General features: G+C 50.6%; 1 long non-coding RNA gene across 1 annotated transcript; it reads right to left on the reverse strand.

Moving 5' to 3' along the window:
- Nucleotides 1–23,579: 23,579 nt before the first annotated feature.
- LOC308057423 lies at nt 23,580–42,202 on the reverse strand. Its single transcript, XR_013925268.1, has 3 exons — nt 42,139–42,202; nt 23,867–23,905; nt 23,580–23,661 (listed from the first exon to the last, which is right to left on the reverse strand). It is a non-coding gene; the product is annotated as an uncharacterized lncRNA (long non-coding RNA).
- Between the last annotated feature and the right edge of the window lie 28,739 nt (nt 42,203–70,941).

Consider the following 70,941-nt stretch of genomic DNA (forward strand, 5'->3'; position numbering starts at 1 on the left):
GAAAAAAACACCACCATCCACCAGCCCAGCAGAAAAACAACCAGAAGAAACATCATACACAAACCAAAGGCCCCCATCCAAACCCCACAAAGGCAAAATAGCTGAAAAAAGGCACTCTCCACAAAAAAAACAACCACACAGATCGCAAGACAAGATAAAAATGCCATAACCCTAGGAACACAGGGCCAAAAAACACAGGTTCTGTCCATAACAGTAACACACTTTGACACTAACTCGCCTGACCTCTGGCATACCATAACCTTGTTGCCCCCAAACCACAGCACATTGTAGCCCTAAGGCAACACAAAATGGAACGCAAAGTCCCTGAAGATCTCTGCCAGGGCAAAAGCAAAGCACAGAGCCACACGGGAGGGTAGGGTTGGAAGGGACCCATGGAGGTCCTCTGGGCCAAGCCCTCTGCTCCAGCATGCTCACCTAGAGCAGGTCGCAGAGAACTGTGTGCCCTTGGCCTTTGAAGATCTCCAAGGACAGAGGCTGCACAACCTCCTTGGACAACCTTTGCCAGCGTTTGACCGCTCTGAGGGGGAAAATTTGCCATTTCTATCTCTCATTTCACTGTACCACATTCCAGAACAGCCATGACATTACAAGCTCAGGCTTGAAAGCCAGTGCTGTGGCTGGCCTGAAATTCTGTCCCCCTTTTTTTCATCCACTAGTAGCTAAAGGAGGACAAAGAAGGATTTCTTTCAAAGGAGAACTTCTCTTTTCCTCTGTCCTACTTCTCTACCAGTGATCTGGATTCTGAGTGCTGCGCCACTGTCCTAATGGCTGGGAGAGGGATACTTCTCGTAGGGCAGGGAGGAGGTGACAGTGGAGATCATCAGGCTGGGGAAGCTGAAGGAAAACGCAAGCAACTGGAGTTGCCTGGAGCAAGAGTGGCCAGCTTCAGAGCTAGGTCACCTCGTGTCCTCAGCTCCCATGCAGGAGCTGAACCACACACATGGACTGCAAAGCAGTGTGGCCCATAGAAAAAAACCTGCTTTTGGCTCGGGATCGCCCAGGGGCATTTAACTGCAATTCCACCCTTGTCAGCAGGAAGGAAACATGCCCTGCAAGCACACACTGAGGCATGACACCTTCACCGGGGCTAAAGGGTACCTCAGGAGACCTGCATGGGACCCCCCAGCACCTGGATTGCTGGCTGGAGGATGGGTCGGTCAAAGGACCCTGACAGGAGCCCTGCAGGCTCCATACATTGGACCAACGGGCACCTTCCCTTGTCACACAGAGCATCCTCTCGGATGCTCTGCACAGTTTCTGGTAGATGTCTGGAGAAGAGCTTCTCTGCAGCCCTCTCCCATGGGCTTGCTCACCCCCGGAGCCCTTCCCAAGCACAGCCCCATCAGGTGGATGCAGCCGGCGATGCAGGGAAGAACAAGCAGCAGGCACCACAGTCAGCACTGCGGGAAAGCTGGGACCCCAGACACCCACTCAGGCTCCCCAATCCCAGCCTGGCCCACAAGAGTGCCTTTATATCCCTTTCCCACAAGTGCTGAATTCCCCTTCCAGCATTAGCCACTGGACCCACGCTGCTTCTTGCTGCGGTGTACAACAGCCAACAGAGAACTTGCTACACGTCTCTGATTTCCTGCATTTTTCCTGAAAAGGGCGGGTGTGTAACTCTCTGAATGGCTTCTATTTGAAGCAAGGCATTGCTTAGGGTCAACAGTGAAATGAGACACGGGCCATCAAAAGCCGACTACGGGTCCCTTCTTTGCCATGGTCATGGCCTACCCCACAGACTCGCCCCTGGCCGTGTTGGCCACCGGCTGGGTGAAGGTCATGGCTAACAGGGCAGGGGCTCCTGGGTGGTGCTCATCCAGCCCTGATTGCCAAGGGTGAAGCCTTAACACCCAGGTGGGATAAAGCCTTCCCAAGCAAGGGTGGTGCTCCAGGGGCACCACAATTCCTGCTGAAGCTCACCACACATTTCATTTCCCTGTGGCGCCTGGCAGGACACGAGCGGCTCTTGACTGCTGCTAGTCCCCCCGTCTTTTGGTAAAAATGGAAGTTTTTCCTCCCGGTGGGCCTGCTCCAATTCCAGCGCCTTGGGGCCTGAGGCCTAGCACGGCCTGGTTGCCAGAGGCCTTCCAACCGCTAGGCCGGCCTCCACCAAGAGGAGTCTGCCTCTAGCCACAATGGCCATCTCTAGGAAAAACAGCTTCTTTTATTGAGCAGGACCCTGTCAAAAAGCCAGGTGAAAGCGTTGGCCGCAGGCGCAGGGAGGTGGTCCCTGCCCCCTGCCCTGTCCTGCTCGGGGCTCCCCCGGGCAAGGCAGGGCCGGCCATACTGGAGAGGGCCCCAGCCCCGCCCCCCCAGGCTCCGCCCACTTTCCGTTGGGCTCAGACCGTTGGTCACGGGGAGCCCACGGCCACCACAGGCAGCACGGCAGAGCTGTGCTGGCACGCAGCGGCGCTGGCAGGAGGCAGCCTCTGGCCCAGGAGCGCTGCCACAGCACCAGCACCCCGCTTCCCAGCCTCCCCGTTGCCGGCTGGGCCCCCTCCTCGGTGCACAGCCAGGGCCCTCCTCTCCCGGGCAGGATGGGCCAGGCCTGCTGCTGCTGCAGCTCCAGGTGGGCTCCCCCCGGGCTCGGGGACACACGGGCACAGCTGGGCCACGCAGCACTGACGTTGCTCATGCCCGCCACGCTCTGCTCTGCAGGGAGGCTCTCAGCGATGCCGAGCCGGCGCTGAGCGCAGACGTGCGGCTGACCCGGGGCCGCAAGAGGAGCGAGAGGCGCCTGCTCCTCCTCCACAAGGAACTGGTGGTCGCCAAGTTGCGGTAAGACCCTCAGAGCCCAGATCCTTGCCCCCAGCCCCGGCCCAGGGACACCCTGGCACCAGCCCCAGGCCCCGGCCCCTCGGTGCTGGAGGCACCAATGTCGGTCCCAAGGCCAGGTGGGGGACAGGGCTCTGCGCGTGGGGACCCAGCCCAAGGAGCCCCCCTCCAGCTCAGTGCCCGCCTCTGCTCTCTGCAGACATGGCACCAGCCTGCGCCCACAGCTCTGCCTGGCCCTGGACCAGCTGTGGGTGCTCAGCAGCGGGAAGGAGGCTGCGGGGCAGGATGGACAGGAGGAGGAGGAGCAAGGCACCGATGAGGACAGCACCTCTGTCATCCTCGCCTGGCCTACCGGCTCCTGCATCGCCACTTTTGGGTGAGTCGTGGTCGGGCAGGAGAGCTTCCCAGCCGTGCCCACGCCATCCCGTGAATACTGGCCTCTGCCTTGCGTGCAGAGCCTGGGCAGGGAGCAGGCAGCTCGGTGGCAGGGAGGGAGGGATGGGGGATGTTTCCCCATCCTGCATCCCCTGGTCACCTTTTGGTCCCCAGAAGGGAAGGGCAAATACAGCTGCTCGGGCAGGACAGAGCGACCCAGGGCTTGGACAGCGCCTCTGTCCTGCCCCACGGGGCAGGGCTGTGCAGGCACCCACCTTTGCCCAGGGCTGGGGGCAGCAGGGCCTGACGCTGTCTCCCCTCTCTTTCTGCAGCTCCCAGGCACTGAAGGAGCTGTGGGTGGCCACGCTGCTGGGGTAAGCCGGGGACGTGCTCCAGGAGAAGCTGGGCCCACGGGGGAACACAGCCCCCAGCTGGGGAAGGTGCCCCTGGGACTGCAGGCAGCTCTCGGGCACAGCTGCCTGACAAGAGACAAGAGACGGCTTGGGGCTCACCCAGCTCTCTCCCTCTCCCTTCCCGGTGCACAGGACACCAGAAAGACGCACGGGAGCCCGCGTCACCCGTCTCACATCCATCAAGCTCCTGGAGAAGGAGCTGAGTCGCCGCCACGCCGTGAGTGTCTCTCTGCTCTGGGCCCTGTCCCCAAGCACTGCTCCTGCAGCCGAGCAGCAGACCCATGGCTGCTCACCTTCTTCCCCTCCTTCTCTCCCGCCCAGTGGAGGACAGTGCGCGCCAGGAGCCTGGAGAGGCTGATGGAGGCACAGGCAGAGGTGAGAATGGCTGCCTTTCACCCATCTCTGGCTGTGCTGGGATGTGCAGCGAGTGGGGTGACCATGTGCAGGAGGGCGGGGGTTCCCACAGTACCGCTCCGCAGCAGAGGGGGTTGGGGAGACACCAGGAACGCTGGTACGTACTGGCTGGCTGGCGGAGCTGGGACGAAACCTGCCGCACGGGGCAGAGAGCCTGGGAGGGCAGAGGGTCCCAGCTCTGCCATGCTCAGGCTGCTGGCTCCGGGGGGCAGCTCGCCGCTGGCCCTTTCTGCTGCGGGGCTGCTGTCCAAGCGCAGCCTGATTCTTGGTTCTTGCAGGCTCATCCCAAGCAAGGGCCTGCGACGGCCCCATCTGCAAACGCAGGAGGACTTTGCCACGAGCCAGGTGAGTTTGGGAAAGAAAGGCAACCTCCTGCAATGGATTGAACTGTGCTCACTTGTCCCCTGAGTGTCGCCATGCAGGTTGGGCACCGCACGGGAGGACAACACCTGGACTGGCAAGGACACCAGCTGGAGAGCGGCCGCTGCATGAGCTTCTGCAGGACACAGAGCCTCTGCGGCTGCCCACAGCTTGCAGGAGGGCAGGGCAAGGGCTGGGACAGGCTGTCCTGGTGGCACACCAGCTCTCGGCAGCCTCCAAGCCACAGCTCCTGAGCCAAAGCCACGGTTCCAGCTGCTGGCTCCCTGCCTGTCCTGCCGCACTACACAGCATCGTGCTGCGGGCAGGACAGAGCAGGGCAGGGCAGGCTCTGGGACCGCTGGCCTGGGGTTCTCCATTGATGGCGTCTTACTCTGTTTTCCTTTGCAGCAGGAGGGAGCAGCAGCAGCAGCAGGAGGAGGATGGGGCTGCCCTGGCCCTTTGCTCTACGGCGCACCCCGGCCGCTGCCCAGGCACCAGGGCAGGCGGGCTCCGGCTGCAGCAAGGCGCTCTTTGGGCAGCCCCTGGCAGCCCTCTGTGGGGAGGACAACACGCTGCCCCGGCCCATCCAGGTAAGCCAGCCTGCACACGGGGTCCCCAGCCCCCCACTCAGTCCACAGGCAGCGTCCCCTGGCTCCAGGTACTGGGGAATTGGGCTCTCTGCCCGTGGCTCACGCTTCTCTGCTCCCAGCCCCTTTGCAGGGGGACAGAGCCCAGTCTGGGGAAGAGCTCTGGCCACGGCCACCGCTGCTGCAGGGCAGCTCCTCAGCCAAGCCACTGTCCTGCATCTCTTGCAGGAGCTGCTGGCTGTCCTGCACCAGGAAGGACCGACGACGGAGGGGATATTCCGCAGAGCTGCCGGCGGCACGGAACTTCGGCAGCTACGCGAGGCCCTGGACCGCGGCACGGAAGTCGATGTGGGAAGCCAGCCTGCACTGCTGCTGGCCGTCATCTTGAAGGTGAGCGCTTCTGAGCTGCAGCTGGAGGAGCTCCTGGCTGGCCTGCAGCGTTCAAAGGCTCACCTGCAGCCCTTGGCATTGCAGGAATTCCTGCGAAGCATCCCCACCAAGCTCCTCGTCATCGACCTCTACGAGGACTGGATGGCAGCCATGGAGAGGGCCAGCAAGCAGGCCAAGGTGGAGGAGCTGAAAGCGTAAGTGTGGGCAGCAGCCTGCCTGTTGAGCAGGGACCGGGAGAGTTCTGGGACCTGCCTGCAAAGCATGGGTTCCTCAGAAAGCTGTCTTTTCGGGCAGCTGCCAAGCTGTGCAACACGGCTGCTGGCTCCCACCCGCCTGGGGCCAGCTGCAGGCACGGCTTGTGGGCACCCTCTGCTTCATCAGCCTTGTCTTCCTCTTCCCTCAGGGTGGCTGACAAGTTGCCTGTGGCCAATCTCCTCCTCCTGAAGCGGCTGATGGCCCTGCTGCAGCACATCGGCAACAACGCAGCCACCAGCAGAATGAGCTGCAGCAACCTGGCCATCTGCGTCGGGCCCAACCTGCTGAGCCCACCCAACGAGGACCTGCTCCCGCTGCAGGCCATGCTGGCAGTGACCGAGAAGGTACGCCCTACCCAGCAGCCGGCTGCTGCCTTCCCGGCCCATCGGAGCTTGGCTGTTGAGAGGTCCCTGGCTGCCTCCTCCCTTGAGCCAGGGCTGGTGGGCTGGGTGCCTGGAAGAGCAACCCCCAGCCGCAGCCACCTGCGCAGACAAAGGGTCAGCAGCGGGAAAGGCTGCTTGACACGTCTGCAGGCACCTGGCTTGAGACCAAGGCTTTCATGTCTGCAGGTGAACGTGCTGGTGGAGTTCCTGATTGAAAACTGTGGGGACATCTTTGGGGGGGAGGTGGCCGGCCTCTCCCCTCCATCAGCCGAGGAGGTGCCAGCACCCATGGACAGGCGCACAGGTAGGAGGAGGGGCTGAGGCTTGTCACAGACACTGGGGCTTGGGATGCCAGAAACCTCAACGTTGAGGAGACAAGCGGTGTAGGGCTTGGCTGGGCTTTGCTTGAGATGTTCTTGACTTCCAAGAAGTCACGCTGCTGCACGTGCTTTTGCTTTCCAGAGCTGCAGCACGAAGAGCAAAGTGGCCCTGCAGGCACAGCAGACACCCAGCGTCCAGCAAAAGCCTTTCTGGATGCAGACGCCTCTCTGCTGGACATCAAAAGAGGAGCTGGGGGAGACACAGGGTCAGGGCCCAAAGCGGCAGAGGTACGGCAGCTCCACAGACACTGGGACAACATGTCTCAAGTGGGACAGTAATTTCCCAGGAGGCCAAGTAGCTGCTGGGCCTCCTCCTGGCAGCTGCTCTCTTGTGCCTTTGGGGCTCCTCCTCTCCCCCCAGAGTGGTACGTGTTAAGGAAAACTGGAAAGGCTGTTTCTGGAATGCATTTCATTAAGTATGATCTGCTTCATCAAACAAAACATACCTACAAAATACCCACAAAAGGACAGAAGGGAGTAGCTGTCACCTTGAGAGGGCTTTTGCTCAAATCCTACTCCGTCGCAGCTTCATCAAGTCTAGGCTGCATTGGCTGGACTGTGCAAAATGGGCATGATGCAAACCAGCATCTCCTCTGTAGAGCTAAGATGGCAATCTGGCAGTCAGGCCCTCACTACCCCAGGCCGTTACTTGCCACCCGTTACCTCCCAAATTTCTGGTTTAGGCACCTCCAGATTTGCCTCCAGCCACCCCCGAGGGCACGGAAGAGTCCCTGGCATGCCTGCAAAAACTGACCAGCCTGCCCCAGGAAACCAGGTAGGAAGAGCTCCCCTTGCCTGACCTGAGAGCTCACTGCAGGGGCCTGGGGCTTTCCCCATCTCATCACGCTGTGGGATGGAAAGTTTTTCAGGATCCCACCAGGAGAAGGAAAACTCGAGGAAAAGAAAGAGAAAAGAAATCTGGGCAGAGGAGAGGGACAGCACAGCAAAAATAAAACGGAGAAGAGAGGAACTCATTTTGCTGACCCAAACCTGAGAAAATGCAGGAAGGTGCAGCACGTCAGGAAGGCCAGGTGCGTACCAGGCGCTGCTGCCCATCTTTCCCGAGTCTGAACACGGCCCTAAGTCAGCCCAGCTGGCTGGCAAGGGCCGGCGAGGGCTGGTGCTGAGCAGGGTTTGGGATGAGCCCCACGGCAGCTCCCCAGGGGCTCCCCGTCGAGCCCTGCTGTGTGGCACAGGGGCACTGTCAGCATCCCTGCGCACGCACAGCTCCCTAGGGACATCACCCCTGGGGAGAAGGCCCCTAGTGGAGGCCAGCAAGAGCTCTCCCTTCTGGGTCATGAGGAATTCCTCAGAAACAGTGTCCTCCAAAGAAGGGGGAACCAAATCCTGCCTCTTCCTGCCTCTGGGGGCTTATCAGAGCTTTCTGACTCTGTCGTTGCAGGTGCTGACTGATTTTCACCGGCTGAACCGCTGTGACTCCTGGGCCCTCGCAGCTGGTGTTGACAATAAAAGAATCTTTTCCCTCTCCTGACTGTGTCTGCCATCGTGTCTTCCGGAGTGGGGAGCTCTTGTGCTGGGAAGGACCCTGGGAAGGGGAGGAGTTTGGGATCGTCCCTTGCCCCAGCACCCTTTCCAGCGGGCATCGGGGCTGAGTTGAGGGCCTTTAGGAGGAAAAGCAAAGCACAGAGCCACACGGGAGGGTGGGGTTGGAAGGGACCCATGGAGGTCCTCTGGGCCAAGCCCTCTGCTCCAGCACGCTCACCTACAGCAGGTTGCAGAGGACTGTGTGCCCTTGGCCTTTGAAGATCTGCAAGGACAGAGAGCCCACAACCTCCTTGGACAACCTTTGCCAGCATGGGACCACCCTGAGAGGGAACATTTGCCATTTCAATCTCTTCTTTCACTGTACACATTCCAGAACAGCCATGACATGACCAGCTCAGGCTTGAAACCAAGTGCTGTGGCCGGCCTTCAGGGCCAGCAGGGACTGGGGGCCAGAGGGGAAGTGTTTTAGGGACGGACCGTGGGGGCCGGAGGGAGGGTTTGAGGGACGGACGCCAAGGAAGGCCTCATCCCTGCAGAGATGGCTCAGGCCCGGGGCCTGTCTTAAGGTTCAGTCTTAGTGTTAGGTCTTAAGGTTATATCTTAGGGTTAAGTCTTAGGCTTCATTCTTAGGGTTAGGTTTTAAGGTTAAGTCTTCAGGTTAAGTCTTAAAATTTATCTTAGGGATAAGTCTTTGGGTTAAGTCTTAATATTTAAGTGTTAAGGCTAAGCCTTAGGGTTAAGTCTTTAGGTCAAGTCTTAAGGTTAAGTCTTAAAGTTAACTCTGAAGTTTAAGACTTATGGATTGAGTCTTAGGGTTTAGTATAAAGTTTAATTCTTAAGTTTAAGTCTCAGGGTTAACTCTTAGAGTTAAGTCTTGGGCATAAGTCTTGGGTTAAGTCGTAAGGTTGTGTCTTAAGGTTCAGTCTTAATGTTAAGTCTTAAGGTTAAATCTTAGGGTTCCGTCTTAGGGTTAATTTTTATGGTGAAGTCTTAAGGTAAAATATTAGGGTTAAGTCTCAGGGTTGAGTCTTAAGGTTGAGTTTTCGGGTTAAGTCTTAGGATTATTTCTTACGTTTAAGTCTTAGGGTTATGACATAGGGTTAACTCTTATGGTTATGTCAGGGTTAATTCTCAGGGTTAAGTCTTAAGGTTTAACCTTAAGTTTAAGTCATAGGCTTAAGTCTTAAGGTTAAGTCTTTAGTGTAAATGTTAAGGTTAAGTTTTAAGGTTAAGTCTTAAGGTTAAGTCTTGGGGTTAAGTCTTAATGGTACATCTTAAAGTTAATCTTACCATTAAGTCTTAGGGTTAAATCTCAGGGTTATGTCTCAAGGTTAAGTCTCAGGGTTAATTCCTAAGGTTGTGTCTTTAAGGTTCAGTCTTATGGTTAAGTCTTAAAGGTTAAGTCAATGCTTAATGTTAAGTCTTAAGGATTAGTCTTAGGGTTAAGTCTATAGTTTAATGCTTAAGTTTAAGTCTTAGGGTTAACCCTTAGAGTTAAGTCTTGGGGATAAGTCTTAGGGATAACTCTTTGGGTTAAGTCTTAAAATTTAAGTCTTAGGGTTATGACTTAGGGTTAAGTTTTAAGGTTATGTCTTAGGGTTAATTCTCAGGGTTAAGTCTTTAACTTAAGTCTTAAAGTTGAGCCTTAAGTTTAAGTCATAAGGTTAAGTCTTAGGGTGAAGTCTTAGGGTTAAATCATGAGTGTAAATCTTAAGGTTAAGTTTTAAGGTTAAATCTTAGGGTTCAGTCTTAGGGTTAAGTTTTAAGGGTAAGTCTTCAGGTTAAGTCTTAAAATTTATCTTAAGGATAATTCATTGGGTTAAGTCTTAATATTTAAGTGTTAAGGTTAACTCTTAGGGTTAAGTCTTAAGGACAAGTCTTAAGCTTAAATCTTAGGGTTAAGTCTTAATGTTAAGTCTTAACGTTAACTCTTAAGTTTAAGTCTTATGGATTGAGTCTTAGGGTTAAGTATAAAGCTTAATTCCTGAGTATAAGTCTTAGGGTTAATGCTTAGAGTTAAGTCTTGGGCATAAGTCTTAGGGTTAAGTCTTAAGGTTAAGTCTTAGGTTTAAGTCTCAGTGTTAAGACTAAGGGTTACATCTTTGGGTTAAGCCTTAAAATTTAACTCTTACGGTTAATTCTAAGGTTAAGCCTTAAAGTTAAGTCTTAAGGTTGAGCCTTAAGTATAAGTCATAGGGTTAAGTCTTAGGGTTAAGTCTTACAGGTTAAGTCTTAGGGTTAAGTTTTTAGTGTAAATCTTAAGTATACGTTTTAAGGTTAAGTCTTAAGGTTAAGTCTTGAGGTTAAGTCTTAATGGTACATTTTAAAGTTAAGTCTGAGCATTAAGACTTAGGGTTAAATCCCAGGGTTAAATCTCACGGTAAAGTCTCAAGGTTAAGTCTCAGGGTTAAGTCGTCTGGTTGTGTCTTAGGGTTCGGTCTTAGGGTTAAGTGTTAAAGTTAAACTTTAGGTTAAGTCTTAGGATTAAGTCTCAGGGTTAAGTCTCAGGATTATGTCTTAGGGTAAAGTCTAGAGTTAAGTCTTAATGTTAAGTCTTAAATTTAAGTCTTCAGGTTAAGTCTTAAGTTTACATCTTATAGACTGAGTCTTAGGGTTAAATCTTAACTTTAAGTCTTAGAGTTAAGTCTGAAGTGTTAAGTCTTGAGGATAAGTCTTAGGGTTAAGTCTCAGGGTTAAGTCTCAAGGTTAAGTCTCAAGGATAAGTCTCAGGGTTATGTCTTAGGTTTAAATCTTAAGGTTTTGTTTTAAAGTTGAGTCTTATGGTTAAATCTCAGGGTTAAGTCTTAATGTTAACTCTTAAGGTTAAGTCTTAGGGTTAAGCCTTAGAAGTATGTATTTAGGTTTAAGCCTTAGAAGTATGTCTTGGGAATAAGTCATATGGCTAAGTCTCAGGATTAAGTCTCAAGGTTAAGTCTCAAGGATAAGTCTCAGGGTTATGTCTTAAGTTTAAATCTTAAGGTTTTGTTTTAAAGTTGAGTCTTATGGTTAAATCTCAGGGTTAAGTCTTCATGTTAACTCTTAAGGTTGAGCCTTAAGGTTAAGTCTTAGGGTTAAGCCTCAGAAGTATGTCTTGGGGATAAGTCATAGGGCTAAGTCTCAGGATTAAGTCTCAAGGTTAAGTCTCAAGGATAAGTCTCAGGGCTACGTTTTAGGGTTACGTCTTAAGGTTAAATCTTAGGTTTAAGTCTCCGTTTTAAGTTTTAGGGATAAGTCTTATGGATAAGTCTCACGGTTAAGTCTAAGGGTTGAGACTTAAGGTTAAAACTTAACCTTAAGTCTAATGGTTCAATCTTAATGTTAAATCTGAAGTTTAAGTCTTATGGTGAAGTATTAAGGTTAAGTCTGAGATTTAAGTCTCAGGGTTCAGTCTCAGGGTTAATCTTAGGATTTAAGTCTTAAGTTTAAGTCTTAGGGTGTAAGTCTTAATATTAACTTTTAAATGTAAGTCTTAAGGTTAAGGCCCAACATTAAATCTTAAGCTTAAGTCTTAGGGTTAACTCTCAGGGTTAAATCTTAAGGTTGAGTCATAAGTCTTAGAGATAGGTCTTAGGCTTAAGGCATAGGCATACGTCATAGGGTGAAGTCTTAAGGTTATCTCTTAAAATTCAGACTTAGGGTTAGGTCATACCTACCATAGGGTTAGGTAATGACTAGTAATTCAAAAACAGCCATGCAATTGTCCATGTTCCAGAAACACGTCTGTTCTGGCTGTTGCAAAGGCCCCAGCAATGTCCATAACTTACAGCCAATTAAATTCTTCTGTAAAATTTGTGTTAGTTTCCAATGAAGAATTAACGGGACGTATGAAAAATGGTAAACAGCTTCTGAAGTGCTGCTTCTTTGTGTCTTGCAGATGAGTAATACTGCAGCATTACAATGAGGCCAATAAGGTGCTCCCCTTCCATCTTCCCAAGCTGGGAACTATTCTCTACAGGATAGTATCAAAGTATACGCACATTTTAAAGTTAGGAGAAACACTCTGAGTTATTAACAACTAATGTTTTTTCTCATATTACAGCAGTTATCCAGCTAGAGAGCACAGTGTAAGGTTTAAAACCACTATTTCACAAGAAAGTACATCTAAACATACCTTAATAAGCTGTGCCAGAGAAAGAGGTGCGGAAGAGTCGCCAATCTATTCAGAAAAATTAAACACATATTTAAGTTCTACATACACCCCTACTGCTGTATGAAAGCCCGCACTATATCCTCTGAGTGCCACTTAAAAGAGCCACCTCCAAGCCAGTGGAATTTGGATTTGTTCAGAACAAAGTACAAACCTTAAAGGGCTGAAGTATGCCTGCGTTGTTAATGAGAAGAAACTAAAGTAACCAACCCCTCTTGAGATCAATCTATCGCTCAGGATACTTCAGAGGGGGACCCTTGTCAAATGCTCACAACTGCTTAAAAGACGGAGGGTCAAGGAAGCTGTCCATTTTCAGCTCAAAAGGATCTAAAAAAAATATTTCCGTTTATTTGAGAAGGAAGTGTCACTACAGGAAACATTGTCAGTGCAGTTTATAAATTAATCAGTTAATAGCTCAACATTTTCTAAATGCACACAGGTATGGTTCATGAACGCAGTATAGTTTTTGCGCTGTCTTTCATTTACTTTCATTAGACCCCAAGTTCATGAATTTCTAGATTAAGTTATCCTAAGAGCTTACAAAGTGATCAGATCCCGTGACCTAGAGCTCGTGTAATGCATCACACCATTCGAGTGAAGAAAAAGCAGTTATACTTACAGATGAAAAGCAAACACCACCGCAAAGTAATGTTTGTACTATGAGGGCTATTTTGAAATGCATCGTTGCACGTAGCATTCCACCCAAGGGCCAAATGGAGATCTAGGCCATTACCAGTCAAGTATCTCCTCGAGTTACTTATTCATGTCTTAGCAGCAGAACGACAGTGTTTTCTGAACTGAAGAAAAATGCTGCCCCTTTTCCAAATGTAAATTCAAAGTGGTGGTGTACTGAAGAGTGGCACCAAGTTCAGTGGTGCAAACCTTGAACCTGCAAGCTCTAAAAATGAGCCTACATTATCTGTACAACACACAGTCATACAAGAAATATTCTAGCCTAGTCAGTACGAAATGCAATGCCTTACTGGGCACAAATACCATTATTCACATTAGAACCGCGCAAATGTTGGCATTGCTCAGTTTTCACTATGCTGAATCAAATACACTGGATTTACGGCATACACTGTGTTTCACTGGAAAATATGTTTCTATATATATCTTACAAATATTCTATATAAAACATTTATATTTTATATATATAAAAGAATTAGTACAAGGCTACATTTCTTAGACTTAGGTGCAGCATGTAGAAAAAAGTTTCAGCTTGTGTCTTTACATACCTCTTTTGATGTTCTACTCGCTGGCTCAGTTTGAGTTCTAGAAGAAGAAAAAAAGATGATCAGAACTTAAAATAAAGCACTCGTAACCAACATAAAGCCGTGAAAACAGTTTATAAAACCTGAACACCAAAACACTGTGTTCTGATAGTCTTATGAATACGGAAATTTATTTCTATACATAAAGTGTGCTCTCCTGGTACATTCAGTGCAACTGAAATAAAACCCCAAATCCCATTCCTTCTTTGTCCCCAATTACTCTAAGATACAGAATACAGCAGTGCAAGAAGAAGTCCTCACATATTTTCTTTCTGCTCTCTAAGTCTCAAAACTGTGAAGACTGTGCTACAGTTTTCGGTTCTTAAATAGTCAGCCATCCAAATATGAAGGCACCTTCAGGCAATCTGCATAGCCCCACTATCACAAACAGGTACCAGATAGAGCACTTTGGTTTCTACACTCCCCTGACAAAACAAGAACAGTTGTCTGTAGAAAAGTGTTTCTTTGTGGAAGCCCAAGCACTGTGTTCAGGTACCTACTATCCTCTAGCCTAAAGTGACTACCAATAGCAGTAGAAACATCACCTGAAAGCAGTTCCAAGGATTTTCTGTGGTCGAGGAGGCCTGTGTTAAAAAAATAAGAAAAAAAGCCTGGATTACCAGAATTTGCTTTAGGATCATCTTGAACATGCTACAATATTTTAGGAAACACTTATGACACACAAGCCCTTGCCGAGATTCCACATACTCATTGGTCTGTACCTGCATGCTACTCATGAATCAAACATGCAACCGTCCATCAGTTAACAAACAATTCATACATCATCCAAAGCGTCCCACGAGCAGAGGCAACCCAAAGGCTGCTGTGCCGGTCCTGCACAAATAGAAAGGCTCATTCTTCCTGCCACTGCTACACCACCACCAGGCTCGCAAGTACAGCCACGTACCTCCTGAACATGAGGAAGTGCTTTAGATTACCACACCAGGGTTTCTCCATCCATTTGCCTTGAGGAAGATACTACAAGGTGACTAACGCATTTCTGAAGGCCTCTCCACCGTGACACCATGCGTTCAGCATTCCCAAACACTAACGACTCTACCAGTTGTTTCCACAAGGTTTCCAGCTGAAGGAATAGAAAGCTAACCTGCCCGATCCATTTGCAACTTTAGGAGAGCAGCGGCATTCATCCCTTACCCCCACGTGCAGGTATTTCTTGGATCTTTGATGCTAGTGGCACCTAGCCTCTCATTTTAGGGCAGCATTCCAACACCAGGAGAGGGTGCCATCCAACCAGAAATGGAGGCTATATTGACAAGACAGCACTAAGCATCCCCACCTAAATTAACCCCCCAAACCAGGCCATGTTTAGAAGCACAGTGCTGTGGCATCCAGAAAGTCTTGGTAGCGCCTGAAAGCACTGCAACACCTCCTGCAGTAATATGCCCAAAGCTTACAGGGGAGCCACATAAATTCAGGGGGTTTTGCTTGCAGATGCTTCATGGGTACTAGGATGCTGCTGTACTGTTTGTTTGAGACACGCTGTAACGCGCCAGTACACTCTATTTATTGAGAACTAACATTAGAAAGACATGGCAAAACCACAAGTCAATAATATCTACTAACGGTGGAGGAGAGGTCTGTCTTGAAGAAGCCTTGAAAACATGAGCATTCAAACCATGCTGATGCAGCTGATACAGAACTGAACTGTACGAATACATCGATGACAGCGATAATGCTGTAGTCAGGCTTACATTTGAGTATCTGCAATTGTAATCAGATTCTCTGTCCTCCATAAATCTGAGGAATACAGCAGTAATACCTGGAGCACAGAGAGCAGCTTAGGGTGAAATCAAACTTAGAAAGGTAACTACTAACATTTGGGAAAGTGCTCAACTGCTTTCTGAGCTTCAGGTTTGGAAAAGATCAACTGTTCCTTCACCGTCCTGGCACAAAAGGCAATACGCTTTAGGATGTTGTTCTTTTTCTCTTGCCCGACATAGACATTGTCTTTAGGAATCTAATAGGAAGCACTTAAGAATGAAACTTCTTGTTTGCACGGTTTGCCAGCTGGCCACTCTCAGTCTTTCCTCTGGAGACAGTATGCAGCCCACACACACACCCCGCTTTGGGGTGTAAGAATACCCTGCCCCCCTCCCCCAAACAAAGGAAGCAGGCAAACACGGAGACTCGGACTGCTGGCAGATGGGAACAAATCACCAGTTCACACTGCAATGTGTCTCTCCGTTTACTCTAAAAGCAATACAAGCAAAAGCATACAATAAGGGATCTCTCTGCATAGAGGAAACAGGATGGAGAACTTGACTCTCAGAAAAACCAAGCCCAAGAACAAACCCAATTCAAACATCTGAACAGTCACCACTGTTGGAGCTTGAATGCCACGTCCCAGCGGGCTGAAAAATCTAAGTCTGCTTTGGGACAGATACATTCAAATCTGCCCTGCCACAACAAAAGTTAACAGCAGCTTTAACAAGAAAGATACACCCTGAATGCCTCCGTAAACCAACAGCCACAAAGAAGGTGAACACACTGAAACCCCTCCCAAAGAACACAACGCGTTATGGCTACTTACCCAAGGTCTGTTTTGCCGGTAGCTTTAACTCCTCTAACAGGGACTCCCCTAACAGTTACCGATGAGTTCCCCGGAATCAGGGCATTATCATCTGTGTATTCTGGAAACAACATCAATACAGAGAAAGCATCAGTCAGTTTGTAAGAGTGATATTAACATGTCGTCACGTAGCACTTCAGGGAATCCCTTTACAGATAGAAAAGCAACATTTTACACACAGCGTCATGCTTTCATCATCTCACGGTACCTTTCCAGAAATCTTCAGGTCTGATAGTCAAACACAAGCAGCAAAATCTTTCCCATTTTTTTGGAATCGTTTCAACGCCAACAGCAAAATGGTCTCTAAAGTCACTAAGCAGTGTCTGCTAAAGCATGAGGTTCTTTCCTGATCTAACTTTCATTGCTTTTGCTCCTGTTAGCTTACAAAACCCTAGAACATGTCTCCATAATAGCGAGCACGGAAGAGGACACCCCCACCCTGCCTCCCACCTTTTCAAACACATCCCAACCATCCATTTTGCCTTCCCACCATCTTCAAAAAGAGTCCACCATCTCTTTTTTTTCCCCCCAGTGATGTTTAAAATCCTGTTTACTTTCAGCTTCTATTAGCATTGCTTCTATTACGAGATTTCTGTGATCACGCGGCCCGGAAAAATCTGAACAATTGGCCATCTTCACTCAAGGTTCACTGAAGGGTCTTTCCAAGATCATGTCACCATTTAGTCAGGACTCCTGCACCAAGTTATAAAACCCACGACCGTATCTCCACAGGGAAGATCTCCAAGAACCCCCTTTAGGCAGAACATCCTGGCCGAGTTCTTTCCTTCATCTTCTGAAGGTGACTTTAGGCACGCAGATGCTGTTCAACAAAAACGGAAATTCACGGTTATGTATAAAACCCCAAAATCTGGCAGACACGTGTATGACACTGAAATGTATTCCTTAGCTTTGCTCTGACAACCACTGGGGGATTTTTGCATTTCCACAGGGAAGACACCCTTACAGAAGTTCCAGTAAGTATCTGTGTCACAACCTGTACATCTGCCTCTACCTGCATGTCTATCTCTACCGCCGTGTGACACGCGACCCCGTAACACCCCCAAGACCCCTAACACCGTGCTGTTAAGTCTCCTCACAGATACTCTCCTGAACATACTTTACCTATCTGTAGGTAAACAGCGTGTTTAGGTCCAACCACTGGAAAGGCTGGGGCCAAAGTTACAGTTACCACAGCAGGCATGTCATCCTGTTTAAGTTTTAATACAACAAACAGGAAGAGGGAAAACACCTATGAGTACACATTGTAAAGAAAAGACTGTTGAGAGAATGTCACAGAACCACAGGAAAAAAAGAAAAAAACAAAACAAAACACCCGGTAAAATTTGAATGTTTAAGGAATGGAAATGGTTTCCAAGTCTTTTTATTTCTGTCATATCCCAAAGTCTTTAATCACATGCAAGCTTTGCCAGATGGTAGATTACCAAACTGAGACAGCACGCTAAGTAATACGAAACCATTACCGTCTCTGAGAATCAAGCACCATTTCTGAGATTCAAAAGAACTTAGGGCTTCTCGAAGAACATTTTTAGGTATATTCACCATAAGTGATCTGCCATAAAACTTCAGTATTGCCCTGACACCGTCTAACACGCAGTACCAGGAAAAAAATGCACCGTTTGAAAGAAAAGAAGAAATGATGCCCAATAGCATCTGAATGAAAATGTCTTTGGTGTAGCAAAGAAGCTGTATTGGCAAGAAATGCCAAGTATACTTTAAACAGAACGCTCGTCTACAAGATGGCTTTCCAGGGTCTGCATAGATTCTCACTCACAGATACACTCTTGATCCCAAACGTTGCTACTGAGCAGTTTCTGCAACAGCCAAGCACCACTTTTCCAATGCGGTGGAGTAAAAGTAGCTGAAGACAAATTTCAGTCACCAAACCCACTTTTTTCCCCTTCAAATTAGCCATCCACTCCTTTTCTATCACGTTCAGCCTTCTCTGCCGGCTTTCAAAGAAATCTGGCAGGTTTGTGATTACAAGGCATTGTCCCACATTTCCTTATCGTTTTACCTAGAAGGGTCCCAGAAACCAAACCTCTTCCACGCGCGGTGTCGCACACAGACCCCGTACGCTGCTGTGCCTGGCTGCGCACACAGCCCTGACGCCAGCTGCCAGCGCACAACCACGGAAGAGCAGCTCTGAGGCCCCAGCACAAGTCACCGCTGCCGGCCGCGGCCCAACCGCCTCACTGGCCACCTGCGCCACCGCCAGCCGGCCGGTCCCCGCATCCCGCGCCCGCTGCCCCCACGCACCTTCCATGGTCTGGGCGTTGGTGACCTGCAGGTCGCAGTGAGTTGCCTTCAGCCTCTCGCGGCCCATGATCTGGCGCCTGAGGTCCTGTCACCGCCAGGCTTTCAACACCTGCTCTCCCCTCCTGTACCCCCCAGGCCTGTCCCCACCTACTGTCCCCTCCTGTCACCCTCCAGGCTGCCATTGCCTGCTGTCCCCTCCTGTCACCCCCGGGCTGTCACTACCTGGTGACATAAGCTACATAAGATAAAAAAGAAAATAAGAAAAAAAAAAAAACAAAACGAAAACCTGCTTTGGTGAACACCAAAACACCCGTGACTTTCTCAGACTCTTCACTACCCCACATGTGAAGTCAAGGGACAGGGTCTCCTAAAGGCTCTTTTGCGGGCACTTCCTGAAGACACCCCCATCCCCCACCCCCCACCCCACCCTGCTTTTCTACAAGTGCACAAAGAGGTTAAGAAGAGTTTCATGTCTAAGTTAAAGGAGGCAGTTTCTGAAATTAGCTTAGGTGAAAAAAACAAGGTGGTGTATTCATGGATTTTCTCCTCTGCAAAGCCATGAAGAAAACATGAAACGCACTCCCCAAAGGCAAAGGAGCAAACTGAGGGAGAGCAGCTCATTGGCACCTTTCAGAGCTTCAACAGTCTGGAGAAATGGGGAAAAAAACCATACAAAGATAAAGAGCAGCCAAGATGCACTTTTATAAAATGCACATTGGGGCCTGTTCCAGATCTCAGAATGACTTTCAATATTGCTTTGCATGACTATTAGACCAAGGCCTAAAGTGCCGTGATAGCTTCTGCTTGCCGGGGCATGGTAAGATCACTCAAACGAGCGACAAGGTAACAAGTAAACACCAAAGGCAATAGCGGAGCTTACCGTTTCCCTCCACTGGCGACCAGCTGTGCAGTAAACCAGCTTAACCAGCCTCCCTAAGAATGGCTCTAAAGTCGCTGAAAAGGAAAAAAAGAAGGTAAGTCCTTAGCCTGGATGTAAAGGCACCATCTTGGCTCCCAGGCAGGTGGCACTGATGGCCCAGCAGGGTCATGTCCCCACGTTCCAGGAAAGATAAAAAAAGTGCAGGACATGTTTGTGGAGTGGGTTTGATGCATCCTTTCCGTTTGCTGAAAGCCTGAGGAAGGATGTATTCCACGGTAGGACCGGTGGCACTTTAAACCTGAGGTTAAAATAGTGCTGCACTTCAGTGACGCTCCCCAAGCTGCTTTCACCACCAAAGAGAAAAAGATTTGCTCTCTCCAGTATGGTGGGAATGATACCATAAAGTCGGTCAGGGAGAAAAACCCTCTAAGACTTGCTTGCAAGTTTCAGAAGGCCGGCATTCTTTATGGCAGTGCTGGGAGCACGGGGGAATGTTTCCTCTGAGCGTGCTCACCCAGTTCCTCGAGGGTACGCACTATGGACAGCAGAGCACTTGCACACTCATAGCGCATTACACATGCATTTTCAGTCAGGCACGGGATGGGTTACAAGTTGCTTGCTTTAATGCAAACGAGCACACACCCTCAGACAGCACTGCTGAGGTTTTTTACTAGCTCCCCGTGCTCCCCAGGCGGGGCCTTGCCCTCTCTCGGGGGGCTATCTGAGTCAGAGGTCACAATCTCCCCCCACAACAATTACCTTTGTCCGAATTCCAACCAACATTCTGCGGATCGCAGCACTCTATCGGCTTGTCTCCTCCTGCGACCACAACGTCCTCACCCAGAGGCTCTTTCTGCATCACCGAAGAGAACGCAGATCTTTCCCCCATCCATTCTTTGTTCCCCATCCTTCCCAAGGCTGACTCCCTGGATGAGAGGTCCCTTAATTCGTCACTTCTAACAGCTTTAGAGAGTCAGCTTGGCCTAACCTTTGTGCGCAGGCGTGTTTAACGTAGAGCTACACACCAAATCAGAGCGTGGCAACTGGGGAGCTCAGACATCTTGTCCCTTTGCCGAGCCAGCAGCTTCCCCTTAGCAGAATCCCTGGACATAAATGTATATACAGTGGAATCTATACAGTGGCATCAAACGTCCCGCCAGACACCACATCCGTCCCTAAAATCCTTCCCCCCAAACAACCCTGAAAGACTTCCCTTGACACCCTCCTCCACCCCACGCTGTTCCTGAAATCATCCCCCACCTCCACCTCCCCGCCCTGGCCCTAAAACCTGTTCCCCCAGACCCTGGTGCAGCCCTCCCCCACCCTCGGTCCGTCCCTAAAATCCTTCCCCCAGCTCCCCGGTCCTTCCCTAAAGGCCTTCATCAAACCTCCCGTCCGTCCCTAAAACCCTTCCCCCAGGCTCCCCACTCTGTTCTCTAAATAACACACACACCCTCCACACCCCCCCACCCACACCCCCCACACCCCCATACCCAGGTTTACCAATACACACACACCCGCCTCCTCAAACCTCCCCCACCCCCCATACACCCACTCCCACAAACACACATCCTTGCCCCACCCCCCACCCCCACACACCCCGCTCCACCCCTAAACACCTTCATCGATTCCCACCCGTCCCTCCCTAAACCCCTTCCCCCCGCCCCCTCCCCTGCCCCCGTCCCTCTGTCCCTGGCATGGCCCAACTGCCCAGCACCACCAGACCACTCTGGCCCAAACACCATAAGGCAATGGTTCCCACCTGACAATAGCAAGTCGAGGAACATTTTTTTTTTTCCTAAACAGAGAGAGTTCTACTTCGTACGCTGCCGACTACGCCGAATTATGTTTTGCTGGCTGACTGGATACACAGCAAAGCTGAACTCCACATCAAATATAATCAAATCTATCAAGTATATCAAATAATGGAATATATCAAATGCAGTTTCTTATATTGCAATAAAAGCAAATAGCATGCAATATGATAAAAGGAACCAGTAGCAGTTACTGTGAGCGATATGATAAAAGAGCAATAGGAGCGAAGCATCCATTTGTTATCCCAAAGTGTTAACGTGACTAAGGAAAGGAGACATCACCAATTCCCACCCCAACAACACCCAGGCCCACCCTTCGGCTGGGAGCCCCCTTGCAGCCAGTGCCAGGAGTCTCTCGGGAACTGGGAAATTCCCCTGGAGAAGGTACCAGGAAGGAATTCTCTCGCTGCTTCCCACCGTGCATGGTAGCCATGTGAGGCACAGCACAAGAGTTCTGCTCCCTGCTTTCTCTGGTGAGGAAATTGACACAGCACATTTACACCCATACAGAACCAAAAAACATGGCTTGGGAAAGTGCAGGGCTGCTCCCCTGGAGAGGGTTCGAGGAAGGAATTCTCTTGCTGCTTCTCACCCTGCCCTGGCAGCCGTGTCAGGCACAGCAGAAAAGTTCTGCTCCCTGCTTTCTGTGGTCAGAAAACTGACCTCTTTTCCTTGGCAATAATGCACAGCCCAAAAAACTCACCTTGGCAAAGTGCAGCAGTGCTCCCCTGGAGAAGGTTCCAGGAAGGAATTCTCTGGCTGCTTCTCACCCTGCCCTGGCAGCCATGTCAGGCACAGCACAAAAGTTCTGCTCCCTGCTTTCCGTGGTGAGCAAAATTAATCCTTCAGCGTTGCAGTCGTTAAGAGCCCAAAAAAGTCACTTTGGGAAAGTACAGCACTCCTCCCATAAAGAAGGTACCAGGAAAAAATTCTCTTGTTGTTCTCACCCTGCCCTGGAAGCCATGTGAGGAAGAGCACCAAACTTCTTCTCCCTGCTTTCTGTGCTGAGAACATTGACACAAACCTTGTGCACTCATGCAGAGCTAAAAGAAAAAGTATCTCTTAAGAAAGGGCAGCACAGCTCCCCTGGAGAAGGTTCCAGAAACGAATTCTCTTGCTGCTTCTCACCCTGCCCTGGCACCCATGTGAGGCACAGCACAAAAGTGCTGCTTCCTGCTTCCTGTGGTGAGAAAATTGACCAAAACCTTGTGCACTCATGCTGAACCAGAGCTCACTTTGTGAAAGTGCAGCACTATTCCCCTGGAGAAGGTGCCAGGCAGGAATTCTCTTGCTGTTTCTCACTCTGTCCTTGCAGCCATGTGAGGCACAGCACAAATGTACTGCTCCCTAATAGCTGTGTTCTGAAAATTAACCCCTCACATTTGCAATCGCATAGAGCCAAAAAACCCCTCACCTTGACAAGTGCAGCACTGCTCCCCTGGAGAAGGTTCCAGGAAGAAACTCTCTTGCTGTTTCTCACCATGCCCTGGCCGCCATGTGAGGCACAGCACAAAAGTGCTGCTCCCTGCTTTCTAAAGTTGGCAAAATTGACCGTTTATAGTTCTACTCATGTAGAGACAGGACTTTCTTATTCAAAAGCAAAACCCAAAAAGCCACGTAGCCGTGGGAAACCCTTTATCCTTCCGTGTGGCTGGTGACTTCCCATGGCTCTTCCGCAAGGCAGGAGAAACAACCATGAATTTGGAAGCCCACGTAAATTCAAGTACACTTAATCCTCTGACAGTCACTGCTTATGGGCCAGCAGTCCTCTCACCCCTCCACAGATCTGCCTCTTAGTCCTCTAGCAGTCATCCTCCATGGAGGGACCACAAGTCCTCCATACCTACCTACCAACTCACCAGAAATGAGTCAGACCACGCCAGAAGTGACACTGCCTGACCTGCAGGAGATATATTAGGCCTGTAACGATGGTTTCAAGACAGAAAAAACCACCACCATCCACCAGCCCAGCAGAAAAACAACCAGAAGAAACATCATACACAAACCAAAGGCCCCCATCCAAACCCCACAAAGGCAAAATAGCTGAAAAAAGGCACTCTCCACAAAAAAAACAACCACACAGATCGCAAGACAAGATAAAAATGCCATAACCCTAGGAACACAGGGCCAAAAAACACAGGTTCTGTCCATAACAGTAACACACTTTGACACTAACTCGCCTGACCTCTGGCATACCATAACCTTGTTGCCCCCAAACCACAGCACATTGTAGCCCTAAGGCAACACAAAATGGAACGCAAAGTCCCTGAAGATCTCTGCCAGGGCAAAAGCAAAGCACAGAGCCACACGGGAGGGTAGGGTTGGAAGGGACCCATGGAGGTCCTCTGGGCCAAGCCCTCTGCTCCAGCATGCTCACCTAGAGCAGGTCGCAGAGAACTGTGTGCCCTTGGCCTTTGAAGATCTCCAAGGACAGAGGCTGCACAACCTCCTTGGACAACCTTTGCCAGCGTTTGACCGCTCTGAGGGGGAAAATTTGCCATTTCTATCTCTCATTTCACTGTACCACATTCCAGAACAGCCATGACATTACAAGCTCAGGCTTGAAAGCCAGTGCTGTGGCTGGCCTGAAATTCTGTCCCCCTTTTTTTCATCCACTAGTAGCTAAAGGAGGACAAAGAAGGATTTCTTTCAAAGGAGAACTTCTCTTTTCTTCTGTCCTACTTCTCTACCAGTGATCTGGATTCTGAGTGCTGCGCCACTGTCCTAATGGCTGGGAGAGGGATACTTCTCGTAGGGCAGGGAGGAGGTGACAGTGGAGATCATCAGGCTGGGGAAGCTGAAGGAAAACGCAAGCAACTGGAGTTGCCTGGAGCAAGAGTGGCCAGCTTCAGAGCTAGGTCACCTCGTGTCCTCAGCTCCCATGCAGGAGCTGAACCACACACATGGACTGCAAAGCAGTGTGGCCCATAGAAAAAAACCTGCTTTTGGCTCGGGATCGCCCAGGGGCATTTAACTGCAATTCCACCCTTGTCAGCAGGAAGGAAACATGCCCTGCAAGCACACATTGAGGCATGACACCTTCACCGGGGCTAAAGGGTACCTCAGGAGACCTGCATGGGACCCCCCAGCACCTGGATTGCTGGCTGGAGGATGGGTCGGTCAAAGGACCCTGACGGGAGCCCTGCAGGCTCCATACATTGGACCAACGGGCACCTTCCCTTGTCACACAGAGCATCCTCTCGGATGCTCTGCACAGTTTCTGGTAGATGTCTGGAGAAGAGCTTCTCTGCAGCCCTCTCCCATGGGCTTGCTCACCCCCGGAGCCCTTCCCAAGCACAGCCCCATCAGGTGGATGCAGCCGGCGATGCAGGGAAGAACAAGCAGCAGGCACCACAGTCAGCACTGCGGGAAAGCTGGGACCCCAGACACCCACTCAGGCTCCCCAATCCCAGCCTGGCCCACAAGAGTGCCTTTATATCCCTTTCCCACAAGTGCTGAATTCCCCTTCCAGCATTAGCCACTGGACCCACGCTGCTTCTTGCTGCGGTGTACAACAGCCAACAGAGAACTTGCTACACGTCTCTGATTTCCTGCATTTTTCCTGAAAAGGGCGGGTGTGTAACTCTCTGAATGGCTTCTATTTGAAGCAAGGCATTGCTTAGGGTCAACAGTGAAATGAGACACGGGCCATCAAAAGCCGACTACGGGTCCCTTCTTTGCCATGGTCATGGCCTACCCCACAGACTCGCCCCTGGCCGTGTTGGCCACCGGCTGGGTGAAGGTCATGGCTAACAGGGCAGGGGCTCCTGGGTGGTGCTCATCCAGCCCTGATTGCCAAGGGTGAAGCCTTAACACCCAGGTGGGATAAAGCCTTCCCAAGCAAGGGTGGTGCTCCAGGGGCACCACAATTCCTGCTGAAGCTCACCACACATTTCATTTCCCTGTGGCGCCTGGCAGGACACGAGCGGCTCTTGACTGCTGCTAGTCCCCCCGTCTTTTGGTAAAAATGGAAGTTTTTCCTCCCGGTGGGCCTGCTCCAATTCCAGCGCCTTGGGGCCTGAGGCCTAGCACGGCCTGGTTGCCAGAGGCCTTCCAACCGCTAGGCCGGCCTCCACCAAGAGGAGTCTGCCTCTAGCCACAATGGCCATCTCTAGGAAAAACAGCTTCTTTTATTGAGCAGGACCCTGTCAAAAAGCCAGGTGAAAGCGTTGGCCGCAGGCGCAGGGAGGTGGTCCCTGCCCCCTGCCCTGTCCTGCTCGGGGCTCCCCCGGGCAAGGCAGGGCCGGCCATACTGGAGAGGGCCCCAGCCCCGCCCCCCCAGGCTCCGCCCACTTTCCGTTGGGCTCAGACCGTTGGTCACGGGGAGCCCACGGCCACCACAGGCAGCACGGCAGAGCTGTGCTGGCACGCAGCGGCGCTGGCAGGAGGCAGCCTCTGGCCCAGGAGCGCTGCCACAGCACCAGCACCCCGCTTCCCAGCCTCCCCGTCGCCGGCTGGGCCCCCTCCTCGGTGCACAGCCAGGGCCCTCCTCTCCCGGGCAGGATGGGCCAGGCCTGCTGCTGCTGCAGCTCCAGGTGGGCTCCCCCCGGGCTCGGGGACACACGGGCACAGCTGGGCCACGCAGCACTGACGTTGCTCATGCCCGCCACGCTCTGCTCTGCAGGGAGGCTCTCAGCGATGCCGAGCCGGCGCTGAGCGCAGACGTGCGGCTGACCCGGGGCCGCAAGAGGAGCGAGAGGCGCCTGCTCCTCCTCCACAAGGAACTGGTGGTCGCCAAGTTGCGGTAAGACCCTCAGAGCCCAGATCCTTGCCCCCAGCCCCGGCCCAGGGACACCCTGGCACCAGCCCCAGGCCCCGGCCCCTCGGTGCTGGAGGCACCAATGTCGGTCCCAAGGCCAGGTGGGGGACAGGGCTCTGCGCGTGGGGACCCAGCCCAAGGAGCCCCCCTCCAGCTCAGTGCCCGCCTCTGCTCTCTGCAGACATGGCACCAGCCTGCGCCCACAGCTCTGCCTGGCCCTGGACCAGCTGTGGGTGCTCAGCAGCGGGAAGGAGGCTGCGGGGCAGGATGGACAGGAGGAGGAGGAGCAAGGCACCGATGAGGACAGCACCTCTGTCATCCTCGCCTGGCCTACCGGCTCCTGCATCGCCACTTTTGGGTGAGTCGTGGTCGGGCAGGAGAGCTTCCCAGCCGTGCCCACGCCATCCCGTGAATACTGGCCTCTGCCTTGCGTGCAGAGCCTGGGCAGGGAGCAGGCAGCTCGGTGGCAGGGAGGGAGGGATGGGGGATGTTTCCCCATCCTGCATCCCCTGGTCACCTTTTGGTCCCCAGAAGGGAAGGGCAAATACAGCTGCTCGGGCAGGACAGAGCGACCCAGGGCTTGGACAGCGCCTCTGTCCTGCCCCACGGGGCAGGGCTGTGCAGGCACCCACCTTTGCCCAGGGCTGGGGGCAGCAGGGCCTGACGCTGTCTCCCCTCTCTTTCTGCAGCTCCCAGGCACTGAAGGAGCTGTGGGTGGCCACGCTGCTGGGGTAAGCCGGGGACGTGCTCCAGGAGAAGCTGGGCCCACGGGGGAACACAGCCCCCAGCTGGGGAAGGTGCCCCTGGGACTGCAGGCAGCTCTCGGGCACAGCTGCCTGACAAGAGACAAGAGACGGCTTGGGGCTCACCCAGCTCTCTCCCTCTCCCTTCCCGGTGCACAGGACACCAGAAAGACGCACGGGAGCCCGCGTCACCCGTCTCACATCCATCAAGCTCCTGGAGAAGGAGCTGAGTCGCCGCCACGCCGTGAGTGTCTCTCTGCTCTGGGCCCTGTCCCCAAGCACTGCTCCTGCAGCCGAGCAGCAGACCCATGGCTGCTCACCTTCTTCCCCTCCTTCTCTCCCGCCCAGTGGAGGACAGTGCGCGCCAGGAGCCTGGAGAGGCTGATGGAGGCACAGGCAGAGGTGAGAATGGCTGCCTTTCACCCATCTCTGGCTGTGCTGGGATGTGCAGCGAGTGGGGTGACCATGTGCAGGAGGGCGGGGGTTCCCACAGTACCGCTCCGCAGCAGAGGGGGTTGGGGAGACACCAGGAACGCTGGTACGTACTGGCTGGCTGGCGGAGCTGGGACGAAACCTGCCGCACGGGGCAGAGAGCCTGGGAGGGCAGAGGGTCCCAGCTCTGCCATGCTCAGGCTGCTGGCTCCGGGGGGCAGCTCGCCGCTGGCCCTTTCTGCTGCGGGGCTGCTGTCCAAGCGCAGCCTGATTCTTGGTTCTTGCAGGCTCATCCCAAGCAAGGGCCTGCGACGGCCCCATCTGCAAACGCAGGAGGACTTTGCCACGAGCCAGGTGAGTTTGGGAAAGAAAGGCAACCTCCTGCAATGGATTGAACTGTGCTCACTTGTCCCCTGAGTGTCGCCATGCAGGTTGGGCACCGCACGGGAGGACAACACCTGGACTGGCAAGGACACCAGCTGGAGAGCGGCCGCTGCATGAGCTTCTGCAGGACACAGAGCCTCTGCGGCTGCCCACAGCTTGCAGGAGGGCAGGGCAAGGGCTGGGACAGGCTGTCCTGGTGGCACACCAGCTCTCGGCAGCCTCCAAGCCACAGCTCCTGAGCCAAAGCCACGGTTCCAGCTGCTGGCTCCCTGCCTGTCCTGCCGCACTACACAGCATCGTGCTGCGGGCAGGACAGAGCAGGGCAGGGCAGGCTCTGGGACCGCTGGCCTGGGGTTCTCCATTGATGGCGTCTTACTCTGTTTTCCTTTGCAGCAGGAGGGAGCAGCAGCAGCAGCAGGAGGAGGATGGGGCTGCCCTGGCCCTTTGCTCTACGGCGCACCCCGGCCGCTGCCCAGGCACCAGGGCAGGCGGGCTCCGGCTGCAGCAAGGCGCTCTTTGGGCAGCCCCTGGCAGCCCTCTGTGGGGAGGACAACACGCTGCCCCGGCCCATCCAGGTAAGCCAGCCTGCACACGGGGTCCCCAGCCCCCCACTCAGTCCACAGGCAGCGTCCCCTGGCTCCAGGTACTGGGGAATTGGGCTCTCTGCCCGTGGCTCACGCTTCTCTGCTCCCAGCCCCTTTGCAGGGGGACAGAGCCCAGTCTGGGGAAGAGCTCTGGCCACGGCCACCGCTGCTGCAGGGCAGCTCCTCAGCCAAGCCACTGTCCTGCATCTCTTGCAGGAGCTGCTGGCTGTCCTGCACCAGGAAGGACCGACGACGGAGGGGATATTCCGCAGAGCTGCCGGCGGCACGGAACTTCGGCAGCTACGCGAGGCCCTGGACCGCGGCACGGAAGTCGATGTGGGAAGCCAGCCTGCACTGCTGCTGGCCGTCATCTTGAAGGTGAGCGCTTCTGAGCTGCAGCTGGAGGAGCTCCTGGCTGGCCTGCAGCGTTCAAAGGCTCACCTGCAGCCCTTGGCATTGCAGGAATTCCTGCGAAGCATCCCCACCAAGCTCCTCGTCATCGACCTCTACGAGGACTGGATGGCAGCCATGGAGAGGGCCAGCAAGCAGGCCAAGGTGGAGGAGCTGAAAGCGTAAGTGTGGGCAGCAGCCTGCCTGTTGAGCAGGGACCGGGAGAGTTCTGGGACCTGCCTGCAAAGCATGGGTTCCTCAGAAAGCTGTCTTTTCGGGCAGCTGCCAAGCTGTGCAACACGGCTGCTGGCTCCCACCCGCCTGGGGCCAGCTGCAGGCACGGCTTGTGGGCACCCTCTGCTTCATCAGCCTTGTCTTCCTCTTCCCTCAGGGTGGCTGACAAGTTGCCTGTGGCCAATCTCCTCCTCCTGAAGCGGCTGATGGCCCTGCTGCAGCACATCGGCAACAACGCAGCCACCAGCAGAATGAGCTGCAGCAACCTGGCCATCTGCGTCGGGCCCAACCTGCTGAGCCCACCCAACGAGGACCTGCTCCCGCTGCAGGCCATGCTGGCAGTGACCGAGAAGGTACGCCCTACCCAGCAGCCGGCTGCTGCCTTCCCGGCCCATCGGAGCTTGGCTGTTGAGAGGTCCCTGGCTGCCTCCTCCCTTGAGCCAGGGCTGGTGGGCTGGGTGCCTGGAAGAGCAACCCCCAGCCGCAGCCACCTGCGCAGACAAAGGGTCAGCAGCGGGAAAGGCTGCTTGACACGTCTGCAGGCACCTGGCTTGAGACCAAGGCTTTCATGTCTGCAGGTGAACGTGCTGGTGGAGTTCCTGATTGAAAACTGTGGGGACATCTTTGGGGGGGAGGTGGCCGGCCTCTCCCCTCCATCAGCCGAGGAGGTGCCAGCACCCATGGACAGGCGCACAGGTAGGAGGAGGGGCTGAGGCTTGTCACAGACACTGGGGCTTGGGATGCCAGAAACCTCAACGTTGAGGAGACAAGCGGTGTAGGGCTTGGCTGGGCTTTGCTTGAGATGTTCTTGACTTCCAAGAAGTCACGCTGCTGCACGTGCTTTTGCTTTCCAGAGCTGCAGCACGAAGAGCAAAGTGGCCCTGCAGGCACAGCAGACACCCAGCGTCCAGCAAAAGCCTTTCTGGATGCAGACGCCTCTCTGCTGGACATCAAAAGAGGAGCTGGGGGAGACACAGGGTCAGGGCCCAAAGCGGCAGAGGTACGGCAGCTCCACAGACACTGGGACAACATGTCTCAAGTGGGACAGTAATTTCCCAGGAGGCCAAGTAGCTGCTGGGCCTCCTCCTGGCAGCTGCTCTCTTGTGCCTTTGGGGCTCCTCCTCTCCCCCCAGAGTGGTACGTGTTAAGGAAAACTGGAAAGGCTGTTTCTGGAATGCATTTCATTAAGTATGATCTGCTTCATCAAACAAAACATACCTACAAAATACCCACAAAAGGACAGAAGGGAGTAGCTGTCACCTTGAGAGGGCTTTTGCTCAAATCCTACTCCGTCGCAGCTTCATCAAGTCTAGGCTGCATTGGCTGGACTGTGCAAAATGGGCATGATGCAAACCAGCATCTCCTCTGTAGAGCTAAGATGGCAATCTGGCAGTCAGGCCCTCACTACCCCAGGCCGTTACTTGCCACCCGTTACCTCCCAAATTTCTGGTTTAGGCACCTCCAGATTTGCCTCCAGCCACCCCCGAGGGCACGGAAGAGTCCCTGGCATGCCTGCAAAAACTGACCAGCCTGCCCCAGGAAACCAGGTAGGAAGAGCTCCCCTTGCCTGACCTGAGAGCTCACTGCAGGGGCCTGGGGCTTTCCCCATCTCATCACGCTGTGGGATGGAAAGTTTTTCAGGATCCCACCAGGAGAAGGAAAACTCGAGGAAAAGAAAGAGAAAAGAAATCTGGGCAGAGGAGAGGGACAGCACAGCAAAAATAAAACGGAGAAGAGAGGAACTCATTTTGCTGACCCAAACCTGAGAAAATGCAGGAAGGTGCAGCACGTCAGGAAGGCCAGGTGCGTACCAGGCGCTGCTGCCCATCTTTCCCGAGTCTGAACACGGCCCTAAGTCAGCCCAGCTGGCTGGCAAGGGCCGGCGAGGGCTGGTGCTGAGCAGGGTTTGGGATGAGCCCCACGGCAGCTCCCCAGGGGCTCCCCGTCGAGCCCTGCTGTGTGGCACAGGGGCACTGTCAGCATCCCTGCGCACGCACAGCTCCCTAGGGACATCACCCCTGGGGAGAAGGCCCCTAGTGGAGGCCAGCAAGAGCTCTCCCTTCTGGGTCATGAGGAATTCCTCAGAAACAGTGTCCTCCAAAGAAGGGGGAACCAAATCCTGCCTCTTCCTGCCTCTGGGGGCTTATCAGAGCTTTCTGACTCTGTCGTTGCAGGTGCTGACTGATTTTCACCGGCTGAACCGCTGTGACTCCTGGGCCCTCGCAGCTGGTGTTGACAATAAAAGAATCTTTTCCCTCTCCTGACTGTGTCTGCCATCGTGTCTTCCGGAGTGGGGAGCTCTTGTGCTGGGAAGGACCCTGGGAAGGGGAGGAGTTTGGGATCGTCCCTTGCCCCAGCACCCTTTCCAGCGGGCATCGGGGCTGAGTTGAGGGCCTTTAGGAGGAAAAGCAAAGCACAGAGCCACACGGGAGGGTGGGGTTGGAAGGGACCCATGGAGGTCCTCTGGGCCAAGCCCTCTGCTCCAGCACGCTCACCTACAGCAGGTTGCAGAGGACTGTGTGCCCTTGGCCTTTGAAGATCTGCAAGGACAGAGAGCCCACAACCTCCTTGGACAACCTTTGCCAGCATGGGACCACCCTGAGAGGGAACATTTGCCATTTCAATCTCTTCTTTCACTGTACACATTCCAGAACAGCCATGACATGACCAGCTCAGGCTTGAAACCAAGTGCTGTGGCCGGCCTTCAGGGCCAGCAGGGACTGGGGGCCAGAGGGGAAGTGTTTTAGGGACGGACCGTGGGGGCCGGAGGGAGGGTTTGAGGGACGGACGCCAAGGAAGGCCTCATCCCTGCAGAGATGGCTCAGGCCCGGGGCCTGTCTTAAGGTTCAGTCTTAGTGTTAGGTCTTAAGGTTATATCTTAGGGTTAAGTCTTAGGCTTCATTCTTAGGGTTAGGTTTTAAGGTTAAGTCTTCAGGTTAAGTCTTAAAATTTATCTTAGGGATAAGTCTTTGGGTTAAGTCTTAATATTTAAGTGTTAAGGCTAAGCCTTAGGGTTAAGTCTTTAGGTCAAGTCTTAAGGTTAAGTCTTAAAGTTAACTCTGAAGTTTAAGACTTATGGATTGAGTCTTAGGGTTTAGTATAAAGTTTAATTCTTAAGTTTAAGTCTCAGGGTTAACTCTTAGAGTTAAGTCTTGGGCATAAGTCTTGGGTTAAGTCGTAAGGTTGTGTCTTAAGGTTCAGTCTTAATGTTAAGTCTTAAGGTTAAATCTTAGGGTTCCGTCTTAGGGTTAATTTTTATGGTGAAGTCTTAAGGTAAAATATTAGGGTTAAGTCTCAGGGTTGAGTCTTAAGGTTGAGTTTTCGGGTTAAGTCTTAGGATTATTTCTTACGTTTAAGTCTTAGGGTTATGACATAGGGTTAACTCTTATGGTTATGTCAGGGTTAATTCTCAGGGTTAAGTCTTAAGGTTTAACCTTAAGTTTAAGTCATAGGCTTAAGTCTTAAGGTTAAGTCTTTAGTGTAAATGTTAAGGTTAAGTTTTAAGGTTAAGTCTTAAGGTTAAGTCTTGGGGTTAAGTCTTAATGGTACATCTTAAAGTTAATCTTACCATTAAGTCTTAGGGTTAAATCTCAGGGTTATGTCTCAAGGTTAAGTCTCAGGGTTAATTCCTAAGGTTGTGTCTTTAAGGTTCAGTCTTATGGTTAAGTCTTAAAGGTTAAGTCAATGCTTAATGTTAAGTCTTAAGGATTAGTCTTAGGGTTAAGTCTATAGTTTAATGCTTAAGTTTAAGTCTTAGGGTTAACCCTTAGAGTTAAGTCTTGGGGATAAGTCTTAGGGATAACTCTTTGGGTTAAGTCTTAAAATTTAAGTCTTAGGGTTATGACTTAGGGTTAAGTTTTAAGGTTATGTCTTAGGGTTAATTCTCAGGGTTAAGTCTTTAACTTAAGTCTTAAAGTTGAGCCTTAAGTTTAAGTCATAAGGTTAAGTCTTAGGGTGAAGTCTTAGGGTTAAATCATGAGTGTAAATCTTAAGGTTAAGTTTTAAGGTTAAATCTTAGGGTTCAGTCTTAGGGTTAAGTTTTAAGGGTAAGTCTTCAGGTTAAGTCTTAAAATTTATCTTAAGGATAATTCATTGGGTTAAGTCTTAATATTTAAGTGTTAAGGTTAACTCTTAGGGTTAAGTCTTAAGGACAAGTCTTAAGCTTAAATCTTAGGGTTAAGTCTTAATGTTAAGTCTTAACGTTAACTCTTAAGTTTAAGTCTTATGGATTGAGTCTTAGGGTTAAGTATAAAGCTTAATTCCTGAGTATAAGTCTTAGGGTTAATGCTTAGAGTTAAGTCTTGGGCATAAGTCTTAGGGTTAAGTCTTAAGGTTAAGTCTTAGGTTTAAGTCTCAGTGTTAAGACTAAGGGTTACATCTTTGGGTTAAGCCTTAAAATTTAACTCTTACGGTTAATTCTAAGGTTAAGCCTTAAAGTTAAGTCTTAAGGTTGAGCCTTAAGTATAAGTCATAGGGTTAAGTCTTAGGGTTAAGTCTTACAGGTTAAGTCTTAGGGTTAAGTTTTTAGTGTAAATCTTAAGTATACGTTTTAAGGTTAAGTCTTAAGGTTAAGTCTTGAGGTTAAGTCTTAATGGTACATTTTAAAGTTAAGTCTGAGCATTAAGACTTAGGGTTAAATCCCAGGGTTAAATCTCACGGTAAAGTCTCAAGGTTAAGTCTCAGGGTTAAGTCGTCTGGTTGTGTCTTAGGGTTCGGTCTTAGGGTTAAGTGTTAAAGTTAAACTTTAGGTTAAGTCTTAGGATTAAGTCTCAGGGTTAAGTCTCAGGATTATGTCTTAGGGTAAAGTCTAGAGTTAAGTCTTAATGTTAAGTCTTAAATTTAAGTCTTCAGGTTAAGTCTTAAGTTTACATCTTATAGACTGAGTCTTAGGGTTAAATCTTAACTTTAAGTCTTAGAGTTAAGTCTGAAGTGTTAAGTCTTGAGGATAAGTCTTAGGGTTAAGTCTCAGGGTTAAGTCTCAAGGTTAAGTCTCAAGGATAAGTCTCAGGGTTATGTCTTAGGTTTAAATCTTAAGGTTTTGTTTTAAAGTTGAGTCTTATGGTTAAATCTCAGGGTTAAGTCTTAATGTTAACTCTTAAGGTTAAGTCTTAGGGTTAAGCCTTAGAAGTATGTATTTAGGTTTAAGCCTTAGAAGTATGTCTTGGGAATAAGTCATATGGCTAAGTCTCAGGATTAAGTCTCAAGGTTAAGTCTCAAGGATAAGTCTCAGGGTTATGTCTTAAGTTTAAATCTTAAGGTTTTGTTTTAAAGTTGAGTCTTATGGTTAAATCTCAGGGTTAAGTCTTCATGTTAACTCTTAAGGTTGAGCCTTAAGGTTAAGTCTTAGGGTTAAGCCTCAGAAGTATGTCTTGGGGATAAGTCATAGGGCTAAGTCTCAGGATTAAGTCTCAAGGTTAAGTCTCAAGGATAAGTCTCAGGGCTACGTTTTAGGGTTACGTCTTAAGGTTAAATCTTAGGTTTAAGTCTCCGTTTTAAGTTTTAGGGATAAGTCTTATGGATAAGTCTCACGGTTAAGTCTAAGGGTTGAGACTTAAGGTTAAAACTTAACCTTAAGTCTAATGGTTCAATCTTAATGTTAAATCTGAAGTTTAAGTCTTATGGTGAAGTATTAAGGTTAAGTCTGAGATTTAAGTCTCAGGGTTCAGTCTCAGGGTTAATCTTAGGATTTAAGTCTTAAGTTTAAGTCTTAGGGTGTAAGTCTTAATATTAACTTTTAAATGTAAGTCTTAAGGTTAAGGCCCAACATTAAATCTTAAGCTTAAGTCTTAGGGTTAACTCTCAGGGTTAAATCTTAAGGTTGAGTCATAAGTCTTAGAGATAGGTCTTAGGCTTAAGGCATAGGCATACGTCATAGGGTGAAGTCTTAAGGTTATCTCTTAAAATTCAGACTTAGGGTTAGGTCATACCTACCATAGGGTTAGGTAATGACTAGTAATTCAAAAACAGCCATGCAATTGTCCATGTTCCAGAAACACGTCTGTTCTGGCTGTTGCAAAGGCCCCAGCAATGTCCATAACTTACAGCCAATTAAATTCTTCTGTAAAATTTGTGTTAGTTTCCAATGAAGAATTAACGGGACGTATGAAAAATGGTAAACAGCTTCTGAAGTGCTGCTTCTTTGTGTCTTGCAGATGAGTAATACTGCAGCATTACACTGAGGCCAATAAGGTGCTCCCCTTCCATCTTCCCAAGCTGGGAACTATTCTCTACAGGATAGTATCAAAGTATACGCACATTTTAAAGTTAGGAGAAACACTCTGAGTTATTAACAACTAATGTTTTTTCTCATATTACAGCAGTTATCCAGCTAGAGAGCACAGTGTAAGGTTTAAAACCACTATTTCACAAGAAAGTACATCTAAACATACCTTAATAAGCTGTGCCAGAGAAAGAGGTGCGGAAGAGTCGCCAATCTATTCAGAAAAATTAAACACATATTTAAGTTCTACATACACCCCTACTGCTGTATGAAAGCCCGCACTATATCCTCTGAGTGCCACTTAAAAGAGCCACCTCCAAGCCAGTGGAATTTGGATTTGTTCAGAACAAAGTACAAACCTTAAAGGGCTGAAGTATGCCTGCGTTGTTAATGAGAAGAAACTAAAGTAACCAACCCCTCTTGAGATCAATCTATCGCTCAGGATACTTCAGAGGGGGACCCTTGTCAAATGCTCACAACTGCTTAAAAGACGGAGGGTCAAGGAAGCTGTCCATTTTCAGCTCAAAAGGATCTAAAAAAAATATTTCCGTTTATTTGAGAAGGAAGTGTCACTACAGGAAACATTGTCAGTGCAGTTTATAAATTAATCAGTTAATAGCTCAACATTTTCTAAATGCACACAGGTATGGTTCATGAACGCAGTATAGTTTTTGCGCTGTCTTTCATTTACTTTCATTAGACCCCAAGTTCATGAATTTCTAGATTAAGTTATCCTAAGAGCTTACAAAGTGATCAGATCCCGTGACCTAGAGCTCGTGTAATGCATCACACCATTCGAGTGAAGAAAAAGCAGTTATACTTACAGATGAAAAGCAAACACCACCGCAAAGTAATGTTTGTACTATGAGGGCTATTTTGAAATGCATCGTTGCACGTAGCATTCCACCCAAGGGCCAAATGGAGATCTAGGCCATTACCAGTCAAGTATCTCCTCGAGTTACTTATTCATGTCTTAGCAGCAGAACGACAGTGTTTTCTGAACTGAAGAAAAATGCTGCCCCTTTTCCAAATGTAAATTCAAAGTGGTGGTGTACTGAAGAGTGGCACCAAGTTCAGTGGTGCAAACCTTGAACCTGCAAGCTCTAAAAATGAGCCTACATTATCTGTACAACACACGGTCATACAAGAAATATTCTAGCCTAGTCAGTACGAAATGCAATGCCTTACTAGGCACAAATACCATTATTCACATTAGAACCGCGCAAATGTTGGCATTGCTCAGTTTTCACTATGCTGAATCAAATACACTGGATTTACGGCATACACTGTGTTTCACTGGAAAATATGTTTCTATATATATCTTACAAATATTCTATATAAAACATTTATATTTTATATATATAAAAGAATTAGTACAAGGCTACATTTCTTAGACTTAGGTGCAGCATGTAGAAAAAAGTTTCAGCTTGTGTCTTTACATACCTCTTTTGATGTTCTACTCGCTGGCTCAGTTTGAGTTCTAGAAGAAGAAAAAAAGATGATCAGAACTTAAAATAAAGCACTCGTAACCAACATAAAGCCGTGAAAACAGTTTATAAAACCTGAACACCAAAACACTGTGTTCTGATAGTCTTATGAATACGGAAATTTATTTCTATACATAAAGTGTGCTCTCCTGGTACATTCAGTGCAACTGAAATAAAACCCCAAATCCCATTCCTTCTTTGTCCCCAATTACTCTAAGATACAGAATACAGCAGTGCAAGAAGAAGTCCTCACATATTTTCTTTCTGCTCTCTAAGTCTCAAAACTGTGAAGACTGTGCTACAGTTTTCGGTTCTTAAATAGTCAGCCATCCAAATATGAAGGCACCTTCAGGCAATCTGCATAGCCCCACTATCACAAACAGGTACCAGATAGAGCACTTTGGTTTCTACACTCCCCTGACAAAACAAGAACAGTTGTCTGTAGAAAAGTGTTTCTTTGTGGAAGCCCAAGCACTGTGTTCAGGTACCTACTATCCTCTAGCCTAAAGTGACTACCAATAGCAGTAGAAACATCACCTGAAAGCAGTTCCAAGGATTTTCTGTGGTCGAGGAGGCCTGTGTTAAAAAAATAAGAAAAAAAGCCTGGATTACCAGAATTTGCTTTAGGATCATCTTGAACATGCTACAATATTTTAGGAAACACTTATGACACACAAGCCCTTGCCGAGATTCCACATACTCATTGGTCTGTACCTGCATGCTACTCATGAATCAAACATGCAACCGTCCATCAGTTAACAAACAATTCATACATCATCCAAAGCGTCCCACGAGCAGAGGCAACCCAAAGGCTGCTGTGCCGGTCCTGCACAAATAGAAAGGCTCATTCTTCCTGCCACTGCTACACCACCACCAGGCTCGCAAGTACAGCCACGTACCTCCTGAACATGAGGAAGTGCTTTAGATTACCACACCAGGGTTTCTCCATCCATTTGCCTTGAGGAAGATACTACAAGGTGACTAACGCATTTCTGAAGGCCTCTCCACCGTGACACCATGCGTTCAGCATTCCCAAACACTAACGACTCTACCAGTTGTTTCCACAAGGTTTCCAGCTGAAGGAATAGAAAGCTAACCTGCCCGATCCATTTGCAACTTTAGGAGAGCAGCGGCATTCATCCCTTACCCCCACGTGCAGGTATTTCTTGGATCTTTGATGCTAGTGGCACCTAGCCTCTCATTTTAGGGCAGCATTCCAACACCAGGAGAGGGTGCCATCCAACCAGAAATGGAGGCTATATTGACAAGACAGCACTAAGCATCCCCACCTAAATTAACCCCCCAAACCAGGCCATGTTTAGAAGCACAGTGCTGTGGCATCCAGAAAGTCTTGGTAGCGCCTGAAAGCACTGCAACACCTCCTGCAGTAATATGCCCAAAGCTTACAGGGGAGCCACATAAATTCAGGGGGTTTTGCTTGCAGATGCTTCATGGGTACTAGGATGCTGCTGTACTGTTTGTTTGAGACACGCTGTAACGCGCCAGTACACTCTATTTATTGAGAACTAACATTAGAAAGACATGGCAAAACCACAAGTCAATAATATCTACTAACGGTGGAGGAGAGGTCTGTCTTGAAGAAGCCTTGAAAACATGAGCATTCAAACCATGCTGATGCAGCTGATACAGAACTGAACTGTACGAATACATCGATGACAGCGATAATGCTGTAGTCAGGCTTACATTTGAGTATCTGCAATTGTAATCAGATTCTCTGTCCTCCATAAATCTGAGGAATACAGCAGTAATACCTGGAGCACAGAGAGCAGCTTAGGGTGAAATCAAACTTAGAAAGGTAACTACTAACATTTGGGAAAGTGCTCAACTGCTTTCTGAGCTTCAGGTTTGGAAAAGATCAACTGTTCCTTCACCGTCCTGGCACAAAAGGCAATACGCTTTAGGATGTTGTTCTTTTTCTCTTGCCCGACATAGACATTGTCTTTAGGAATCTAATAGGAAGCACTTAAGAATGAAACTTCTTGTTTGCACGGTTTGCCAGCTGGCCACTCTCAGTCTTTCCTCTGGAGACAGTATGCAGCCCACACACACACCCCGCTTTGGGGTGTAAGAATACCCTGCCCCCCTCCCCCAAACAAAGGAAGCAGGCAAACACGGAGACTCGGACTGCTGGCAGATGGGAACAAATCACCAGTTCACACTGCAATGTGTCTCTCCGTTTACTCTAAAAGCAATACAAGCAAAAGCATACAATAAGGGATCTCTCTGCATAGAGGAAACAGGATGGAGAACTTGACTCTCAGAAAAACCAAGCCCAAGAACAAACCCAATTCAAACATCTGAACAGTCACCACTGTTGGAGCTTGAATGCCACGTCCCAGCGGGCTGAAAAATCTAAGTCTGCTTTGGGACAGATACATTCAAATCTGCCCTGCCACAACAAAAGTTAACAGCAGCTTTAACAAGAAAGATACACCCTGAATGCCTCCGTAAACCAACAGCCACAAAGAAGGTGAACACACTGAAACCCCTCCCAAAGAACACAACGCGTTATGGCTACTTACCCAAGGTCTGTTTTGCCGGTAGCTTTAACTCCTCTAACAGGGACTCCCCTAACAGTTACCGATGAGTTCCCCGGAATCAGGGCATTATCATCTGTGTATTCTGGAAACAACATCAATACAGAGAAAGCATCAGTCAGTTTGTAAGAGTGATATTAACATGTCGTCACGTAGCACTTCAGGGAATCCCTTTACAGATAGAAAAGCAACATTTTACACACAGCGTCATGCTTTCATCATCTCACGGTACCTTTCCAGAAATCTTCAGGTCTGATAGTCAAACACAAGCAGCAAAATCTTTCCCATTTTTTTGGAATCGTTTCAACGCCAACAGCAAAATGGTCTCTAAAGTCACTACAGCAGTGTCTGCTAAAGCATGAGGTTCTTTCCTGATCTAACTTTCATTGCTTTTGCTCCTGTTAGCTTACAAAACCCTAGAACATGTCTCTATAATAGCGAGCACGGAAGAGGACACCCCCACCCTGCCTCCCACCTTTTCAAACACATCCCAACCATCCATTTTGCCTTCCCACCATCTTCAAAGAGAGTCCACCATCTCTTTTTTTTCCCCCCAGTGATGTTTAAAATCCTGTTTACTTTCAGCTTCTATTAGCATTGCTTCTATTACGAGATTTCTGTGATCACGCGGCCCGGAAAAATCTGAACAATTGGCCATCTTCACTCAAGGTTCACTGAAGGGTCTTTCCAAGATCATGTCACCATTTAGTCAGGACTCCTGCACCAAGTTATAAAACCCACGACCGTATCTCCACAGGGAAGATCTCCAAGAACCCCCTTTAGGCAGAACATCCTGGCCGAGTTCTTTCCTTCATCTTCTGAAGGTGACTTTAGGCACGCAGATGCTGTTCAACAAAAACGGAAATTCACGGTTATGTATAAAACCCCAAAATCTGGCAGACACGTGTATGACACTGAAATGTATTCCTTAGCTTTGCTCTGACAACCACTGGGGGATTTTTGCATTTCCACAGGGAAGACACCCTTACAGAAGTTCCAGTAAGTATCTGTGTCACAACCTGTACATCTGCCTCTACCTGCATGTCTATCTCTACCGCCGTGTGACACGCGACCCCGTAACACCCCCAAGACCCCTAACACCGTGCTGTTAAGTCTCCTCACAGATACTCTCCTGAACATACTTTACCTATCTGTAGGTAAACAGCGTGTTTAGGTCCAACCACTGGAAAGGCTGGGGCCAAAGTTACAGTTACCACAGCAGGCATGTCATCCTGTTTAAGTTTTAATACAACAAACAGGAAGAGGGAAAACACCTATGAGTACACATTGTAAAGAAAAGACTGTTGAGAGAATGTCACAGAACCACAGGAAAAAAAGAAAAAAACAAAACAAAACACCCGGTAAAATTTGAATGTTTAAGGAATGGAAATGGTTTCCAAGTCTTTTTATTTCTGTCATATCCCAAAGTCTTTAATCACATGCAAGCTTTGCCAGATGGTAGATTACCAAACTGAGACAGCACGCTAAGTAATACGAAACCATTACCGTCTCTGAGAATCAAGCACCATTTCTGAGATTCAAAAGAACTTAGGGCTTCTCGAAGAACATTTTTAGGTATATTCACCATAAGTGATCTGCCATAAAACTTCAGTATTGCCCTGACACCGTCTAACACGCAGTACCAGGAAAAAAATGCACCGTTTGAAAGAAAAGAAGAAATGATGCCCAATAGCATCTGAATGAAAATGTCTTTGGTGTAGCAAAGAAGCTGTATTGGCAAGAAATGCCAAGTATACTTTAGACAGAACGCTCGTCTACAAGATGGCTTTCCAGGGTCTGCATAGATTCTCACTCACAGATACACTCTTGATCCCAAACGTTGCTACTGAGCAGTTTCTGCAACAGCCAAGCACCACTTTTCCAATGCGGTGGAGTAAAAGTAGCTGAAGACAAATTTCAGTCACCAAACCCACTTTTTTCCCCTTCAAATTAGCCATCCACTCCTTTTCTATCACGTTCAGCCTTCTCTGCCGGCTTTCAAAGAAATCTGGCAGGTTTGTGATTACAAGGCATTGTCCCACATTTCCTTATCATTTTACCTAGAAGGGTCCCAGAAACCAAACCTCTTCCACGCGCGGTGTCGCACACAGACCCCGTACGCTGCTGTGCCTGGCTGCGCACACAGCCCTGACGCCAGCTGCCAGCGCACAACCACGGAAGAGCAGCTCTGAGGCCCCAGCACAAGTCACCGCTGCCGGCCGCGGCCCAACCGCCTCACTGGCCACCTGCGCCACCGCCAGCCGGCCGGTCCCCGCATCCCGCGCCCGCTGCCCCCACGCACCTTCCATGGTCTGGGCGTTGGTGACCTGCAGGTCGCAGTGAGTTGCCTTCAGCCTCTCGCGGCCCATGATCTGGCGCCTGAGGTCCTGTCACCGCCAGGCTTTCAACACCTGCTCTCCCCTCCTGTACCCCCCAGGCCTGTCCCCACCTACTGTCCCCTCCTGTCACCCTCCAGGCTGCCATTGCCTGCTGTCCCCTCCTGTCACCCCCGGGCTGTCACTACCTGGTGACATAAGCTACATAAGATAAAAAAGAAAATAAGAAAAAAAAAAAACCAAAACGAAAACCTGCTTTGGTGAACACCAAAACACCCGTGACTTTCTCAGACTCTTCACTACCCCACATGTGAGTCAAGGGACAGGGTCTCCTAAAGGCTCTTTTGCGGGCACTTCCTGAAGACACCCCCATCCCCCACCCCCCACCCCACCCTGCTTTTCTACAAGTGCACAAAGAGGTTAAGAAGAGTTTCATGTCTAAGTTAAAGGAGGCAGTTTCTGAAATTAGCTTAGGTGAAAAAAACAAGGTGGTGTATTCATGGATTTTCTCCTCTGCAAAGCCATGAAGAAAACATGAAACGCACTCCCCAAAGGCAAAGGAGCAAACTGAGGGAGAGCAGCTCATTGGCACCTTTCAGAGCTTCAACAGTCTGGAGAAATGGGGAAAAAAACCATACAAAGATAAAGAGCAGCCAAGATGCACTTTTATAAAATGCACATTGGGGCCTGTTCCAGATCTCAGAATGACTTTCAATATTGCTTTGCATGACTATTAGACCAAGGCCTAAAGTGCCGTGATAGCTTCTGCTTGCCGGGGCATGGTAAGATCACTCAAACGAGCGACAAGGTAACAAGTAAACACCAAAGGCAATAGCGGAGCTTACCGTTTCCCTCCACTGGCGACCAGCTGTGCAGTAAACCAGCTTAACCAGCCTCCCTAAGAATGGCTCTAAAGTCGCTGAAAAGGAAAAAAAAGAAGGTAAGTCCTTAGCCTGGATGTAAAGGCACCATCTTGGCTCCCAGGCAGGTGGCACTGATGGCCCAGCAGGGTCATGTCCCCACGTTCCAGGAAAGATAAAAAAAGTGCAGGACATGTTTGTGGGGTGGGTTTGATGCATCCTTTCCGTTTGCTGAAAGCCTGAGGAAGGATGTATTCCACGGTAGGACCGGTGGCACTTTAGACCTGAGGTTAAAAAAGTGCTGCACTTCAGTGACGCTCCCCAAGCTGCTTTCACCACCAAAGAGAAAAAGATTTGCTCTCTCCAGTATGGTGGGAATGATACCATAAAGTCGGTCAGGGAGAAAAACCCTCTAAGACTTGCTTGCAAGTTTCAGAAGGCCGGCATTCTTTATGGCAGTGCTGGGAGCACGGGGGAATGTTTCCTCTGAGCGTGCTCACCCAGTTCCTCGAGGGTACGCACTATGGACAGCAGAGCACTTGCACACTCATAGCGCATTACACATGCATTTTCAGTCAGGCACGGGATGGGTTACAAGTTGCTTGCTTTAATGCAAACGAGCACACACCCTCAGACAGCACTGCTGAGGTTTTTTACTAGCTCCCCGTGCTCCCCAGGCGGGGCCTTGCCCTCTCTCGGGGGGCTATCTGAGTCAGAGGTCACGATCTCCCCCCACAACAATTACCTTTGTCTGAATTCCAACCAACATTCTGCGGATCGCAGCACTCTATCGGCTTGTCTCCTCCTGCGACCACAACGTCCTCACCCAGAGGCTCTTTCTGCATCACCGAAGAGAACGCAGATCTTTCCCCCATCCATTCTTTGTTCCCCATCCTTCCCAAGGCTGACTCCCTGGATGAGAGGTCCCTTAATTCGTCACTTCTAACAGCTTTAGAGAGTCAGCTTGGCCTAACCTTTGTGCGCAGGCGTGTTTAACGTAGAGCTACACACCAAATCAGAGCGTGGCAACTGGGGAGCTCAGACATCTTGTCCCTTTGCCGAGCCAGCAGCTTCCCCTTAGCAGAATCCCTGGACATAAATGTATATACAGTGGAATCTATACAGTGGCATCAAACGTCCCGCCAGACACCACATCCGTCCCTAAAATCCTTCCCCCCAAACAACCCTGAAAGACTTCCCTTGACACCCTCCTCCACCCCAGGCTGTTCCTGAAATCATCCCCCACCTCCACCTCCCCGCCCTGGCCCTAAAACCTGTTCCCCCAGACCCTGGTGCAGCCCTCCCCCACCCTCGGTCCGTCCCTAAAATCCTTCCCCCAGCTCCCCGGTCCTTCCCTAAAGGCCTTCATCAAACCTCCCGTCCGTCCCTAAAACCCTTCCCCCAGGCTCCCCACTCTGTTCTCTAAATAACACACACACCCTCCACACCCCCCCACCCACACCCCCCACACCCCCATACCCAGGTTTACCAATACACACACACCCGCCTCCTCAAACCTCCCCCACCCCCCATACACCCACTCCCACAAACACACATCCTTGCCCCACCCCCCACCCCCACACACCCCGCTCCACCCCTAAACACCTTCATCGATTCCCACCCGTCCCTCCCTAAACCCCTTCCCCCCGCCCCCTCCCCTGCCCCCGTCCCTCTGTCCCTGGCATGGCCCAACTGCCCAGCACCACCAGACCACTCTGGCCCAAACACCATAAGGCAATGGTTCCCACCTGACAATAGCAAGTCGAGGAACATTTTTTTTTTTCCTAAACAGAGAGAGTTCTACTTCGTACGCTGCCGACTACGCCGAATTATGTTTTGCTGGCTGACTGGATACACAGCAAAGCTGAACTCCACATCAAATATAATCAAATCTATCAAGTATATCAAATAATGGAATATATCAAATGCAGTTTCTTATATTGCAATAAAAGCAAATAGCATGCAATATGATAAAAGGAACCAGTAGCAGTTACTGTGAGCGATATGATAAAAGAGCAATAGGAGCGAAGCATCCATTTGTTATCCCAAAGTGTTAACGTGACTAAGGAAAGGAGACATCACCAATTCCCACCCCAACAACACCCAGGCCCACCCTTCGGCTGGGAGCCCCCTTGCAGCCAGTGCCAGGAGTCTCTCGGGAACTGGGAAATTCCCCTGGAGAAGGTACCAGGAAGGAATTCTCTCGCTGCTTCCCACCGTGCATGGTAGCCATGTGAGGCACAGCACAAGAGTTCTGCTCCCTGCTTTCTCTGGTGAGGAAATTGACACAGCACATTTACACCCATACAGAACCAAAAAACATGGCTTGGGAAAGTGCAGGGCTGCTCCCCTGGAGAGGGTTCGAGGAAGGAATTCTCTTGCTGCTTCTCACCCTGCCCTGGCAGCCGTGTCAGGCACAGCAGAAAAGTTCTGCTCCCTGCTTTCTGTGGTCAGAAAACTGACCTCTTTTCCTTGGCAATAATGCACAGCCCAAAAAACTCACCTTGGCAAAGTGCAGCAGTGCTCCCCTGGAGAAGGTTCCAGGAAGGAATTCTCTGGCTGCTTCTCACCCTGCCCTGGCAGCCATGTCAGGCACAGCACAAAAGTTCTGCTCCCTGCTTTCCGTGGTGAGCAAAATTAATCCTTCAGCGTTGCAGTCGTTAAGAGCCCAAAAAAGTCACTTTGGGAAAGTACAGCACTCCTCCCATAAAGAAGGTACCAGGAAAAAATTCTCTTGTTGTTCTCACCCTGCCCTGGAAGCCATGTGAGGAAGAGCACCAAACTTCTTCTCCCTGCTTTCTGTGCTGAGAACATTGACACAAACCTTGTGCACTCATGCAGAGCTAAAAGAAAAAGTATCTCTTAAGAAAGGGCAGCACAGCTCCCCTGGAGAAGGTTCCAGAAACGAATTCTCTTGCTGCTTCTCACCCTGCCCTGGCACCCATGTGAGGCACAGCACAAAAGTGCTGCTTCCTGCTTCCTGTGGTGAGAAAATTGACCAAAACCTTGTGCACTCATGCTGAACCAGAGCTCACTTTGTGAAAGTGCAGCACTATTCCCCTGGAGAAGGTGCCAGGCAGGAATTCTCTTGCTGTTTCTCACTCTGTCCTTGCAGCCATGTGAGGCACAGCACAAATGTACTGCTCCCTAATAGCTGTGTTCTGAAAATTAACCCCTCACATTTGCAATCGCATAGAGCCAAAAAACCCCTCACCTTGACAAGTGCAGCACTGCTCCCCTGGAGAAGGTTCCAGGAAGAAACTCTCTTGCTGTTTCTCACCATGCCCTGGCCGCCATGTGAGGCACAGCACAAAAGTGCTGCTCCCTGCTTTCTAAAGTTGGCAAAATTGACCGTTTATAGTTCTACTCATGTAGAGACAGGACTTTCTTATTCAAAAGCAAAACCCAAAAAGCCACGTAGCCGTGGGAAACCCTTTATCCTTCCGTGTGGCTGGTGACTTCCCATGGCTCTTCCGCAAGGCAGGAGAAACAACCATGAATTTGGAAGCCCACGTAAATTCAAGTACACTTAATCCTCTGACAGTCACTGCTTATGGGCCAGCAGTCCTCTCACCCCTCCACAGATCTGCCTCTTAGTCCTCTAGCAGTCATCCTCCATGGAGGGACCACAAGTCCTCCATACCTACCTACCAACTCACCAGAAATGAGTCAGACCACGCCAGAAGTGACACTGCCTGACCTGCAGGAGATATATTAGGCCTGTAACGATGGTTTCAAGACAGAAAAAACCACCACCATCCACCAGCCCAGCAGAAAAACAACCAGAAGAAACATCATACACAAACCAAAGGCCCCCATCCAAACCCCACAAAGGCAAAATAGCTGAAAAAAGGCACTCTCCACAAAAAAAACAACCACACAGATCGCAAGACAAGATAAAAATGCCATAACCCTAGGAACACAGGGCCAAAAAACACAGGTTCTGTCCATAACAGTAACACACTTTGACACTAACTCGCCTGACCTCTGGCATACCATAACCTTGTTGCCCCCAAACCACAGCACATTGTAGCCCTAAGGCAACACAAAATGGAACGCAAAGTCCCTGAAGATCTCTGCCAGGGCAAAAGCAAAGCACAGAGCCACACGGGAGGGTAGGGTTGGAAGGGACCCATGGAGGTCCTCTGGGCCAAGCCCTCTGCTCCAGCATGCTCACCTAGAGCAGGTCGCAGAGAACTGTGTGCCCTTGGCCTTTGAAGATCTCCAAGGACAGAGGCTGCACAACCTCCTTGGACAACCTTTGCCAGCGTTTGACCGCTCTGAGGGGGAAAATTTGCCATTTCTATCTCTCATTTCACTGTACCACATTCCAGAACAGCCATGACATTACAAGCTCAGGCTTGAAAGCCAGTGCTGTGGCTGGCCTGAAATTCTGTCCCCCTTTTTTTCATCCACTAGTAGCTAAAGGAGGACAAAGAAAGATTTCTTTCAAAGGAGAACTTCTCTTTTCCTCTGTCCTACTTCTCTACCAGTGATCTGGATTCTGAGTGCTGCGCCACTGTCCTAATGGCTGGGAGAGGGATACTTCTCGTAGGGCAGGGAGGAGGTGACAGTGGAGATCATCAGGCTGGGGAAGCTGAAGGAAAACGCAAGCAACTGGAGTTGCCTGGAGCAAGAGTGGCCAGCTTCAGAGCTAGGTCACCTCGTGTCCTCAGCTCCCATGCAGGAGCTGAACCACACACATGGACTGCAAAGCAGTGTGGCCCATAGAAAAAAACCTGCTTTTGGCTCGGGATCGCCCAGGGGCATTTAACTGCAATTCCACCCTTGTCAGCAGGAAGGAAACATGCCCTGCAAGCACACACTGAGGCATGACACCTTCACCGGGGCTAAAGGGTACCTCAGGAGACCTGCATGGGACCCCCCAGCACCTGGATTGCTGGCTGGAGGATGGGTCGGTCAAAGGACCCTGACGGGAGCCCTGCAGGCTCCATACATTGGACCAACGGGCACCTTCCCTTGTCACACAGAGCATCCTCTCGGATGCTCTGCACAGTTTCTGGTAGATGTCTGGAGAAGAGCTTCTCTGCAGCCCTCTCCCATGGGCTTGCTCACCCCCGGAGCCCTTCCCAAGCACAGCCCCATCAGGTGGATGCAGCCGGCGATGCAGGGAAGAACAAGCAGCAGGCACCACAGTCAGCACTGCGGGAAAGCTGGGACCCCAGACACCCACTCAGGCTCCCCAATCCCAGCCTGGCCCACAAGAGTGCCTTTATATCCCTTTCCCACAAGTGCTGAATTCCCCTTCCAGCATTAGCCACTGGACCCACGCTGCTTCTTGCTGCGGTGTACAACAGCCAACAGAGAACTTGCTACACGTCTCTGATTTCCTGCATTTTTCCTGAAAAGGGCGGGTGTGTAACTCTCTGAATGGCTTCTATTTGAAGCAAGGCATTGCTTAGGGTCAACAGTGAAATGAGACACGGGCCATCAAAAGCCGACTACGGGTCCCTTCTTTGCCATGGTCATGGCCTACCCCACAGACTCGCCCCTGGCCGTGTTGGCCACCGGCTGGGTGAAGGTCATGGCTAACAGGGCAGGGGCTCCTGGGTGGTGCTCATCCAGCCCTGATTGCCAAGGGTGAAGCCTTAACACCCAGGTGGGATAAAGCCTTCCCAAGCAAGGGTGGTGCTCCAGGGGCACCACAATTCCTGCTGAAGCTCACCACACATTTCATTTCCCTGTGGCGCCTGGCAGGACACGAGCGGCTCTTGACTGCTGCTAGTCCCCCCGTCTTTTGGTAAAAATGGAAGTTTTTCCTCCCGGTGGGCCTGCTCCAATTCCAGCGCCTTGGGGCCTGAGGCCTAGCACGGCCTGGTTGCCAGAGGCCTTCCAACCGCTAGGCCGGCCTCCACCAAGAGGAGTCTGCCTCAGGCCACAATGGCCATCTCTAGGAAAAACAGCTTCTTTTATTGAGCAGGACCCTGTCAAAAAGCCAGGTGAAAGCGTTGGCCGCAGGCGCAGGGAGGTGGTCCCTGCCCCCTGCCCTGTCCTGCTCGGGGCTCCCCCGGGCAAGGCAGGGCCGGCCATACTGGAGAGGGCCCCAGCCCCGCCCCCCCAGGCTCCGCCCACTTTCCGTTGGGCTCAGACCGTTGGTCACGGGGAGCCCACGGCCACCACAGGCAGCACGGCAGAGCTGTGCTGGCACGCAGCGGCGCTGGCAGGAGGCAGCCTCTGGCCCAGGAGCGCTGCCACAGCACCAGCACCCCGCTTCCCAGCCTCCCCGTCGCCGGCTGGGCCCCCTCCTCGGTGCACAGCCAGGGCCCTCCTCTCCCGGGCAGGATGGGCCAGGCCTGCTGCTGCTGCAGCTCCAGGTGGGCTCCCCCCGGGCTCGGGGACACACGGGCACAGCTGGGCCACGCAGCACTGACGTTGCTCATGCCCGCCACGCTCTGCTCTGCAGGGAGGCTCTCAGCGATGCCGAGCCGGCGCTGAGCGCAGACGTGCGGCTGACCCGGGGCCGCAAGAGGAGCGAGAGGCGCCTGCTCCTCCTCCACAAGGAACTGGTGGTCGCCAAGTTGCGGTAAGACCCTCAGAGCCCAGATCCTTGCCCCCAGCCCCGGCCCAGGGACACCCTGGCACCAGCCCCAGGCCCCGGCCCCTCGGTGCTGGAGGCACCAATGTCGGTCCCAAGGCCAGGTGGGGGACAGGGCTCTGCGCGTGGGGACCCAGCCCAAGGAGCCCCCCTCCAGCTCAGTGCCCGCCTCTGCTCTCTGCAGACATGGCACCAGCCTGCGCCCACAGCTCTGCCTGGCCCTGGACCAGCTGTGGGTGCTCAGCAGCGGGAAGGAGGCTGCGGGGCAGGATGGACAGGAGGAGGAGGAGCAAGGCACCGATGAGGACAGCACCTCTGTCATCCTCGCCTGGCCTACCGGCTCCTGCATCGCCACTTTTGGGTGAGTCGTGGTCGGGCAGGAGAGCTTCCCAGCCGTGCCCACGCCATCCCGTGAATACTGGCCTCTGCCTTGCGTGCAGAGCCTGGGCAGGGAGCAGGCAGCTCGGTGGCAGGGAGGGAGGGATGGGGGATGTTTCCCCATCCTGCATCCCCTGGTCACCTTTTGGTCCCCAGAAGGGAAGGGCAAATACAGCTGCTCGGGCAGGACAGAGCGACCCAGGGCTTGGACAGCGCCTCTGTCCTGCCCCACGGGGCAGGGCTGTGCAGGCACCCACCTTTGCCCAGGGCTGGGGGCAGCAGGGCCTGACGCTGTCTCCCCTCTCTTTCTGCAGCTCCCAGGCACTGAAGGAGCTGTGGGTGGCCACGCTGCTGGGGTAAGCCGGGGACGTGCTCCAGGAGAAGCTGGGCCCACGGGGGAACACAGCCCCCAGCTGGGGAAGGTGCCCCTGGGACTGCAGGCAGCTCTCGGGCACAGCTGCCTGACAAGAGACAAGAGACGGCTTGGGGCTCACCCAGCTCTCTCCCTCTCCCTTCCCGGTGCACAGGACACCAGAAAGACGCACGGGAGCCCGCGTCACCCGTCTCACATCCATCAAGCTCCTGGAGAAGGAGCTGAGTCGCCGCCACGCCGTGAGTGTCTCTCTGCTCTGGGCCCTGTCCCCAAGCACTGCTCCTGCAGCCGAGCAGCAGACCCATGGCTGCTCACCTTCTTCCCCTCCTTCTCTCCCGCCCAGTGGAGGACAGTGCGCGCCAGGAGCCTGGAGAGGCTGATGGAGGCACAGGCAGAGGTGAGAATGGCTGCCTTTCACCCATCTCTGGCTGTGCTGGGATGTGCAGCGAGTGGGGTGACCATGTGCAGGAGGGCGGGGGTTCCCACAGTACCGCTCCGCAGCAGAGGGGGTTGGGGAGACACCAGGAACGCTGGTACGTACTGGCTGGCTGGCGGAGCTGGGACGAAACCTGCCGCACGGGGCAGAGAGCCTGGGAGGGCAGAGGGTCCCAGCTCTGCCATGCTCAGGCTGCTGGCTCCGGGGGGCAGCTCGCCGCTGGCCCTTTCTGCTGCGGGGCTGCTGTCCAAGCGCAGCCTGATTCTTGGTTCTTGCAGGCTCATCCCAAGCAAGGGCCTGCGACGGCCCCATCTGCAAACGCAGGAGGACTTTGCCACGAGCCAGGTGAGTTTGGGAAAGAAAGGCAACCTCCTGCAATGGATTGAACTGTGCTCACTTGTCCCCTGAGTGTCGCCATGCAGGTTGGGCACCGCACGGGAGGACAACACCTGGACTGGCAAGGACACCAGCTGGAGAGCGGCCGCTGCATGAGCTTCTGCAGGACACAGAGCCTCTGCGGCTGCCCACAGCTTGCAGGAGGGCAGGGCAAGGGCTGGGACAGGCTGTCCTGGTGGCACACCAGCTCTCGGCAGCCTCCAAGCCACAGCTCCTGAGCCAAAGCCACGGTTCCAGCTGCTGGCTCCCTGCCTGTCCTGCCGCACTACACAGCATCGTGCTGCGGGCAGGACAGAGCAGGGCAGGGCAGGCTCTGGGACCGCTGGCCTGGGGTTCTCCGTTGGTGGCGTCTTACTCTGTTTTCCTTTGCAGCAGGAGGGAGCAGCAGCAGCAGCAGGAGGAGGATGGGGCTGCCCTGGCCCTTTGCTCTACGGCGCACCCCGGCCGCTGCCCAGGCACCAGGGCAGGCGGGCTCCGGCTGCAGCAAGGCGCTCTTTGGGCAGCCCCTGGCAGCCCTCTGTGGGGAGGACAACACGCTGCCCCGGCCCATCCAGGTAAGCCAGCCTGCACACGGGGTCCCCAGCCCCCCACTCAGTCCACAGGCAGCGTCCCCTGGCTCCAGGTACTGGGGAATTGGGCTCTCTGCCCGTGGCTCACGCTTCTCTGCTCCCAGCCCCTTTGCAGGGGGACAGAGCCCAGTCTGGGGAAGAGCTCTGGCCACGGCCACCGCTGCTGCAGGGCAGCTCCTCAGCCAAGCCACTGTCCTGCATCTCTTGCAGGAGCTGCTGGCTGTCCTGCACCAGGAAGGACCGACGACGGAGGGGATATTCCGCAGAGCTGCCGGCGGCACGGAACTTCGGCAGCTACGCGAGGCCCTGGACCGCGGCACGGAAGTCGATGTGGGAAGCCAGCCTGCACTGCTGCTGGCCGTCATCTTGAAGGTGAGCGCTTCTGAGCTGCAGCTGGAGGAGCTCCTGGCTGGCCTGCAGCGTTCAAAGGCTCACCTGCAGCCCTTGGCATTGCAGGAATTCCTGCGAAGCATCCCCACCAAGCTCCTCGTCATCGACCTCTACGAGGACTGGATGGCAGCCATGGAGAGGGCCAGCAAGCAGGCCAAGGTGGAGGAGCTGAAAGCGTAAGTGTGGGCAGCAGCCTGCCTGTTGAGCAGGGACCGGGAGAGTTCTGGGACCTGCCTGCAAAGCATGGGTTCCTCAGAAAGCTGTCTTTTCGGGCAGCTGCCAAGCTGTGCAACACGGCTGCTGGCTCCCACCCGCCTGGGGCCAGCTGCAGGCACGGCTTGTGGGCACCCTCTGCTTCATCAGCCTTGTCTTCCTCTTCCCTCAGGGTGGCTGACAAGTTGCCTGTGGCCAATCTCCTCCTCCTGAAGCGGCTGATGGCCCTGCTGCAGCACATCGGCAACAACGCAGCCACCAGCAGAATGAGCTGCAGCAACCTGGCCATCTGCGTCGGGCCCAACCTGCTGAGCCCACCCAACGAGGACCTGCTCCCGCTGCAGGCCATGCTGGCAGTGACCGAGAAGGTACGCCCTACCCAGCAGCCGGCTGCTGCCTTCCCGGCCCATCGGAGCTTGGCTGTTGAGAGGTCCCTGGCTGCCTCCTCCCTTGAGCCAGGGCTGGTGGGCTGGGTGCCTGGAAGAGCAACCCCCAGCCGCAGCCACCTGCGCAGACAAAGGGTCAGCAGCGGGAAAGGCTGCTTGACACGTCTGCAGGCACCTGGCTTGAGACCAAGGCTTTCATGTCTGCAGGTGAACGTGCTGGTGGAGTTCCTGATTGAAAACTGCGGGGACATCTTTGGGGGGGAGGTGGCCGGCCTCTCCCCTCCATCAGCCGAGGAGGTGCCAGCACCCATGGACAGGCGCACAGGTAGGAGGAGGGGCTGAGGCTTGTCACAGACACTGGGGCTTGGGATGCCAGAAACCTCAACGTTGAGGAGACAAGCGGTGTAGGGCTTGGCTGGGCTTTGCTTGAGATGTTCTTGACTTCCAAGAAGTCACGCTGCTGCACGTGCTTTTGCTTTCCAGAGCTGCAGCACGAAGAGCAAAGTGGCCCTGCAGGCACAGCAGACACCCAGCGTCCAGCAAAAGCCTTTCTGGATGCAGACGCCTCTCTGCTGGACATCAAAAGAGGAGCTGGGGGAGACACAGGGTCAGGGCCCAAAGCGGCAGAGGTACGGCAGCTCCACAGACACTGGGACAACATGTCTCAAGTGGGACAGTAATTTCCCAGGAGGCCAAGTAGCTGCTGGGCCTCCTCCTGGCAGCTGCTCTCTTGTGCCTTTGGGGCTCCTCCTCTCCCCCCAGAGTGGTACGTGTTAAGGAAAACTGGAAAGGCTGTTTCTGGAATGCATTTCATTAAGTATGATCTGCTTCATCAAACAAAACATACCTACAAAATACCCACAAAAGGACAGAAGGGAGTAGCTGTCACCTTGAGAGGGCTTTTGCTCAAATCCTACTCCGTCGCAGCTTCATCAAGTCTAGGCTGCATTGGCTGGACTGTGCAAAATGGGCATGATGCAAACCAGCATCTCCTCTGTAGAGCTAAGATGGCAATTTGGCAGTCAGGCCCTCACTACCCCAGGCCGTTACTTGCCACCCGTTACCTCCCAAATTTCTGGTTTAGGCACCTCCAGATTTGCCTCCAGCCACCCCCGAGGGCACGGAAGAGTCCCTGGCATGCCTGCAAAAACTGACCAGCCTGCCCCAGGAAACCAGGTAGGAAGAGCTCCCCTTGCCTGACCTGAGAGCTCACTGCAGGGGCCTGGGGCTTTCCCCATCTCATCACGCTGTGGGATGGAAAGTTTTTCAGGATCCCACCAGGAGAAGGAAAACTCGAGGAAAAGAAAGAGAAAAGAAATCTGGGCAGAGGAGAGGGACAGCACAGCAAAAATAAAACGGAGAAGAGAGGAACTCATTTTGCTGACCCAAACCTGAGAAAATGCAGGAAGGTGCAGCACGTCAGGAAGGCCAGGTGCGTACCAGGCGCTGCTGCCCATCTTTCCCGAGTCTGAACACGGCCCTAAGTCAGCCCAGCTGGCTGGCAAGGGCCGGTGAGGGCTGGTGCTGAGCAGGGTTTGGGATGAGCCCCACGGCAGCTCCCCAGGGGCTCCCCGTCGAGCCCTGCTGTGTGGCACAGGGGCACTGTCAGCATCCCTGCGCACGCACAGCTCCCTAGGGACATCACCCCTGGGGAGAAGGCCCCTAGTGGAGGCCAGCAAGAGCTCTCCCTTCTGGGTCATGAGGAATTCCTCAGAAACAGTGTCCTCCAAAGAAGGGGGAACCAAATCCTGCCTCTTCCTGCCTCTGGGGGCTTATCAGAGCTTTCTGACTCTGTCGTTGCAGGTGCTGACTGATTTTCACCGGCTGAACCGCTGTGACTCCTGGGCCCTCGCAGCTGGTGTTGACAATAAAAGAATCTTTTCCCTCTCCTGACTGTGTCTGCCATCGTGTCTTCCGGAGTGGGGAGCTCTTGTGCTGGGAAGGACCCTGGGAAGGGGAGGAGTTTGGGATCGTTCCTTGCCCCAGCACCCTTTCCAGCGGGCATCGGGGCTGAGTTGAGGGCCTTTAGGAGGAAAAGCAAAGCACAGAGCCACACGGGAGGGTGGGGTTGGAAGGGACCCATGGAGGTCCTCTGGGCCAAGCCCTCTGCTCCAGCACGCTCACCTACAGCAGGTTGCAGAGGACTGTGTGCCCTTGGCCTTTGAAGATCTGCAAGGACAGAGAGCCCACAACCTCCTTGGACAACCTTTGCCAGCATGGGACCACCCTGAGAGGGAACATTTGCCATTTCAATCTCTTCTTTCACTGTACCACATTCCAGAACAGCCATGACATGACCAGCTCAGGCTTGAAACCAAGTGCTGTGGCCGGCCTTCAGGGCCAGCAGGGACTGGGGGCCAGAGGGGAAGTGTTTTAGGGACGGACCGTGGGGGCTGGAGGGAGGGGTTTGAGGGACGGACGCCGAGGAAGGCCTCATCCCTGCAGCGATGGCTCAGGCCCAGGGCAGGGCTCTTCTCTGGATGCCACGGGGTCGGTTGCAAAGGACCAGGCTGCCCCATGCAGGGAGCAGGTGCGTGCCGGGGCTGCCAGGGGCCCTGCCTGCCTGTTCCCAGCCCAGCCCCAGCTGGGGCCAGCCCTGCGCTGCAGCCCTGGGGCCGAGGCGCAAGGAGCCGGGCATTGCTGAGGGTGCTGCACCCTGACGGGCCTCGCCGCCAGCTGCCGGCTGCCCTGGGCTGCCCCTCGCTCTCCCCAGCTCTGCCTGCTGCCAGTGCCGGGGTACCACCACGGGGCTTGCCCCCTGCCCACAGCTGCCCTGACCCACGTCTGCAGCTGTACGTGGTGCCCACATCGCACAGCTGGGGCGGGGGTGGCAAGTCTCTCTGGTGGCAGCCTGGGGCTGGGGCCAAAGCCAAGCCCATCCCTCGCTTGTGATCTTTGTCCCCAGGGAGAGCCAGTGCAGACGTGTGCTGCACTGGGGAGTGTCCCACGGGGAGGTGACAGCTGACTGCAGAGCAGCACTGAGACCCGCGCGACAGCAACAGCAGCCGGTGGCCGCAGAGCAGCCCAGGGGAGCTGGTTCCCTCGACGGGCCCCAAAGCAGCCTTCCTCAGCCCCTGCTTTTGGTGACATGTGGAGCAGCGCAGGGATGTCTCTCAGGCTTCCATGCCTGAGGAGGCTTTCCTCCCCAGGGGCACTGTTAGAAATCCTGCTCCCAGGATTAAAGCACCCCTCCCCTCCATGGATCCGAGGCTGTGTATCCAGCCCCCTGGAGCTGGGTACAGGTGCCCTGAGCGGTCTCTCAGGGAGGATGGGGCCACCTGCCTGGTGGCTCTGACACAGAAATGATGAGCTGAAGCCCTGTGATGGTGGCTGGCCGGCTCAAAGCCTCCGAGTGCCTCAGCCTCTGTCCCCAGGAGCGTTTATCCCAGGCTCTGTTTCAGGGTGTGAAGATGGGTGCCGGTGATGTCCTGGTGCCTCCGTCTGGCTTCCACTTCAAGGTTGTGATGCCTGAGGTCAGGGTCCACCTGAAGGCCCTGGCAGAGATCTTCAGGGACTTTGCGTTCCATTTTGTGTTGCCTTAGGGCTACAATGTGCTGTGGTTTGGGGGCAACAAGGTTATGGTATGCCAGAGGTCAGGCGAGTTAGTGTCAAAGTGTGTTATTGTTATGGACAGAACCTGTGTTTGTTGGCCCTGTGTTCCTGGGGTTATGGCATTTTTATCTTGTCTTGCGATCTGTGTGGTTGTTTTTTTTGTGGAGAGTGCCTTTTTTCAGCTATTTTGCCTTTGTGGGGTTTGGATGGGGGCCTTTGGTTTGTGTATGATGTTTCTTCTGGTTGTTTTTCTGCTGGGCTGGTGGATGGTGGTGTTTTTTTCTGTCTTGAAACCATCGTTACAGGCCTAATATATCTCCTGCAGGTCAGGCAGTGTCACTTCTGGCGTGGTCTGACTCATTTCTGGTGAGTTGGTAGGTAGGTATGGAGGACTTGTGGTCCCTCCATGGAGGATGACTGCTAGAGGACTAAGAGGCAGATCTGTGGAGGGGTGAGAGGACTGCTGGCCCATAAGCAGTGACTGTCAGAGGATTAAGTGTACTTGAATTTACGTGGGCTTCCAAATTCATGGTTGTTTCTCCTGCCTTGCGGAAGAGCCATGGGAAGTCACCAGCCACACGGAAGGATAAAGGGTTTCCCACGGCTACGTGGCTTTTTGGGTTTTGCTTTTGAATAAGAAAGTCCTGTCTCTACATGAGTAGAACTATAAACGGTCAATTTTGCCAACTTTAGAAAGCAGGGAGCAGCACTTTTGTGCTGTGCCTCACATGGCGGCCAGGGCATGGTGAGAAACAGCAAGAGAGTTTCTTCCTGGAACCTTCTCCAGGGGAGCAGTGCTGCACTTGTCAAGGTGAGGGGTTTTTTGGCTCTATGCGATTGCAAATGTGAGGGGTTAATTTTCAGAACACAGCTATTAGGGAGCAGTACATTTGTGCTGTGCCTCACATGGCTGCAAGGACAGAGTGAGAAACAGCAAGAGAATTCCTGCCTGGCACCTTCTCCAGGGGAATAGTGCTGCACTTTCACAAAGTGAGCTCTGGTTCAGCATGAGTGCACAAGGTTTTGGTCAATTTTCTCACCACAGGAAGCAGGAAGCAGCACTTTTGTGCTGTGCCTCACATGGGTGCCAGGGCAGGGTGAGAAGCAGCAAGAGAATTCGTTTCTGGAACCTTCTCCAGGGGAGCTGTGCTGCCCTTTCTTAAGAGATACTTTTTCTTTTAGCTCTGCATGAGTGCACAAGGTTTGTGTCAATGTTCTCAGCACAGAAAGCAGGGAGAAGAAGTTTGGTGCTCTTCCTCACATGGCTTCCAGGGCAGGGTGAGAACAACAAGAGAATTTTTTCCTGGTACCTTCTTTATGGGAGGAGTGCTGTACTTTCCCAAAGTGACTTTTTTGGGCTCTTAACGACTGCAACGCTGAAGGATTAATTTTGCTCACCACGGAAAGCAGGGAGCAGAACTTTTGTGCTGTGCCTGACATGGCTGCCAGGGCAGGGTGAGAAGCAGCCAGAGAATTCCTTCCTGGAACCTTCTCCAGGGGAGCACTGCTGCACTTTGCCAAGGTGAGTTTTTTGGGCTGTGCATTATTGCCAAGGAAAAGAGGTCAGTTTTCTGACCACAGAAAGCAGGGAGCAGAACTTTTCTGCTGTGCCTGACACGGCTGCCAGGGCAGGGTGAGAAGCAGCAAGAGAATTCCTTCCTCGAACCCTCTCCAGGGGAGCAGCCCTGCACTTTCCCAAGCCATGTTTTTTGGTTCTGTATGGGTGTAAATGTGCTGTGTCAATTTCCTCACCAGAGAAAGCAGGGAGCAGAACTCTTGTGCTGTGCCTCACATGGCTACCATGCACGGTGGGAAGCAGCGAGAGAATTCCTTCCTGGTACCTTCTCCAGGGGAATTTCCCAGTTCCCGAGAGACTCCTGGCACTGGCTGCAAGGGGGCTCCCAGCCGAAGGGTGGGCCTGGGTGTTGTTGGGGTGGGAATTGGTGATGTCTCCTTTCCTTAGTCACGTTAACACTTTGGGATAACAAATGGATGCTTCGCTCCTATTGCTCTTTTATCATATCGCTCACAGTAACTGCTACTGGTTCCTTTTATCATATTGCATGCTATTTGCTTTTATTGCAATATAAGAAACTGCATTTGATATATTCCATTATTTGATATACTTGATAGATTTGATTATATTTGATGTGGAGTTCAGCTTTGCTGTGTATCCAGTCAGCCAGCAAAACATAATTCGGCGTAGTCGGCAGCGTACGAAGTAGAACTCTCTCTGTTTAGGAAAAAAAAAAATGTTCCTCGACTTGCTATTGTCAGGTGGGAACCATTGCCTTATGGTGTTTGGGCCAGAGTGGTCTGGTGGTGCTGGGCAGTTGGGCCATGCCAGGGACAGAGGGACGGGGGCAGGGGAGGGGGCGGGGGGAAGGGGTTTAGGGAGGGACGGGTGGGAATCGATGAAGGTGTTTAGGGGTGGAGCGGGGTGTGTGGGGGTGGGGGGTGGGGCAAGGATGTGTGTTTGTGGGAGTGGGTGTATGGGGGGTGGGGGAGGTTTGAGGAGGCGGGTGTGTGTGTATTGGTAAACCTGGGTATGGGGGTGTGGGGGGTGTGGGTGGGGGGGTGTGGAGGGTGTGTGTGTTATTTAGAGAACAGAGTGGGGAGCCTGGGGGAAGGGTTTTAGGGACGGACGGGAGGTTTGATGAAGGCCTTTAGGGAAGGACCGGGGAGCTGGGGGAAGGATTTTAGGGACGGACCGAGGGTGGGGGAGGGCTGCACCAGGGTCTGGGGGAACAGGTTTTAGGGCCAGGGCGGGGAGGTGGAGGTGGGGGATGATTTCAGGAACAGCGTGGGGTGGAGGAGGGTGTCAAGGGAAGTCTTTCAGGGTTGTTTGGGGGGAAGGATTTTAGGGACGGATGTGGTGTCTGGCGGGACGTTTGATGCCACTGTATAGATTCCACTGTATATACATTTATGTCCAGGGATTCTGCTAAGGGGAAGCTGCTGGCTCGGCAAAGGGACAAGATGTCTGAGCTCCCCAGTTGCCACGCTCTGATTTGGTGTGTAGCTCTACGTTAAACACGCCTGCGCACAAAGGTTAGGCCAAGCTGACTCTCTAAAGCTGTTAGAAGTGACGAATTAAGGGACCTCTCATCCAGGGAGTCAGCCTTGGGAAGGATGGGGAACAAAGAATGGATGGGGGAAAGATCTGCGTTCTCTTCGGTGATGCAGAAAGAGCCTCTGGGTGAGGACGTTGTGGTCGCAGGAGGAGACAAGCCGATAGAGTGCTGCGATCCGCAGAATGTTGGTTGGAATTCAGACAAAGGTAATTGTTGTGGGGGGAGATCGTGACCTCTGACTCAGATAGCCCCCCGAGAGAGGGCAAGGCCCCGCCTGGGGAGCACGGGGAGCTAGTAAAAAACCTCAGCAGTGCTGTCTGAGGGTGTGTGCTCGTTTGCATTAAAGCAAGCAACTTGTAACCCATCCCGTGCCTGACTGAAAATGCATGTGTAATGCGCTATGAGTGTGCAAGTGCTCTGCTGTCCATAGTGCGTACCCTCGAGGAACTGGGTGAGCACGCTCAGAGGAAACATTCCCCCGTGCTCCCAGCACTGCCATAAAGAATGCCGGCCTTCTGAAACTTGCAAGCAAGTCTTAGAGGGTTTTTCTCCCTGACCGACTTTATGGTATCATTCCCACCATACTGGAGAGAGCAAATCTTTTTCTCTTTGGTGGTGAAAGCAGCTTGGGGAGCGTCACTGAAGTGCAGCACTTTTTTAACCTCAGGTTTAAAGTGCCACCGGTCCTACCGTGGAATACATCCTTCCTCAGGCTTTCAGCAAACGGAAAGGATGCATCAAACCCACCCCACAAACATGTCCTGCACTTTTTTTATCTTTCCTGGAACGTGGGGACATGACCCTGCTGGGCCATCAGTGCCACCTGCCTGGGAGCCAAGATGGTGCCTTTACATCCAGGCTAAGGACTTACCTTCTTTTTTTTCCTTTTCAGCGACTTTAGAGCCATTCTTAGGGAGGCTGGTTAAGCTGGTTTACTGCACAGCTGGTCGCCAGTGGAGGGAAACGGTAAGCTCCGCTATTGCCTTTGGTGTTTACTTGTTACCTTGTCGCTCGTTTGAGTGATCTTACCATGCCCCGGCAAGCAGAAGCTATCACGGCACTTTAGGCCTTGGTCTAATAGTCATGCAAAGCAATATTGAAAGTCATTCTGAGATCTGGAACAGGCCCCAATGTGCATTTTATAAAAGTGCATCTTGGCTGCTCTTTATCTTTGTATGGTTTTTTTCCCCATTTCTCCAGACTGTTGAAGCTCTGAAAGGTGCCAATGAGCTGCTCTCCCTCAGTTTGCTCCTTTGCCTTTGGGGAGTGCGTTTCATGTTTTCTTCATGGCTTTGCAGAGGAGAAAATCCATGAATACACCACCTTGTTTTTTTCACCTAAGCTAATTTCAGAAACTGCCTCCTTTAACTTAGACATGAAACTCTTCTTAACCTCTTTGTGCACTTGTAGAAAAGCAGGGTGGGGTGGGGGGTGGGGGATGGGGGTGTCTTCAGGAAGTGCCCGCAAAAGAGCCTTTAGGAGACCCTGTCCCTTGACTCACATGTGGGGTAGTGAAGAGTCTGAGAAAGTCACGGGTGTTTTGGTGTTCACCAAAGCAGGTTTTCGTTTTGGTTTTTTTTTTTTCTTATTTTCTTTTTTATCTTATGTAGCTTATGTCACCAGGTAGTGACAGCCCGGGGGTGACAGGAGGGGACAGCAGGCAATGGCAGCCTGGAGGGTGACAGGAGGGGACAGTAGGTGGGGACAGGCCTGGGGGGTACAGGAGGGGAGAGCAGGTGTTGAAAGCCTGGCGGTGACAGGACCTCAGGCGCCAGATCATGGGCCGCGAGAGGCTGAAGGCAACTCACTGCGACCTGCAGGTCACCAACGCCCAGACCATGGAAGGTGCGTGGGGGCAGCGGGCGCGGGATGCGGGGACCGGCCGGCTGGCGGTGGCGCAGGTGGCCAGTGAGGCGGTTGGGCCGCGGCCGGCAGCGGTGACTTGTGCTGGGGCCTCAGAGCTGCTCTTCCGTGGTTGTGCGCTGGCAGCTGGCGTCAGGGCTGTGTGCGCAGCCAGGCACAGCAGCGTACGGGGTCTGTGTGCGACACCGCGCGTGGAAGAGGTTTGGTTTCTGGGACCCTTCTAGGTAAAACGATAAGGAAATGTGGGACAATGCCTTGTAATCACAAACCTGCCAGATTTCTTTGAAAGCCGGCAGAGAAGGCTGAACGTGATAGAAAAGGAGTGGATGGCTAATTTGAAGGGGAAAAAAGTGGGTTTGGTGACTGAAATTTGTCTTCAGCTACTTTTACTCCACCGCATTGGAAAAGTGGTGCTTGGCTGTTGCAGAAACTGCTCAGTAGCAACGTTTGGGATCAAGAGTGTATCTGTGAGTGAGAATCTATGCAGACCCTGGAAAGCCATCTTGTAGACGAGCGTTCTGTCTAAAGTATACTTGGCATTTCTTGCCAATACAGCTTCTTTGCTACACCAAAGACATTTTCATTCAGATGCTATTGGGCATCATTTCTTCTTTTCTTTCAAACGGTGCATTTTTTTCCTGGTACTGCGTGTTAGACGGTGTCAGGGCAATACTGAAGTTTTATGGCAGATCACTTATGGTGAATATACCTAAAAATGTTCTTCGAGAAGCCCTAAGTTCTTTTGAATCTCAGAAATGGTGCTTGATTCTCAGAGACGGTAATGGTTTCGTATTACTTAGCGTGCTGTCTCAGTTTGGTAATCTACCATCTGGCAAAGCTTGCATGTGATTAAAGACTTTGGGATATGACAGAAATAAAAAGACTTGGAAACCATTTCCATTCCTTAAACATTCAAATTTTACCGGGTGTTTTGTTTTGTTTTTTTCTTTTTTTCCTGTGGTTCTGTGACATTCTCTCAACAGTCTTTTCTTTACAATGTGTACTCATAGGTGTTTTCCCTCTTCCTGTTTGTTGTATTAAAACTTAAACAGGATGACATGCCTGCCACATGTGGTAACTGTAACTTTGGCCCCAGCCTTTCCAGTGGTTGGACCTAAACACGCTGTTTACCTACAGATAGGTAAAGTATGTTCAGGAGAGTATCTGTGAGGAGACTTAACAGCACGGTGTTAGGGGTCTTGGGGGTGTTACGGGGTCGCGTGTCACACGGCGGTAGAGATAGACATGCAGGTAGAGGCAGATGTACAGGTTGTGACACAGATACTTACTGGAACTTCTGTAAGGGTGTCTTCCCTGTGGAAATGCAAAAATCCCCCAGTGGTTGTCAGAGCAAAGCTAAGGAATACATTTCAGTGTCATACACGTGTCTGCCAGATTTTGGGGTTTTATACATAACCGTGAATTTCTGTTTTTGTTGAACAGCATCTGCGTGCCTAAAGTCACCTTCAGAAGATGAAGGAAAGAACTCGGCCAGGATGTTCTGCCTAAAGGGGGTTCTTGGAGATCTTCCCTGTGGAGATACGGTCGTGGGTTTTATAACTTGGTGCAGGAGTCCTGACTAAATGGTGACATGATCTTGGAAAGACCCTTCAGTGAACCTTGAGTGAAGATGGCCAATTGTTCAGATTTTTCCGGGCCGCGTGATCACAGAAATCTCGTAATAGAAGCAATGCTAATAGAAGCTGAAAGTAAACAGGATTTTAAACATCACTGGGGGGAAAAAAAAGAGATGGTGGACTCTCTTTGAAGATGGTGGGAAGGCAAAATGGATGGTTGGGATGTGTTTGAAAAGGTGGGAGGCAGGGTGGGGGTGTCCTCTTCCGTGCTCGCTATTATAGAGACATGTTCTAGGGTTTTGTAAGCTAACAGGAGCAAAAGCAATGAAAGTTAGATCAGGAAAGAACCTCATGCTTTAGCAGACACTGCTGTAGTGACTTTAGAGACCATTTTGCTGTTGGCGTTGAAACGATTCCAAAAAAATGGGAAAGATTTTGCTGCTTGTGTTTGACTATCAGACCTGAAGATTTCTGGAAAGGTACCGTGAGATGATGAAAGCATGACGCTGTGTGTAAAATGTTGCTTTTCTATCTGTAAAGGGATTCCCTGAAGTGCTACGTGACGACATGTTAATATCACTCTTACAAACTGACTGATGCTTTCTCTGTATTGATGTTGTTTCCAGAATACACAGATGATAATGCCCTGATTCCGGGGAACTCATCGGTAACTGTTAGGGGAGTCCCTGTTAGAGGAGTTAAAGCTACCGGCAAAACAGACCTTGGGTAAGTAGCCATAACGCGTTGTGTTCTTTGGGAGGGGTTTCAGTGTGTTCACCTTCTTTGTGGCTGTTGGTTTACGGAGGCATTCAGGGTGTATCTTTCTTGTTAAAGCTGCTGTTAACTTTTGTTGTGGCAGGGCAGATTTGAATGTATCTGTCCCAAAGCAGACTTAGATTTTTCAGCCCGCTGGGACGTGGCATTCAAGCTCCAACAGTGGTGACTGTTCAGATGTTTGAATTGGGTTTGTTCTTGGGCTTGGTTTTTCTGAGAGTCAAGTTCTCCATCCTGTTTCCTCTATGCAGAGAGATCCCTTATTGTATGCTTTTGCTTGTATTGCTTTTAGAGTAAACGGAGAGACACATTGCAGTGTGAACTGGTGATTTGTTCCCATCTGCCAGCAGTCCGAGTCTCCGTGTTTGCCTGCTTCCTTTGTTTGGGGGAGGGGGGCAGGGTATTCTTACACCCCAAAGCGGGGTGTGTGTGTGGGCTGCATACTGTCTCCAGAGGAAAGACTGAGAGTGGCCAGCTGGCAAACCGTGCAAACAAGAAGTTTCATTCTTAAGTGCTTCCTATTAGATTCCTAAAGACAATGTCTATGTCGGGCAAGAGAAAAAGAACAACATCCTAAAGCGTATTGCCTTTTGTGCCAGGACGGTGAAGGAACAGTTGATCTTTTCCAAACCTGAAGCTCAGAAAGCAGTTGAGCACTTTCCCAAATGTTAGTAGTTACCTTTCTAAGTTTGATTTCACCCTAAGCTGCTCTCTGTGCTCCAGGTATTACTGCTGCATTCCTCAGATTTATGGAGGACAGAGAATCTGATTACAATTGCAGATACTCAAATGTAAGCCTGACTACAGCATTATCGCTGTCATCGATGTATTCGTACAGTTCAGTTCTGTATCAGCTGCATCAGCATGGTTTGAATGCTCATGTTTTCAAGGCTTCTTCAAGACAGACCTCTCCTCCACCGTTAGTAGATATTATTGACTTGTGGTTTTGCCATGTCTTTCTAATGTTAGTTCTCAATAAATAGAGTGTACTGGCGCGTTACAGCGTGTCTCAAACAAACAGTACAGCAGCATCCTAGTACCCATGAAGCATCTGCAAGCAAAACCCCCTGAATTTATGTGGCTCCCCTGTAAGCTTTGGGCATATTACTGCAGGAGGTGTTGCAGTGCTTTCAGGCGCTACCAAGACTTTCTGGATGCCACAGCACTGTGCTTCTAAACATGGCCTGGTTTGGGGGGTTAATTTAGGTGGGGATGCTTAGTGCTGTCTTGTCAATATAGCCTCCATTTCTGGTTGGATGGCACCCTCTCCTGGTGTTGGAATGCTGCCCTAAAATGAGAGGCTAGGTGCCACTAGCATCAAAGATCCAAGAAATACCTGCACGTGGGGGTAAGGGATGAATGCCGCTGCTCTCCTAAAGTTGCAAATGGATCGGGCAGGTTAGCTTTCTATTCCTTCAGCTGGAAACCTTGTGGAAACAACTGGTAGAGTCGTTAGTGTTTGGGAATGCTGAACGCATGGTGTCACGGTGGAGAGGCCTTCAGAAATGCGTTAGTCACCTTGTAGTATCTTCCTCAAGGCAAATGGATGGAGAAACCCTGGTGTGGTAATCTAAAGCACTTCCTCATGTTCAGGAGGTACGTGGCTGTACTTGCGAGCCTGGTGGTGGTGTAGCAGTGGCAGGAAGAATGAGCCTTTCTATTTGTGCAGGACCGGCACAGCAGCCTTTGGGTTGCCTCTGCTCGTGGGACGCTTTGGATGATGTATGAATTGTTTGTTAACTGATGGACGGTTGCATGTTTGATTCATGAGTAGCATGCAGGTACAGACCAATGAGTATGTGGAATCTCGGCAAGGGCTTGTGTGTCATAAGTGTTTCCTAAAATATTGTAGCATGTTCAAGATGATCCTAAAGCAAATTCTGGTAATCCAGGCTTTTTTTCTTATTTTTTTAACACAGGCCTCCTCGACCACAGAAAATCCTTGGAACTGCTTTCAGGTGATGTTTCTACTGCTATTGGTAGTCACTTTAGGCTAGAGGATAGTAGGTACCTGAACACAGTGCTTGGGCTTCCACAAAGAAACACTTTTCTACAGACAACTGTTCTTGTTTTGTCAGGGGAGTGTAGAAACCAAAGTGCTCTATCTGGTACCTGTTTGTGATAGTGGGGCTATGCAGATTGCCTGAAGGTGCCTTCATATTTGGATGGCTGACTATTTAAGAACCGAAAACTGTAGCACAGTCTTCACAGTTTTGAGACTTAGAGAGCAGAAAGAAAATATGTGAGGACTTCTTCTTGCACTGCTGTATTCTGTATCTTAGAGTAATTGGGGACAAAGAAGGAATGGGATTTGGGGTTTTATTTCAGTTGCACTGAATGTACCAGGAGAGCACACTTTATGTATAGAAATAAATTTCCGTATTCATAAGACTATCAGAACACAGTGTTTTGGTGTTCAGGTTTTATAAACTGTTTTCACGGCTTTATGTTGGTTACGAGTGCTTTATTTTAAGTTCTGATCATCTTTTTTTCTTCTTCTAGAACTCAAACTGAGCCAGCGAGTAGAACATCAAAAGAGGTATGTAAAGACACAAGCTGAAACTTTTTTCTACATGCTGCACCTAAGTCTAAGAAATGTAGCCTTGTACTAATTCTTTTATATATATAAAATATAAATGTTTTATATAGAATATTTGTAAGATATATATAGAAACATATTTTCCAGTGAAACACAGTGTATGCCGTAAATCCAGTGTATTTGATTCAGCATAGTGAAAACTGAGCAATGCCAACATTTGCGCGGTTCTAATGTGAATAATGGTATTTGTGCCTAGTAAGGCATTGCATTTCATACTGACTAGGCTAGAATATTTCTTGTATGACTGTGTGTTGTACAGATAATGTAGGCTCATTTTTAGAGCTTGCAGGTTCAAGGTTTGCACCACTGAACTTGGTGCCACTCTTCAGTACACCACCACTTTGAATTTACATTTGGAAAAGGGGCAGCATTTTTCTTCAGTTCAGAAAACACTGTCGTTCTGCTGCTAAGACATGAATAAGTAACTCGAGGAGATACTTGACTGGTAATGGCCTAGATCTCCATTTGGCCCTTGGGTGGAATGCTACGTGCAACGATGCATTTCAAAATAGCCCTCATAGTACAAACATTACTTTGCGGTGGTGTTTGCTTTTCATCTGTAAGTATAACTGCTTTTTCTTCACTCGAATGGTGTGATGCATTACACGAGCTCTAGGTCACGGGATCTGATCACTTTGTAAGCTCTTAGGATAACTTAATCTAGAAATTCATGAACTTGGGGTCTAATGAAAGTAAATGAAAGACAGCGCAAAAACTATACTGCGTTCATGAACCATACCTGTGTGCATTTAGAAAATGTTGAGCTATTAACTGATTAATTTATAAACTGCACTGACAATGTTTCCTGTAGTGACACTTCCTTCTCAAATAAACGGAAATATTTTTTTTAGATCCTTTTGAGCTGAAAATGGACAGCTTCCTTGACCCTCCGTCTTTTAAGCAGTTGTGAGCATTTGACAAGGGTCCCCCTCTGAAGTATCCTGAGCGATAGATTGATCTCAAGAGGGGTTGGTTACTTTAGTTTCTTCTCATTAACAACGCAGGCATACTTCAGCCCTTTAAGGTTTGTACTTTGTTCTGAACAAATCCAAATTCCACTGGCTTGGAGGTGGCTCTTTTAAGTGGCACTCAGAGGATATAGTGCGGGCTTTCATACAGCAGTAGGGGTGTATGTAGAACTTAAATATGTGTTTAATTTTTCTGAATAGATTGGCGACTCTTCCGCACCTCTTTCTCTGGCACAGCTTATTAAGGTATGTTTAGATGTACTTTCTTGTGAAATAGTGGTTTTAAACCTTACACTGTGCTCTCTAGCTGGATAACTGCTGTAATATGAGAAAAAACATTAGTTGTTAATAACTCAGAGTGTTTCTCCTAACTTTAAAATGTGCGTATACTTTGATACTATCCTGTAGAGAATAGTTCCCAGCTTGGGAAGATGGAAGGGGAGCACCTTATTGGCCTCAGTGTAATGCTGCAGTATTACTCATCTGCAAGACACAAAGAAGCAGCACTTCAGAAGCTGTTTACCATTTTTCATACGTCCCGTTAATTCTTCATTGGAAACTAACACAAATTTTACAGAAGAATTTAATTGGCTGTAAGTTATGGACATTGCTGGGGCCTTTGCAACAGCCAGAACAGACGTGTTTCTGGAACATGGACAATTGCATGGCTGTTTTTGAATTACTAGTCATTACCTAACCCTATGGTAGGTATGACCTAACCCTAAGTCTGAATTTTAAGAGATAACCTTAAGACTTCACCCTATGACGTATGCCTATGCCTTAAGCCTAAGACCTATCTCTAAGACTTATGACTCAACCTTAAGATTTAACCCTGAGAGTTAACCCTAAGACTTAAGCTTAAGATTTAATGTTGGGCCTTAACCTTAAGACTTACATTTAAAAGTTAATATTAAGACTTACACCCTAAGACTTAAACTTAAGACTTAAATCCTAAGATTAACCCTGAGACTGAACCCTGAGACTTAAATCTCAGACTTAACCTTAATACTTCACCATAAGACTTAAACTTCAGATTTAACATTAAGATTGAACCATTAGACTTAAGGTTAAGTTTTAACCTTAAGTCTCAACCCTTAGACTTAACCGTGAGACTTATCCATAAGACTTATCCCTAAAACTTAAAACGGAGACTTAAACCTAAGATTTAACCTTAAGACGTAACCCTAAAACGTAGCCCTGAGACTTATCCTTGAGACTTAACCTTGAGACTTAATCCTGAGACTTAGCCCTATGACTTATCCCCAAGACATACTTCTGAGGCTTAACCCTAAGACTTAACCTTAAGGCTCAACCTTAAGAGTTAACATGAAGACTTAACCCTGAGATTTAACCATAAGACTCAACTTTAAAACAAAACCTTAAGATTTAAACTTAAGACATAACCCTGAGACTTATCCTTGAGACTTAACCTTGAGACTTAATCCTGAGACTTAGCCATATGACTTATTCCCAAGACATACTTCTAAGGCTTAAACCTAAATACATACTTCTAAGGCTTAACCTTAAGACTTAACCTTAAGAGTTAACATTAAGACTTAACCCTGAGATTTAACCATAAGACTCAACTTTAAAACAAAACCTTAAGATTTAAACCTAAGACATAACCCTGAGACTTATCCTTGAGACTTAACCTTGAGACTTAACCCTGAGACTTAACCCTAAGACTTATCCTCAAGACTTAACACTTCAGACTTAACTCTAAGACTTAAAGTTAAGATTTAACCCTAAGACTCAGTCTATAAGATGTAAACTTAAGACTTAACCTGAAGACTTAAATTGAAGACTTAACATTAAGACTTAACTCTAGACTTTACCCTAAGACATAATCCTGAGACTTAACCCTGAGACTTAATCCTAAGACTTAACCTAAAGTTTAACTTTAACACTTAACCCTAAGACCGAACCCTAAGACACAACCAGACGACTTAACCCTGAGACTTAACCTTGAGACTTTACCGTGAGATTTAACCCTGGGATTTAACCCTAAGTCTTAATGCTCAGACTTAACTTTAAAATGTACCATTAAGACTTAACCTCAAGACTTAACCTTAAGACTTAACCTTAAAACGTATACTTAAGATTTACACTAAAAACTTAACCCTAAGACTTAACCTGTAAGACTTAACCCTAAGACTTAACCCTATGACTTATACTTAAGGCTCAACCTTAAGACTTAACTTTAAGGCTTAACCTTAGAATTAACCGTAAGAGTTAAATTTTAAGGCTTAACCCAAAGATGTAACCCTTAGTCTTAACACTGAGACTTAAACCTAAGACTTAACCTTAAGACTTAACCCTAAGACTTATGCCCAAGACTTAACTCTAAGCATTAACCCTAAGACTTATACTCAGGAATTAAGCTTTATACTTAACCCTAAGACTCAATCCATAAGACTTAAACTTAAGAGTTAACGTTAAGACTTAACATTAAGACTTAACCCTAAGATTTAAGCTTAAGACTTGTCCTTAAGACTTAACCCAAAGAGTTATCCCTAAGACTTATCCCCAAGACTTAACTCTAAGGGTTAACCCTAAGACTTAAACTTAAGCATTAAACTATAGACTTAACCCTAAGACTAATCCTTAAGACTTAACATTAAGCATTGACTTAACCTTTAAGACTTAACCATAAGACTGAACCTTAAAGACACAACCTTAGGAATTAACCCTGAGACTTAACCTTGAGACATAACCCTGAGATTTAACCCTAAGACTTAATGGTAAGATTAACTTTAAGATGTACCATTAAGACTTAACCCCAAGACTTAACCTTAAGACTTAACCTTAAAACTTAACCTTAACATTTACACTAAAGACTTAACCTTAAGACTTAAGCCTATGACTTAAACTTAAGGTTAAACCTTAAGACTTAACCCTGAGAATTAACCCTGACATAACCATAAGAGTTAACCCTATGTCATAACCCTAAGACTTAAACGTAAGAAATAATCCTAAGACTTAACCCGAAAACTCAACCTTAAGACTCAACCCTGAGACTTAACCCTAATATTTTACCTTAAGACTTCACCATAAAAATTAACCCTAAGACGGAACCCTAAGATTTAACCTTAAGACTTAACATTAAGACTGAACCTTAAGACACAACCTTACGACTTAACCCAAGACTTATGCCCAAGACTTAACTCTAAGAGTTAACCCTGAGACTTAAACTTAAGAATTAAACTTTATACTAAACCCTAAGACTCAATCCATAAGTCTTAAACTTCAGAGTTAACTTTAAGACTTAACCTTAAGACTTGACCTAAAGACTTAACCCTAAGGCTTAGCCTTAACACTTAAATATTAAGACTTAACCCAAAGACTTATCCCTAAGATAAATTTTAAGACTTAACCTGAAGACTTAACCTTAAAACCTAACCCTAAGAATGAAGCCTAAGACTTAACCCTAAGATATAACCTTAAGACCTAACACTAAGACTGAACCTTAAGACAGGCCCCGGGCCTGAGCCATCTCTGCAGGGATGAGGCCTTCCTTGGCGTCCGTCCCTCAAACCCTCCCTCCGGCCCCCACGGTCCGTCCCTAAAACACTTCCCCTCTGGCCCCCAGTCCCTGCTGGCCCTGAAGGCCGGCCACAGCACTTGGTTTCAAGCCTGAGCTGGTCATGTCATGGCTGTTCTGGAATGTGTACAGTGAAAGAAGAGATTGAAATGGCAAATGTTCCCTCTCAGGGTGGTCCCATGCTGGCAAAGGTTGTCCAAGGAGGTTGTGGGCTCTCTGTCCTTGCAGATCTTCAAAGGCCAAGGGCACACAGTCCTCTGCAACCTGCTGTAGGTGAGCGTGCTGGAGCAGAGGGCTTGGCCCAGAGGACCTCCACGGGTCCCTTCCAACCCCACCCTCCCGTGTGGCTCTGTGCTTTGCTTTTCCTCCTAAAGGCCCTCAACTCAGCCCCGATGCCCGCTGGAAAGGGTGCTGGGGCAAGGGACGATCCCAAACTCCTCCCCTTCCCAGGGTCCTTCCCAGCACAAGAGCTCCCCACTCCGGAAGACACGATGGCAGACACAGTCAGGAGAGGGAAAAGATTCTTTTATTGTCAACACCAGCTGCGAGGGCCCAGGAGTCACAGCGGTTCAGCCGGTGAAAATCAGTCAGCACCTGCAACGACAGAGTCAGAAAGCTCTGATAAGCCCCCAGAGGCAGGAAGAGGCAGGATTTGGTTCCCCCTTCTTTGGAGGACACTGTTTCTGAGGAATTCCTCATGACCCAGAAGGGAGAGCTCTTGCTGGCCTCCACTAGGGGCCTTCTCCCCAGGGGTGATGTCCCTAGGGAGCTGTGCGTGCGCAGGGATGCTGACAGTGCCCCTGTGCCACACAGCAGGGCTCGACGGGGAGCCCCTGGGGAGCTGCCGTGGGGCTCATCCCAAACCCTGCTCAGCACCAGCCCTCGCCGGCCCTTGCCAGCCAGCTGGGCTGACTTAGGGCCGTGTTCAGACTCGGGAAAGATGGGCAGCAGCGCCTGGTACGCACCTGGCCTTCCTGACGTGCTGCACCTTCCTGCATTTTCTCAGGTTTGGGTCAGCAAAATGAGTTCCTCTCTTCTCCGTTTTATTTTTGCTGTGCTGTCCCTCTCCTCTGCCCAGATTTCTTTTCTCTTTCTTTTCCTCGAGTTTTCCTTCTCCTGGTGGGATCCTGAAAAACTTTCCATCCCACAGCGTGATGAGATGGGGAAAGCCCCAGGCCCCTGCAGTGAGCTCTCAGGTCAGGCAAGGGGAGCTCTTCCTACCTGGTTTCCTGGGGCAGGCTGGTCAGTTTTTGCAGGCATGCCAGGGACTCTTCCGTGCCCTCGGGGGTGGCTGGAGGCAAATCTGGAGGTGCCTAAACCAGAAATTTGGGAGGTAACGGGTGGCAAGTAACGGCCTGGGGTAGTGAGGGCCTGACTGCCAGATTGCCATCTTAGCTCTACAGAGGAGATGCTGGTTTGCATCATGCCCATTTTGCACAGTCCAGCCAATGCAGCCTAGACTTGA

Source organism: Falco punctatus (genome assembly GCF_963210335.1).
Source record: "Falco punctatus genome assembly, contig: scaffold_58, whole genome shotgun sequence".
In the NCBI taxonomy this organism is placed as follows: Eukaryota; Metazoa; Chordata; class Aves; order Falconiformes; family Falconidae; genus Falco; species Falco punctatus.